Source organism: Oncorhynchus gorbuscha, linkage group LG10 (genome assembly GCF_021184085.1).
Source record: "Oncorhynchus gorbuscha isolate QuinsamMale2020 ecotype Even-year linkage group LG10, OgorEven_v1.0, whole genome shotgun sequence".
In the NCBI taxonomy this organism is placed as follows: Eukaryota; Metazoa; Chordata; class Actinopteri; order Salmoniformes; family Salmonidae; genus Oncorhynchus; species Oncorhynchus gorbuscha.
Window position 1 is genome coordinate 6,956,966 of NC_060182.1, and position 72,089 is coordinate 7,029,054.

General features: G+C 43.5%; 1 protein-coding gene and 2 pseudogenes across 5 annotated transcripts in view; 2 read left to right on the plus strand and 1 right to left on the minus strand.

The window, feature by feature from the left end:
- Positions 1-24,356: 24,356 nt before the first annotated feature.
- On the minus strand, positions 24,357-47,048 carry LOC124045482 (annotated as a pseudogene).
- A 6,687-nt stretch (positions 47,049-53,735) lies between these two features.
- Positions 53,736-59,863, plus strand: LOC124045481 (annotated as a pseudogene).
- A 9,891-nt stretch (positions 59,864-69,754) lies between these two features.
- LOC124045484 (aerolysin-like protein) overlaps positions 69,755-72,089 on the plus strand; it is a 6,706-nt gene continuing 4,371 nt past the window's right edge. Inside the window, exons 1-2 of one of the 5 annotated variants that reach the window (XM_046364800.1) lie at positions 69,755-69,923; positions 71,397-71,455. In XM_046364800.1, coding sequence (XP_046220756.1) covers positions 71,446-71,455 — 10 coding nt within the window. In that variant the 5' untranslated portion in view covers positions 69,755-69,923; positions 71,397-71,445. Of the gene's footprint in view, positions 69,924-69,967; positions 71,456-72,089 lie in introns of those variants that run through there. The other 4 variants (XM_046364801.1, XM_046364803.1, XM_046364802.1 and 1 more) reach the window with 4 other exon arrangements.

Below are 72,089 nucleotides of genomic sequence, written 5' to 3' on the forward strand. Positions count from 1 at the left end.
AAATATTGTCTGTGAGTATAACAGAACTGATATGGCAGGCAAAACCTGAGGAAAATCCATCGAGGAATTGTTGTTATTCTGAAACTCTTTTCCATTGCAAGCCTATCCATTTAAAGGGATATCAACCAGATTTCTTCTTGATGCGATGTGAACAGTCTTTAGACATAGTTTCAGGCTTTTATTGTGAAAAATGAGCGAAAGTGATCACATCGCGTCAGTGGATAGTCAGATGTCAGATTTGTGCATGCACGAGTGCCGGGAGCAAGACCTTTTCTTTCTCTCTTCTATTGAAATGGCTGCCGTCGGTTTAAATATTATCGATTATTTAATTGTAAAAACAACCTGACGATTGATTATAAAAAACGTTTGACACATTTCTACGAACTTTAAGGATGCTATTTGGAATTTTTTGTCTGCCCGTCGTGACCACACGAGCCTGTGGATTACTGAACAAAATGCGCCAACCAAATGGAGGTCTTTGGACATAAAGAGAATCTTTATCGAACAAAACAAACATTTATTGTGTAAATGGGAGTCTCGTGAGTGCAAAACGGATGGCACTGTGATAGACTGCATCCAATTTGCTGAGTAGAGTGTTGGAGGCTATTTTGTAAATGACATCCCCGAAGTCAAGGATTGGTAGGAAAGTCATGCCGTCACCACCCGATGAAGACTTGTACAATGTCGCCGAACCATATCCTGGTTTCGTGCACAGGTAGTACAACTACTGTTGGAGGCTGACGCTCTTGTCAATGACATGGAAAGACATCAGATCTGGTCAACAGACTCGCTGAGATTTGGTCAACAGACTCGCTGGATTGCTGTGTTATGGGCATTCATGTGGTGTGTATTCCTACGCCACCTAGAGCAGCTCCTACGTTTGTGAGACAATACAAAATTCCGCTCGCAGCATACGCAGTGGTGCAAGAGATTATCTACTCCCTATTAGCTAAACGGATAATCAAGGAATGTAACAATACTTCCATGCTCCCGTGTGGCCTGTTCTGAAACCAACGGGTAAATGTCGTCTTACCGTTGACAACTCAACAACCTGGTTCCATTGTCTTGTATGTCAATGACACAGCACGACCAAGAATTGCCAAAGGTGGCAAATGTCAAGTACTTCTCCACCGTTGACGTGGCGAACGGTTTCTGGACCATTACAGTCGACCCTCGTGACCATCACAAGTTGGCTTTCTCGTTCTCAAACAAGCTCTTCACATTCAATTGTTCCCGGTTGTGTATGCGAACTCCCCCTCAGAGTTCAACATCTTCCTGCACAAGGCAATGCCAGACGCAGCCTCCAGCGGGATGATAATCTATGTGGACGACGTTCTCATGAGAAGTGAGACTTGTTCACATCACCTCAATAAGATGGACCATGTTCTTACCCAACTCGGGATCAAAATCGACAACATCCAGTGAAGCTGGAGTGCGACAAATTCAAATGACAAAATTGTAATATTAAACATTCATGAACATACAAGTAAGTGTCATATATAATTTAAAAGCTTAAATCAGCGACTTCAAGGAGTTCTGCTGTTTTGTCATCCAACTTGGTCATTGTGTTCATTAACTGATCATCTTTGGTCTGCAGCTTTTGGAATAGGACATTATTGCTTTGAGTGGTTTCATTCACAACCATTTGCAGGGAATCAAGTTGCTTGCCCCTGTTACTAGCTAGCTCATCAGATTAATCTAGTTTTGCGTGGATTTCATCGTATTTCGTTTTGACTAAAATGAGTTGTTCCTTTAGAATACGGACTTGGTCAAGAGTTTGTTCACGTTCTTTGTTATAAGTGTTAGCCAGATCTTCACGCCCAATTTTTCAGTTTTTGATTTGTTAAAAAAGTTTGAAATATCCAATAAATTTCGTTCCACTTCATGATTGTGTCCCACTTGTTGTTGATTCTTCACAAAAAATACAGTTTTATATCTTTATGTTTGAAGCCTGAAATGTGGCAAAAGGTCGCTAAATTCAAGGGGGCCGAATACTTTCGCAAGGCACTGTACAATCCAAGCAAGCCGTATTATTTTAAAATATTTTCTGGCGATTCTTCACCAGCAGAGGTCACTGTTTACACAAGCTAAAATCGACAAGGTTCCAGTGAAGGTGGAATTTCAAATATGCTGTTTCCCTAAATAGGATTGAGCTGGTAAAAACAGATTTAATCAATTAATTAATTTGAATGATTAGTCGCCCCTGTATAGGCGAAAGGAATTAACTTTAATTAACCTGAAATAGTTGCTTTATATAGGTTAAGGGTGGAAACACAACCTCTTACTCCTACGCGACAAGCAGGCGTCCCATCTAGACATCTGGAAATGCAAATGCGCTACGCTAAAGGCTGATAGCACTCGTTAAACTCAAACGTTCATTAAAATACACATGCAGGGTACTGAATTAAAGCTACACTCGTTGTGAATCCAGGCAACAAGTCAGATTTTTAAAATGCTTTTCCGCGAAAGCATGAGAAGCTATTATCTGATAGCATGTAACACCCCAAAAGACCCGCAGGGGACGTAAACAAAATAATTAGCATAGTCCGCGCTACACAAAACGCACAAATAAAATATAAAACATTCATTACCTTTGACCATCTTCTTTGTTGGCACTCCTAGATGTGTCACGCCTTGGTCATTGTATTTTGTGTTTTTGTTATATGTTTGGGTAGGCCAGGGTGTGACATGGGTTTATATGTTGTTTTCGTATTGGGGTTTGTAGTATTTGGGATCACGGCTAATTAGGGGTGTTGTATAGGCTTGGCTGCCTGAGGCGATTCTTAATCAGAGTCAGGTGATCCTCGTTGTCTCTGATTGGGAACCGTATTTAGGGAGCCATAGTTTCGCTTTGTATTTCGTGGGTGTTTGTTCCTGTCTCTGTGTTGTAGTCACCAGATAGGCTGTAATTAGTTTCACGTTCCGTTCTGTTGTTTTTGTAGTTAGTATCAGTTATTTCATGTACCGGGTTCTTTCATTAAAGTCATGAGTAACCAACACGCTGCATTTCGGTCCGACTCTGTTCTTTCAACAGACGAACGCCGTTACAGAAACACCTACCTCTCACGGACCGAGCAGTGTGTGAACTGGCAGGAGCGAAAGGAGGACGTTATGGAAGGTAAAGGCATGGAGTATACGACGTGGAAAGAAATCGACAGGTGGGCGGCTGACCCAGAGAGAGTGCAGGAGCCCGCCTGGGATTCGCTTCAGCAGTGCGAAGAGTCAAAAAGGAAAACACAGCGACGCAGAGCGAAAACCGAAAGTAACCCCCAATTATTTATTGGGGGAGGGCACAGAGAGAGAGTGGCTGAGTCAGGGTTCAGACCTGAGCCAACTATCCCTGTTAATCGTGAAGAGCAGTTGCAGTGGGAGAGGCTGCACCACTTGAAGAATTGGACATGGGAGGAGGAATTAGACGGTAAAGGACCCTGGGCTCAGGCTGGAGAATATCGCCGTCCCAAGGAAGAAATAGATGCGGCTAAAGCGGAGAGGCGCTGGTATGAGGAGGCAGCACCACGACGCGGTTGGAAGCCGGAAAAGCAGCCCAAACATTTTTTTGGGGGGGGGCTAGAAGGGAGAATGGTTATGCCAGGTAGGAGACCTGCGCAAACTCCCTGTGCTCACCGTTGGGCTAGAGAGACCTGGCAGACACTGTGTTATGCTATGGAGCGCACGGTATTTCCAGTGCGGGTGCAGAGCCAGGTGCGGCACATACCAGCCCTTCCTATTGGCCGGGCTATAGTGGGCATCGAGCCAGGTAAGCTTGGGCAGGCTCGGTGCTCAAGAGCTCCAGTGCGCCTGCACGGTCCGGTCTATCCAGAGCCACCTCTACACACCAGTCCTCCGGTAGCAGCTCCCCGCACCAGGCTTCCTGTGCGTGTCCTCGATCCAGTACCACCAGTTCCAGCACCACGCACAAGGCCTCCAGTGCGCCTCGCCTGTTCAGCACAGCCAGCGCTTTTCTCCTCTCCTGCTCTGTCGGAGTCTCCCGCCTGTTTAGCGCAGCCAGAGCCTTTCTCCTCTCCTGCGCTGCCGGAGTCTCCCGTCTGCCCAGCGCCGCCAGTGCTCCCAGTCTGCCCAGCGCCGCCAGTGCTCCCAGTCTGCCCAGCGCCGCCAGTGCTCCCAGTCTGCCCAGCGCCGCCAGTGCTCCCAGTCAGCCCAGCGCCGCCAGACAACCAGTCTCTTCCAGATCTGCCAGACAACCAGTCTCTTCCAGATCTGCCAGACAACCAGTCTCTTCCAGATCTGCCAGACAACCAGTCTCTTCCAGATCTGCCCGACAAACAGTCTCTTCCAGATCTGCTCGACAAACAGTCTCTTCCAGATCTGCTTGTCAACCTGAATCTTCCAGTTCCGCCAGCCAGCCAGGATTTATCGGAGCCTACTGCCTGCCTGAGCTTCATCTCTTCCTTTCAGTACTGGGCTTCCTCTCAGTACTGGGCTTCCCCTCAGTCCCGGGCTACCCCTCAGTCCCGGGCTGCTTCTGACCCGAGCTGCCCCTCTGTCCCGAGCTGCCCCTCTGTCCCGAGCTGCCCCTCAGTTATGTGGGGATCTGGGTGAGGACTATTAGGCCATGGTCGGCGGAGAAGGTGGATTATCCCAGGACGCGAAGGGGAGGAACAAGGACATTAATGGAGTGGGGTCCACGTCCCGAGCCAGAACCGCCACCATGGACAGACGCCCACCCGGACCCTCCCTATGCTCTTGAGGTGCGTCCGGGAGTCCGCACCTTAGGGGGGGGTTCTGTCACGCCTTGGTCATTGTATTTTGTGTTTTTGTTATATGTTTGGGTAGGCCAGGGTTTGACATGGGTTTATATGTTGTTTTCGTATTGGGGTTTGTAGTATTTGGGATCGCGGCTAATTAGGGGTGTTGTATAGGCTTGGCTGCCTGAGGCGATTCTCAATCAGAGTCAGGTGATCCTCGTTGTCTCTGATTGGGAACCGTATTTAGGGAGCCATAGTTTCGCTTTGTATTTCGTGGGTGTTTGTTCCTGTCTCTGTGTTGTAGTCACCAGATAGGCTGTAATTAGTTTCACGTTCCGTTCTGTTGTTTTTGTAGTTAGTATCAGTTATTTCATGTACCGCGTTCTTTCATTAAAGTCATGAGTAACCAACACGCTGCATTTCGGTCCGACTCTCTTCTTTCAACAGACGAACGCCGTTACAAGATGTCCCATAAACATCACTATTGGGTCTTTTTTCGATTAAATCGGTCCATATATAGCCTAGATATCGATCTATGAAGACTGTGTGATCAAGGAAAAAAATAACGTTTTATAACGCAACGTCATTTTTTTAAATTAAAGAAGTTGACGATAAACTTTCACAAAACACTTCGAAATACTTTTGTAATGCAACTTTAGGTATTAGTAAACGTTAATAATCGATCAAATGGATCACGAGACGATGTATATTCTATAGCTGTACGTCTGGAAATAATGTCCGGGTAAATCTCAACCAAAATATCCGGTCGGAGACCGGAAGAAATGCGCTGCCTCGTGTCCGTTTGACCAAGAAAAAAATCGTAGGCAAATGACAAGACTGTTGACATCGTGTGGAAGCTGTAGGTATTGCAACCTCGGCCCCATTTAATGTGGTTCACATTCAACAATTGGTTCTAGTGGCGCATGGATATATTTTCGCATTTTCAGTGATCAGATTTTCCTGCGCTTTTCGATGAAATGCACGTTCTGTTATAGTCACAGCCGTGATTTAACCAGTTTTATAAACGTCTGAGTGTTTTCTATGCACACATACTAATCATATGCATATACTATATTCCTGGCATGAGTAGCAGGGCGCTGAAATGTTGCGCGATTTTTAACAGAATGTTTGAAAAAGTAGGGGGTAGGAGTAACAGGTTAACAATGTCTCACTTGTTGGAACATATCTGTCTGTGTATTATCCCAATTAACAACCTGAAAAGGTAGTATGTCAATTTAACTTCTGCATTAAATTGAATGAGACAATGATATCCAATCAGTTGAGATTTGTTGGATATCATACAGTGTAACCTAAATAATTTAACAACAATTACTGGCGATTCTTCAGAGGTTACTGATAGCATAAGCTGAAACCTCATGGGATTCCCGCCCTGCACGGAAATTCACTTTGAAGAAAAGGGAAATCAAAAATGGCTGCTCCCTTTTGTTAGCTTAGCATCCCTTTGTTAGCTTAGCATCCCTTTTGTTAGCTTAGCATCCCTTTGTTAGCTTAGCATCCCTTTGTTAGCTTAGCATCCCTTTGTTAGCTTAGCAACTGGCGCGATGCTTCGCTTCCCTTGTGCTGGATTTCCACTTCAACGCACAAGGAAAGTTCCCTCCAACAAGGGAACAGGCTAACTAGGTGACGTCTCACGTTCAACCCTTAAACTCTTCACATTACCCCACACACACGAATTTTCATCAGATATACCAAAGGGTGGATCTCTCCCTACCAGTAACTGGGTGAAAAGGAAACCACACTCATGCCAATAGCTACTATTGGAATATACAGTTGAATTCGGAAGCTTAGATACACTATGAGTCATAAAAACTCATTTTTCAACCACTCCACAAATTTATTGTTAACAAACTATAGTTTTGGGAAGTCGGTTAGGACATCTACTTTCTGCATGACACAAGTAATTTCTCCAACAATTGTTTACAGACAGATTATTTCACTTATAATTCACTGTAACACAATCCCAGTGGGTGAGAAGTTTGCATACATTAAGTTGACTGTGCCTTTTAACAGCTTAGAAAATTCCAGAAAATAATGTCATGGCATTAGAAGCATCTGATAGGCTAATTGAAATAATTTGAGTCAATTGGAGGTGTACCTGTGGATGTATTTCAAGACCTACCTTCAAAATCAGTGCGTCTTTGCTTGACATCATGGGAAAATAAGAAGAAATTAGCCAAGACGTCTGAAAAGAAATTGTCGACCTCCACAATTCTGGTTCATCCTTGGGAGCAATTTACAAAAGCCTGAAGGTTCCACGCTCATCTGTACAAACAGTAGTAATCAAGAATACACACCATGGGACCACGCAGCCGTCATACCGCTCAGGAAGGAGACCCATTCTGTCTCCTCTAGATGAACGTACTCTGGTGCGAAATTTGCATATCAATCCCAGGACAACAGCAAAAGACCTTGTGAAGAATATGGAGGGAACAGGTACAGAAGTATCTATATCCACAGTAAAACGCGTCCAATATCGACATAACCTGAAAGCCGCTCAGCAAGGAAGAACCCACTGCCCCAAAACCGTCATAAAAAAGCCAGACTACGGTTTGCAGTTGTACATGGGGACAAAGATTGTACTTTTTGGAGAAATGTCCTCTGGTTTGATTAAACACAAATATAACTGTTTTGCCATAATGACCATTGTTATGTTTGGAGGAAAAAAGGGGAGGCTTGCAAGACGAAGAACACCATCCCAACCGTGATGCACTGGGTTGGCAGCATCATGTTTTGGGGGTGCTTTGCTGCAGGAGGGTCTGGTGCACTTCACAAAAAAGATGGTATTTTTTTATTTTGTATTATTTCACATTTATTTAACCAGATAGGCTAGTTGAGAACAAGTTCTCATTTACAAATGCGACCTGGCCAAGATGAAGCAAAGCAGTGCGACACAAACAACAACACAGAGTTACACATGGAATAAACAAACATACAGTCAATAGATCAATAGAGAAAAAAAGTCTATGAACTGTGTGCGCAAATGAGGTACGATTAGGGAGATAAGGTAATAAATAGGCCATTGTGGCGTTATAATTACAATTTAGCAATTAAACACTGGAGTGATAGATGTGCAGTTTGGGGATGAGGTAGTTGGATGGACTATTTACAGATGAGCTATGTACATGTGCAGTGATCTGTGAGCTGCCTTGACAGTTAGTGAGGGAGATATGGGTCTCCAGCTTCAGTGATTTCTGCAATTTGGTCCAGTCATTGGAAGCAGAGAACTGGAAGGAAAGGCGGCCAAATGAGGAATTGGCTTTGGGGGTGACCAGTGATATATACCTGCTGGAGCATGTGCTGTGAGTGGGTGCTGCTATGGTGACCAGTGAGCTGAGATAAGGTGCGGCTTTACCTAGCAAGAACTTATAGATGACCTGGAGCCAGTGGGTACAGCTGCAATATTGAGAGCATGCTGACTGGTTGCATCACTGCCTGGTACGGCAATTACTCGGCCTCCGACCACAAGGCACTACAGAGGTAGTGCGCACGGCCCAGTACATCACTGGGGCTAAGCTGCCTGCCATCCAGGACCTCTACACCAGGCGGTGTCAGAGGAAGGCCCTAAATGTTTTTAAAGACCCCCGCCACCCCAGTCATAGACTGTTCTCTCTATTACCGCATGGCAAGCGGTACCAGGGTGCCAGGACTAGGACAAAAAGGCTGCTCAACAGTTTTTACCCCCAAGCCATAAGACTCCTGAACAGGGTATCTAATGGCTACCCAGACTATTTGCATTGTGTACCCCCCCAACCCCTCTGCTGCTGCTACTCTCTGTTTATCATATTTGCATAGTCACTTTAACTTTACATTAATGTACATATGTACGTAATACAAAATTGGCCCGACCAACCAGTGCTCCCGCGCATTGGCTAACCGGGCTATAAGCATTGTGTCCCGCCACACACCACCAGCCAACCCCTCTTTACGCTACTGCTAATCTCTGTTCATCATATATGTATCGTCACTTTAACAATATCTTCATGTCCATACTACCTCAATCAGCCTGACTTACCGGTGTCAGTATGTACCCTCGCTACTTTTATAGCCTCGCTACTGTACATAGCCTCGCTACTGTTTTTCACTGACTTTTTAATGTTGTTTTTATTTCTTTACTTACCTATTGTTCACCTAATACCATTTTTGCACTATTGGTTAGAGCCTGTAAGTAAGCATGTCACTGTAAGGTCTACACCTGTTGTATTCAGCGCATGTGGCAAATAAACTCTAATTTAAATATGAATCGAGGGCCAGCCAACGAGAGCATACAGGTCGCAGTGGTGGGTAATTGGTGACAAAACGGATGGCACCGTGATAGACTGCATCCAATTGGCTGAGTAGAGCGTTGGAGGCTATTTTGTAAATTACATTGCCGAAGTCAAGGATCGGCAGGATAGGCAGTTTTACAAGGGTATGTTTGGCAGCATGAGTGTTGCAAAAAAGGAAGCCAATTCTAGATTTCATTTGGGATTGGATATGCTTAATGAGTCTGGTAGGAGAGTTTACAGTCTAACCAGACAACTAGGTATTTGTAGTTGTGCACATATTCTAAGTGAGAACCGTCAAGAGTAGTAATGCAGGAAGGGCAGGCAGGTGCAGGAGCGATCAGTTGAAGAGCATGCATTTAGTTTGGCTTGCATTTAAGAGCAGTTGGAGGCTAATTAAAACAGTGTCCAAAGAAGGGCCAGAAGTATACAGAATGATGTCGTCTGCATAGAGGTGGATCAGAGACTCACCAGCAGCAGGAACGACATCATTGATGTATACAGAGAAGAGAGTTGGTCCAAGAATTGAACCCTGTGGCACCCCCATAGAGACTGCCAGATGTCCGGACAGCAGACCCTCCGATTTGACACACTGAACTCTATCAGAGAAGTAGTTGGTGAACCAGGCGAGGCAATCATTTGAGAAACCAAGGCTGTCGAGTCTGCCGATGAGGATGTGGTGATTGACAGAGTCGAAAGCCTTGGCCAGATCAATATATGCGGCTGCACAGTAATGTTTCTTATCGATGGCTGTTAAGATATTGTTTAGGACCTTGAGCGTGGCTGAGGTGCACCAATGACCAGCTCTGAAACCAGATTGCATAGCAGAGAAGGTATGGTGAGATTTGAAATGGTCAGTAATCTGTTGACTTGGCTTTCGAAGACCTTAGAAAGGCATGGTAGAATAGATATAGGTCTGTAGCAGTTTGGGTCAAGAGTGTCCCCCCCAGCTGCTTTCCAATCTTTGGGAATCTCAGACGACACATTTACATTTACATTTAAGTCATTTAGCAGACGCTCTTATCCAGAGCGACTTACAAATTGGTGCATTCACCTTATGACATCCAGTGGAACAGTCACTTTACAATAGTGCATCTAAAACTTAAGGGGGGGGGGGTGAGAGGGATTACTTATCCTATCCTAGGTATTCCTTAAAGAGGTGGGGTTTCAGGTGTCTCCGGAAGGTGGTGATTGACTCCGCTGTCCTGGCGTCGTGAGGGAGTTTGTTCCACCATTGGGGGCCAGGGCAGCGAACAGTTTTGACTGGGCTGAGCGGGAGCTGTACTTCCTCAGTGGTAGGGAGGCGAGCAGGCCAGAGGTGGATGAACGCAGTGCCCTTGTTTGGGTGTAGGGCCTGATCAGAGCCTGGAGGTACTGAGGTGCCGTTCCCCTCACAGCTCCGTAGGCAAGCACCATGGTCTTGTAGCGGATGCGAGCTTCAACTGGAAGCCAGTGGAGAGAACGGAGGAGCGGGGTGACATGAGAGAACTTGGGAAGGTTGAACACCAGACGGGCTGCGGCGTTCTGGATGAGTTGAAGGGTTTAATGGCACAGGCAGGGAGCCCAGCCAACAGCGAGTTGCAGTAATCCAGACGGGAGATGACAAGTGCCTGGATTAGGACCTGCGCCGCTTCCTGTGTGAGGCAGGGTCGTACTCTGCGGATGTTGTAGAGCATGAACCTACAGGAACGGGCCACCGCCTTGATGTTGGTTGAGAACGACAGGGTGTTGTCCAGGATCACGCCAAGGTTCTTGGCGCTCTGGGAGGAGGACACAATGGAGTTGTCAACCGTGATGGCGAGATCATGGAACGGGCAGTCCTTCCCCGGGAGGAAGAGCAGCTCCGTCTTGCCGAGGTTCAGCTTGAGGTGGTGATCCGTCATCCACACTGATATGTCTGCCAGACATGCAGAGATGTGATTCGCCACCTGGTCATCAGAAGGGGGAAAGGAGAAGATTAATTGTGTGTCGTCTGCATAGCAATGATAAGAGAGACCATGTGAGGTTATGACAGAGCCAAGTGACTTGGTGTATAGCGAGAATAGGAGAGGGCCAAGAACAGAGCCCTGGGGGACACCAGTGGTGAGAGCGCGTGGTGAGGAGACAGATTCTCGCCACGCCACCTGGTAGGAGCGACCTGTCAGGTAGGACGCAATCCAAGCGTGGGCCGCGCCGGAGATGCCCAACTCGGAGAGGGTGGAGAGGAGGATCTGATGGTTCACAGTATCGAAGGCAGCCGATAGATCTAGAAGGATGAGAGCAGAGGAGAGAGAGTTAGATTTAGCAGTGCGGAGCGCCTCCGTGATACAGAGGAGAGCAGTCTCAGTTGAATGACTAGTCTTGAAACCTGACTGATTTGGATCAAGAAGGTCATTCAGAGAGAGATAGCGGGAGAGCTGGCCAAGGACGGCACGTTCAAGAGTTTTGGAGAGAAAAGAAAGAAGGGATACTGGTCTGTAATTGTTGACATCGGAGGGATCGAGTGTAGGTTTTTTCAGAAGGGGTGCAACTCTCGCTCTCTTGAAGACGGAAGGGACGTAGCCAGCGGTCAGGGATGAGTTGATGAGCGAGGTGAGGTAAGGGAGAAGGTCTCCGGAAATGGTCTGGAGAAGAGAGGAGGGATAGGGTCAAGCGGGCAGGTTGTTGGGCGGCCGGCCGTCACAAGGCGAGATTTCATCTGGAGAGAGAGGGGAGAAGGAGGTCAGAGCACAGGGTAGGGCAGTGTGAGCAGAACCAGCGGTGTCGTTTGACTTAGCAAACGAGGATCGGATTCGACCTTCTTTTCTGGTCATCTGCAGAGAGGGGAGGGGGGGGAGAGGAGGATTCAGGAGGGAGGAGAAGGTGGCAAAGAGCTTCCTAGGGTTAGAGGCAGATGCTTGGAATTTAGCGTGGTAGAAAGTGGCTTTAGCAGCAGAGACAGAGGAGAAAAATGTAGAGAGGAGGGAGTGAAAGGATGCCAGGTCCGCAGGGAGGCGAGTTTTCCTCCATTTCTGCTCGGCTGCCCGGAGCCCTGTTCTGTGAGCCGCAATGAGTCATCGAGCCACGGAGCGGGAGGGGAGGACCGAGCCGGCCTGGAGGATAGGGGACATAGAGAGTCAAGGGATGCAGAGAGGGAGGAGAGGAGGGTTGAGGAGGTAGAATCAGGAGATAGGTGGGAGAAGGTTTGAGCGGAGGGAAGAGATGATAGGATGGAAGAGGAGAGAGTAGCAGCGAAGGTTGGGACGGCGCGATACCATCAGTGTGGGAGGTGTTGGATGAGAGCGAGAGGGAAAAGGATACAAGGCAGTGGTCGGAGACTTGGAGGGGAGGCAATGAGGATAGTGGAAGAACAGCATCTAGTAAAGATGAGGTCGAGCTATTGCCTGCCTTGTGAGGATGGAGGATGGAGGAAAACTCAGCCTCCCTGCGGACCTGGCATCCTTTCACTCCCTCCTCTCTACATTTTCCTCCTCTGTCTCTGCTGCTAAAGCCACTTTCTACCACTCTAAATTCCAAGCATTCTAACCCTAGGAAGCTCTTTGCCACCTTCTCCTCCCTCCTGAATCCTCCCCCTCCTCCCCTCTCTGCAGATGACTTGTCAACCATTTTGAAAAGAAGGTCAGTGTGACATCCGATCCTCGTTTGCTAAGTCAAACGACAAGCTGGTTCTCCCTCACACTGCCCTACCCTGTCTCTGACCTCATTGTCTCCCCTCTCTCTCCAGATGAAAACTCTTGGTCTTGTGAGGGACCTGCCCGGGTTATCCCCTCCTCTCTTCTCCAGACCATTTCCGGAGACCTTCTCCCTTACCTCACCTCGCTCATCAACTCAGGGGGAGGATTCCCCGGATCCCTCCACTACAGACCAGGACGTGCGCCGCCTCTGGATGAGCGTTTTCCTGTTTGCTTATGGCCTTATACAGCTCATTGAGTGCGGTGTTAGTTCCAGCATCGGTTTGTGGTGGTAAATAGACAGCTACTAAGAATATTGACTAAAAACTATCTTCGGCCTGACAGTAGAGAAAATAGATGATCATTATAAGAGGGTAAAGGTAATAGGCTATATTTCACATACTTCCTACAAATTACAGAGCAAATATGTTTTTTCGTACATTGACAGTTCACCTACGGAAGTAATTTGGTAGGACATTAATCTTATTGCATAGAATTGTTCATCTGTGTGCTTTTTCTCAGAGGAAGGAGGTTTTCACTCAAAATCTCACGACACATGGCCCGATTCATTCATTCCTTTACACGGATCAATCGACCTGGTCCCTTTGCAGAAAAACAGCCCCAAAGCATGATGTTTCCACCCCCGTGCTCCCCAGTAGGTATGGTGGTCTTTGGATGCAACTCAACATTCTTTATCCTCCAAACGCGACGAGTTGAGTTTTTACCAAGAAGTTCTATTTTGGTTTCATCTGACCATATGACATTCTCCCAATCTTCTTCTGGATCATCCAAATGCTCTCTAGCAAACTTCAGACGGGCCTGGACATGTACTGGCTGAAGCAGGGGGACACGTCTGGCACTGCATGATTTGAGTCCTTGGCGGCGTAGTGTGTTGCTGATGGTAGGCTTTGTTACTTTGGTCCTAGCTCTCTGCAGGTCATTCACTAGGTCCCCCCGTGTGGTTCTGTGATTTTTGCTCACCGCCTTGTAATCATTTTGACCCCACGGGGTGAGATCTTGCGTGGAGCCCCAGATCGAGGGAGTTTATCAGTGGTCTTGTATGTCTTCCATTTCCTAATAATTGCTCCCACAGTTTATTTCTTCAAACCAAGCTGCTTACCTATTGCAGATTCAGTCTTCCCAGCCTGGTGCAGGTCTACAATTTTGTTTCTGGTGTCAGCTTCCTTTGTTTCCTTTGACAGCACTTTGGTCTTGGCCATAGTGGAGTTTGGAGTGTGACTGTTTGAGATTGTGGACAGGTGTATTTTATACTGATAACAAGTTCAAACAGGTGCCATTAATACAGGTAATAAGTGGAGGACAGAGGAGCCTCTTAAAGAAGAAGATACAGGTTTGTGAGAGCCAGAAATCTTGCTTGTTTGTAGGTGACCAAATACTTATTTTCCACCCTAATTTGCAAATAAATTCATTAAAAATCATCCAATGTGATTTTCTGGATTTTTTTCTTCTAATTTTGTCTGTCATAGTTGAAGTGTACCTATGATGAAAAGTACAGGCCTCTCATCTTTTTAAGTGGGAGAACTTGCACAATTGGTGGCTGACTAAATACTTTTTTGCCCCACTATATATATATATATATATATATATATATATATATATATATATATATATATATATATATATATATATATATATATATGTGTGTGTAAATAGGGTCTTCGGAAAGTATTCAGACTCCTTGACTTTTTGTTACAACCTTATTCCAAAATAGATTGAAATTGTTTTCCCACTCATCAGTCTACACACAATAACCTATAATGACAAAGCAAAAACAGATTTTAGAAATGTTTGCAAAAATATTACAAATGTAAAACTGAAATATAACATTTACATAAGTATTCAGACCCTTTTCTCAGTACTTTGTTTAAGCACCTTTGGCAGTGATTACAGCCTCAAGTCCTCTTGGGTATGGCTCTACAAGTTTGGCACTCCTGTATCTGGGGAGTGTCTCCCATTATTTTCCGTAGATCCTCTCAATCTCATCTAATTTGTTTTGAGAAGAAGGCGAGGTGAGAGGATGCAAGAATTACGCAATTGATATTCTCCACATGTCACAGCAAAAGTTCTCCTTTTGAGTGAGGTAGCTAACAAGTGCCAGCATGGTTAGCTTCTCCATTCAAGCCCTTGTAGCTTAACGTGACTGTATAGTGGTTAGTACTGTGTGTTGAGGTTGCAGAAACCACGGTTCACAGCATGTCATGGTAAAAAGGCTCATTTTCAATGCTTAAAACATACTACTGTAACTGTGTAATTAAATCTGTGGCATTAGCTGATCTGGCTGGGGAAAAAAACGACGTACAACTTTGAGATATGCTTGCAGTGAGAAGTCAGACAAGAATGGTACATTTTTCTGGTGAGGACTATTATTATCATAAGTGAAGATTGAAATAGGCGCCAAAAGTAATATTTACAAAATAATAAACAAACAGGACATGAAGCAACTGGTCAGGCTTAACCCAAGCCTCAATAATGCCTGATAGGGATTTGCTTGAACAGCAACAAGTTTTGACCAAACTTTCTGTCTGACCCAAACTGGAAATGAAGGGATAAAATACATTTTACCCATAATGCACAAAGAACCCTTTCATTTAGGATATGTTGCAACGTTGCTTTGGTTTTACAACAATTATTCACTCATGGTGTTTCTACTTAGTGGATGTAGCCAGATGACCACTAGATGGTGGTGTCACACTTCACACTTCACAGGTCTTTCATATGTGTAGTTTATTTGTCTGTAGGTTATATCCTCATGTAGCTGCACTTAAATGACATTTTACTCATGCTTTTCCTTTCAGTCTATGTTTCATTGAAAGTCATGGTCACAGAGCTGATCTCTAATGTTAACAAGGTCCAATGAGTCACTGATTAAAACCATCCACAGTGGAAGACATTTGATAATTGTAGCAAAGTTCTCTGCTATTTCTATTGTTGTTCAACCGTGAAAAGGAAAATAAATGTATGAGGCATGTCGATTCATTTAGTTTAGTTTTGTGGCAAACCTTTTGTTTACAGCTCTAGTCTTTCCAGTCATGCATTTGTTGATTACGACCACAACAGCATATCTAACAGTTGTACATTGTTTTTTTTTCAGCCAGTTCAGCTAATGCCACATATTTAATTACACAGTTACAGTAGTACATTTTAAACATTGAAAAAGAGCCTTTTTTTACCATGACAGGCTGTCAACCGTGGTTTCTGCAGCCACAACGCACAGTACTAACCACTATACGGTCACGGCGGGCTACCAGGGCTTGAATGGAGAGGCTAACCATGCTGGCACTTGTTAGCTACCTCACTCAAAAGGAGAACTTTTGCTGTGACATGGAGAATATCAATTGCGTAATTCTCGCATCCTCTTGCCTCGCCTTCTTTTCAAAACAAATCAGATGAGCTTGAGAGGATCTACAGTAAAGAATGGGAGACACTCCCCAGATACAGGAGTGCCAAACTTGTAGAGCCATACCCAAGAGGACTTGAGGCTGTAATCACTGCTTAAACAAAATACTTAGTAAAAGGTCTGAATACTTATGTAAATGTTATATTTCAGTTTTACATTTGTAATATTTTTGCAAACATTTCTAAACCTGTTTTTGCTTTGTCATTATAGGTTATTGTGTGTAGACTGACGAGGGGAAAAAACTATTTCAATCTATTTTGGAATAAGGTTGTAACAAAATGTCAAGGGTCTGAATACTTACTATACATAAAAAAACACACATATATATATATATATATATATATATATACAGTTGAAGTCAGAAGTTTACATACACCTTAGCCATATACATTTAAATGCAGTTTTCATCATTCCTGACATTTAATCCTGGGTAAAAAATTCCCTGTCTTAGGTCAGTTAGGATCATCACTTTGTTTTAAGAATGTGAAATGTCAGAATGATACTAGAAATAATGATCTAACTCAGCTTTAATTTCTTTCATCACATTCCCAGCGGGTCAGAAGTTTACATACACTCAGTAGTATTTGGTAGCATTTCCTTTAAATTGTTGAACTTCGGTCAAATGTTTCGGGTAGCCTTCCACAAGCTTCCCACAATAAGTTGGGTGAATTTTGGCCCATTCCTCCTGACAGAGCTGGTGTAACTGAGGCAGGTTTGTAGGCCTCCTTGCTCGCACACGATTTTTTCAGTTCTGCCCACAAATTCTCTATGGGATTGAGGTCAGAGCTTTGTGATGGCCACTCCAATACTTTGACTTTGCTGTACTTAATCCATTTTGCAACAACTTTAGAAGTATGCTTGGGGTCATCATCCATTTGGACGACCCATTTGCGAGCAAGCTTTAACTTCCTGACTGATGTCTTGAGACGTTGCTTTAATATATCCACATAATTTCTTTCCTCATGATGCCATCTATTTTGTTATGAGCACCAGTCCCTCCTGCAGCAAAGCACCCCCACAACATGATGATGCCACCCCTGTGCTTCACGGTTGGGATGGTGTTCTTCGGCTTGCAAGCATCCCCCTTTTTCCTCCAAACATAACGATGGTCATTATGGCCAAACAGTTCTATTTTTGTTTCATCAGACAAGAGGACTTTTCTAGAATGTGCAGTTGCAAACCGTAAACTGTTTTTTTTTTGGAGCAGTAGCTTCTTCCTTGCTTATCGGCCTTTCAGGTTATGTTGATATAGGACTCGTTTTACTGTGGATATAGATACTTTTGTACCTGGTTCCTTCAGCATCTTCACAAGGTCCTTTGCTGTTGTTCTGGGATTGATTTGCACTTTTCACACCAAAGTACATTCATCTCTAGGAGACAGAACGCGTCTCCTTCCTGAGTGGTATGATGGCTGTGTGGTCCCATGGTCTTTATACTTGCATACTATTGTTTGTACAGCTGAATGTGGTGCTTTTGGAAATTGCTCCCAAGGATGAACCAGACTCGTCGAGGTCTAAAAATTTTCTCTGTGTTCCAGCACCTTAGCAGCTTACGAACTGGGATGTATGCATCGCGGCTGTGAATGAATGGCCAGGCTGGAGTATGTCCTGGAGTATTGAGAGCAAGAATAAAAATTATATTGCAAACAAATAATTTTAAAATGTGAGCACTAATTTTTAATTTAACCTTTATTTAACTAGGCAAGTCAGTTTAAGAAGACATTTTTAATTTCAATGACAGCCTAGGAATGGTGGGTTAACTGCCTGTTCAGGAGCAGAATGACAGATTTGTACCTTGTCAGCTTGGGGATTTGAACTTGCAACCTTCCAGTTACTAGTCCAATACTCTAACCACTAGGCTACCCTGCTTCCCTAGGTCTTGGCTGATTTCTTTTGATTTTCCCATGATGTCAAGCAAAGAGGCACTGAGTTTGAAGGTAGGCCTTGAAATACATCCATAGGTACACCTCCAATTGACTCAAATTGATCTCTGCATGTATGGTTCCCACCGTGAAGCATGGAGGAGGAGGTGTGATGGTGTGGGGGTCCTGTCATGGTTTCTAGGAGTAGTGGGTGGAGGAGTCAGGCACAGCGAGCAGAGGTAGTTCAATCGTGGTAGTTTTTTCCAGGACAACAAGTAACGGTAACGCCAAACACTAAGGCGCATCACTTAAACCAGCCCAACAGCAGCACCAAACAGTCTGGAGGAAAGGGTCCACGAGAATCCACACACACATGAACAGAAAAACAAGCCCGCACAAAAGCAGGCGAACATACCTGATTTAAATAGCCCAAATCAAAACCCCAAAAAGAAACAGGTGAGACTAATTAGACAAAACAAACTGAAACAGAAACGGGGATCGGTGGCTATTAGGCCGGCGACGACGACCGCTGAGCGCCGCCCGAAAAGGAAGAGGAACCACCTTCGGGGGGATTCGTGACAGGTTCTTTGTTGTTGACACTGTCAGTGATATATTTTGATATTAAGGCACAGTTATGCAGGGTAGCCTAGTGGATAGAGTGATGGACTAGTAACCGGAAGGTTGCAAGTTTGAATCCCCAAGCTGACAAGGTACAAATCTGTTGTTCTGCTCCTGAACAAGGAAGTTAACCCATTCTTCCTAGGCTGTTCATTGAAAATAAGAATTTGTCCTTAACACTCTGGCTATCCTACAATCTAAGCTAGATGCCGTCAATCTCACACAAATTATCAATGAACCTACCAGGTACAACCACAACTCTGTAAACACGAGCAATCTCAAAGATATCATCTTAACCAACCTGCCAAATACACCTCTGATGTCTTCAACAGGGAACTCAGTGATCATTGTCTGTGTCTGTAATGGGTCTGCGGTCAAATGATCACCAATCATCACTGTCAAATGCTCCCTAAAACACTTCAGCGAGCAGGCCTTTCTAATTGACCTGGCTCGGGTATCCTGGAAGGATATTGACCTCATTCTTTCAGTAGAGGATGCCTGGTTGCTTTTTAAAGTGCTTTCCTCACCATCTTAAATAAGCATTCCCCATTCAAAAAAATGTAGAACCAGGAACAGGTACTCCAGACCTGACTGCCCTTGACCAGCACAAAAACATCATGTGGTGTACTGCATTAGCATCAAATAGCCCCCGCGATGTGGAACTTTTCAGGGAAGTTAGGAACCAATACACACAGGCAGTTAGGAAAGCAAAGGCTAGCTTTTTCAAACAGAAATTTGCATCCTGCAGCACAAACTCCAAAAAGTTCTGGGACACTGTTGTCACGTTCGTCATAAGGAATGGACCAAGGCGCAGCGTGAGTAGAGTTCCATATGTTTTAATAAATAGAAACTCACCAAACAAGTACAATTGAAAAGTTCCTTACAAATCAGTCAGGCTAGACAATGTGGACCCTCTCTTTCTAAAATTATCCGCCACAATTGTTGCAACACCTATTTACTAGCCTCTTCAACCTCTCTTTTGTATCGTCTGAGATTCCCAAAGATTGGAAAGCAGCTGCGGTCATCCCCCTCTTCAAAGGGTGTGACACTCTAGACCCAAACTGTTACAGACCTATATATATCCTACCCTGCCTTTCTAAGGTCTTCGAAAGCCAAGTTAACAAACAGATCACTGACCATTTCGAATCCCACCGTACCTTCTCCGCTATGCTATCTGATTTCTGAGGTGGTCATGGGTGCATCTCAGCCACGCTCAAGGTCCTAAATGAAATCATAACCGCCATCGAGAAGAGACAAAACTGTGCAGCTGTATTCAACGACCCGGCCAAGGCTTTCCACACTGTCAGTCACCACATTCGTCGCGTCAGACTCAATAGCCTTGGTTTCTGAAATGACTGCCTCGCCTAGTTCACCAACTACTCCTCAGACAGAGTTCAGTGTGTCAAATCGGAGAGCCTGTTGTCCGGACCCTTGGCAATTTCTACTGCGGTGCCACAGGGTTCAATTCTCGGGCTGAATCTGTTCTCTGTATACATCAATGATATCGCTCTTGCTGCTGGTGATTCTCTGATCCACCTCTACACAGACGACACCATTCTGTATACTTCTGGCCCTTCTTTGGACACTGTGTTAACTAACCTCCAGACGAGCTTCAACGCCATACAACTCTCTTTCCGTGGCCTCCAACTGCTTTTAAATGCAAGTAAAACTAAATGCATGCTCTTCAACCGATCGCTTCCCTCAAATACCTAGGTGTCGGGTTAGATTGTTAACTCTTATTCCAGACTCACATTAAACATCTCCAATCCAAAATGAAAGGTAGAATCGGGTTCCTACAACGCAACAAAGTCTCCTTCACTCATGCTGCCAAACATACCCTCATAAAACTGACCAATCCTTGACTTCTGCGGTGTCATTTACAAAATAACCTCTGACACTCTACTCAGCTATTTGGATGTAGTCTATCACAGTGTCATCCGTTTTGTCACCAAAGCCCCTTATACTACCCACCTGTATGCGTCCTGTATGCTCTCGTTGGCTGGTCCTCGCTACATATTCGTCGCCAAACCCACTGGCTCTAGATCATCTATAAGTCTTTGCTAGGTAAAGCCCCGCCTTTTCACAGCTCACTGGTCACCATAGCAACACCCACCCACCCATAGCACGTGCTCCAGCAGGTATATTTCACTGGTCATCCCCAAAGCCAACACCTCTTTTTACCCCATTTCCTTCATGTTCTCTGCTGCCAATGACTGGAACAAATTGCAAAAATTACTGAAACGGGATACTTATATCCCACTCGCTAACTTTAAGCATCAGCTGTCAGAGCAGCTTACCAATCACTGTACCTGTACACAGCCCATCTGTAAATAGCACACCCAACTACCTCATCCCCAAACTGTCATTTTGTTTGCTCTTTTGCACCCCAGTATCTCTGCTTGCACATCATCATCTACACATCTTTAACTCCCAACGTTTAATTTCCAAAATGTCGCCACTGTGGCCTATTAACCTTACTCCGTTTGCACACACTCTACATAGATTTTTCTATTGTGTTATTGACTGTACATGTGTTTATCCCATGTGTAACTCTGTTGTTGTTTTTGTCGCACTGCTTTGCTTTATCTTGGCCAGGTCGCAGTTGTAAATCAGAACACAAGGTGTCAAAAGCGTTCCATAGGGTTGCTGGCTAATGTTGACTAATGTTCCCACAGTTGTGTCAAGATGGTTCAATGTCGTTTGGATGGTGGACCATTCTTGACACACACAGGAAACTGTTGAGCATGAAAAACCCAGCAGTGTTGCAATTCTTGACACATACCGGTGTGCCTGGCACCTACTACCATACCCTGGTCAAATGCACTTAAATCTTTTGTCTTGCCCATTCACCCTCTGAATGGCACACATACAAAATCCATGTCTTAACTGTTTCAGGGCTGAAAAATCCTTATTTAGCCTGTCTCCCCTTCATCCACACTGATTGAAGTGGATTTAATAATTGACATAAATAAGGGATCATAGCTTTCACCTGGATTCACCTGGTAAGTGTCACGGAAAAAGCAGGTGTTCTTAATGTTTTGTGCACTCAGTGTATGTGTTACATTTCACACACACAATAGATAAGATACCGTGCATTCGGAAAGTATTCAGACCCATTGACTTTTTCACGTTACATTACAGCCTTATTCTAAATTATTCTATAATGGATTACATCTTTTTTTTACAAACAATACCACATAATGACAAAGCAAAAATAGCTTTTTAGAAATTTTGGCAAATGTTATAAAAAACTGAAATATCACATTTACATAAGTATCCAGACCCTTTACTCAGTACTTTGTTGAAGCACCTTTGGCGGCGATTACAGCCTCGAATATTCTTGCTACTAGCTTGACACTCATGCATTTGGGGAGTTTCTCCCATTCTTCTCAAGCTCTGTCAGGTTGGATGTGGAGAGTCGCTACACAACTATTTTCAGGTCTCTTCAGAGATGTTCGATCAGATTCAAGACCAGGTTCTGGCTGGGCAACTCAAGGACATTCAGAGCCTTGTCCCAAAGCTACTCAATCGTTGTCTTGGCTGTGTGCTTAGGGTTGTTGTACTTTTGGAGTGTGAACCTTTGACCAAGTCTGAGTTCCTGAGCGTCCTCAAGCGGGTTTTCATCAAGGATCTCTCTGTACTTTGCTATGTTCATCTTTCCCTCGATCCTGACTAGTCTCCGAGTCCTTGCCGCTGAAAAATATTCCCACAGCATGATGCTGTCACCACCATGCTTCACCGTACGGATGGTGCCAGGTTTGCTCCAGACGTGACGCTTGACATTCAGGCCAAAGAGTTGAATCTTGGTTTCATCAGACCAGAGAATCTTGTCACCTCTCTGACCAAGGCCCTTCTCTCCTGATTGCTCAGTTTGGCCTGGTGACCAGCTCTTGGTAGAGTCTTGGTGGTTCCAAACTTCTTCCATTTAAGAAGCCATTGTATTCTTGAACGTAGCCCTGTCTTTCATTTTTTGTTCATTGATTCCAACTGTGTTCGTTACTGACCTGGTCTCATCACCGCCTTATTTAGTTCAGTTCATTCTGTTTGTGCCTGTGTGAGGAATTGTTCGTTTTGACTCTACTAAGCCTTTTCCTAGCTCGTTTGTCAGAACTTGTTATAGCCTTCAATCCTAGTTTTGATTCACTTGCCTGTTTGCCTACCTGTGTATCATCATTGCCTGCGACCACGATTCCTGCCTTCTGCGAAGGCGAAATAAACAACTGCCACACTCTACGCGTGAATCTACACCTTTTTCTCCCTGAGTATTCATTACAGCTGCAACATAACAAAGGTAGGAAAAGGCAAATCTATAGATTTCACTTGACTGGGAATACAGATATGCATCTGTTGGTCAAAGACACATAATGAAAAAGGAAGGGGAGTGGATCAGACAACCAGTCAGTATCTGGTGTGACCACCATTTGCCTCATGTAGTGTGACGTATCTCCTTCACATAGAGTTGATCAGGCTGTTGATTGTGACCTGTAGAATGTTTTCCCACTCTTCAATGGCTATGCGAAGTTAATGGATATTGGCTGGAACACGCTGTCGTACATGTCAATCCAGAGCACACCAAACAGGTGTAAGGCCATGGAAGAACAGGGACATTTTCAGATGCCAGGAATTGTGTACATTTCATTGCGACATGAGGCCGTGGATTATCATATTTGTATTTATTTTTTATTTAATCTTTATGTTACTAGGCAGTTAAGAACAGTTAAATTCTTACTTACAATTACTTACAATGACGGCCTAACCCGGACGATGCTGGAGTAATTGTGCGCCACCCTATAGGACTCCCAATCAGGGCCGGATGTGATACAGCCTGGATTCGAACCAGGGACTGTAGCCACACCTCTTGCACTGAGCTGCAGTGTCCTAGAAAGCTGCTCCACTTGGGAGCCCGAATGCTGAAACGTGAGTTGATGCAGGCGGATGAATGGCACGGCCAACACTTTAATGGGCCTCAGGATCTCATCACTTTATCCCTGTGCATTCAAATTGCCATCAATGAAGTGCAATTGAACTTGTTGTCCCTAGTTTATGCCTGCCCATGACATAATCACACCGCCACCATGGGGAACTCTGTTCACAATATTGACATCAACAAACCCCGTGCCCACATGACACCATAGACATGGTTTGCAGTTGTGAAAATACCTGCGTTCAGCATGCCAACGGCACTCTTCCTCAACATCATATATCTGTGGCATTGTATTCTGTGACAAAACTGCACATTTTCGAGTGGCCATTTATTGTCCCCAGCACAAGGTTCACCTGTGTAATGATCATACTGTTTAATGAGCTTCTTGATATGTCACACCTGTCAGGTGGATGGATTATCTTGGCAAAGAGAAAATGCATAACAGCGACAGTGTTCAGTGTATTCCCCCAGGTGATGCAGTGGGACCAACACTTTACATGGTGATACATATTATTGTTCAGTATATTCCCCCAGGTGCTGCAGTGGGACGAACACTTTACATGGTGATATATATTATTGTTCAGTGTATTCCCCCAGGTGATGCAGTGGTACCAACACTTTACATGGTGATATATATTATATTATATTATATATATTATATTATATATTATCATAATAAACCATTTGTTAGAAAGAGATCAACGTAACGACAATATTTGTGAATAGTATAGCCAATAGAAATTGAAATTTAACTGGAGATATGTCAAGTAATTATTTATTCAGTGTTCATAAACTCCAATTATCTGTATCTGTCTGATACCCAGAGGTTATAAAGTTCTGGTCTTAAATAAAACCGACAGAATTCCCAGTTCACAATTGATCAGGTCCCAATTTATTTGCGAGAGCTCCAAAGTTTTCACAATTACAGTCCTTCTTATATAATTTCTAAACTACGCACATACATACACACAAACATGGATTTTCACATGAGTCTAACCACAGTTTATAACCCCTCAGCTGACCGAATTTGCTTTCCCCATTGTGATCTCAACATCCATGGTCGTCCCTGGAGGGATCTTCACTTTGATAGTATCCAATTCTGTTATGGTCTCTCTCTGTTATGGTCTCTGTCGTCTGCAGGCTGGTGGACTGCTCCACTCCCACGGTCAAGCTGAACCCTGATGACATCTCGATCCCCACGTTGACCGACACACTCAAGGTGAATTCTATTTTGTTGCTGACAGACCAGGAGGAAGTCTTGGTCAGGGTCTTGCAGTATGAAATGGACTCTTCTTGAACCAAGGAGGTGTCGTTCTGGTGAGACACGGATTTCACATATTCTGGGGTCACCTAAAATCAACACACAAAGATACAAGTTGTTCAAACAAGACAAAGACAATTTAAGAACTAATCATCAGTGAGGAACTGATAAATCATGTTTTAGAAAGCCATCAATAATAACGTGTGTCCTATCTTGGCCTGCTGCTTATGTGTAAAGGTTTTAAAAAATACAAATAAAAAGGTGCTGTTGCTATTTTACTGACCAAGGCCAATTAAACCAATTAAACATGACTGTCCTAGAAATGAGATCAACACACACACAGACACAAGATAAAAATTGTTCAGACAAGACAAAGACAATTTAAGAACTATTCAATTGATTTTTAGTAAGCCAGCAATAGTAACTAATGTGTCTGTATGTGTGTGTGACTGTCCTAGAAATGAGATCCCTGATGAAGGTCAACCCTCATATTGGATTACATGTTATAAAGTGGACAGCCCCCTTAATGTTAGAGCATCAGCCCTCCCTCTCTCCACCTCTACCTCCTCCCCTCCCTCCCTCCCTCCCTCCCTCCCTCCCTCCCTCCCTCCCTCCCTCCCTCCCTCCCTCCCTCCCTCCCTCCCTCCCTCCCTCCCTCCCTCCCTCCCTCCCTCCCTCTCTTCACCACTACCTCCTCCCTACTCCATGTCGGTCAGCACGGACGACTTGATGGTGTTGATGAAGAGTAAGCCCATGCAGTCAATGTCCGAGCCAGACCTGCCCTCCAGCCCCAGGTAGAATCCAGACCCCACATCTACGGTGTAGTCTTCAGTACTTCAGTGGCCAGCTGATCATTTTTTCAAAGAACTGCCGATTCTTACTCGTCGTGACCTTGATGGTACCCAGACGTGTGCCAGCGCCGTTACCCCACAGAGACAGCTTGGTGATGCGCTCGCCGAGGTTGAACTAAAACTCATTGAAAGTGTTCGCATCTCCAAAGGTCGCAACGTGCCTGTCAACTAGCTCCTCCCACACAGCTTTGACCCGCCAGGCTTCCACCGCCACTCCAATCTTCTTGAGGGTGGCACCGTTGTTCATGCCGTGGAATTCAAATGAACAGCCTCCTCCACCACCGATCGTCTGCAGTGTGGTTGCCATGTGTGTGCGTCACGTAATCTGAAGTACAAATTTGTACGGATCAATTTATGAAGCCTCCAAATCAAAGGAGCTCTGATTCAGACATTCAAAGCCATGGAGTCCCTCTCCTACTCCCAGCACCTCTCCCCTCTTCAACACCATGGAGTCTCTCTCCTACTCCCAGCACCTCTCCCCTCTTCAACACCATGGAGTCCCTCTCCTACTCCCAGCACCTCTCCCCTCTTCAACACCATGGAGTCCCTCTCCTACTCCCAGCACCTCTCCCCTCTTCAACACCATGGAGTCCCTCTCCTACTCCCAGCACCTCTCCCCTCTTCAACACCATGGAGTCCCTCTCCTACTCCCAGCACCTCTCCCCTCTTCAACACCATGGAGTCCCTCTCCTACTCCCAGCACCTCTCCCCTCTTCAACACCATGGAGTCCCTCTCCTACTCCCAGCACCTCTCCCCTCTTCAACACCATGGAGTCCCTCTCCTACTCCCAGCACCTCTCCCCTCTTCAACACCATGGAGTCCCTCTCCTTCTCCCAGCACCTCCCAATCTACCTCCTGCTGTTTCTTCCTGATCAACACCATGGAGTCCCTCTCCTACTCCCAGCACCTCCCCACTCTACCTCCTGCTGTTTCTCCTGATCAACACCATGGAGTCCCTCTCCTACTCCCAGCACCTCCCCACTCTACCTCCTGCTGTTTCTCCTGATCAACACCATGGAGTCCCTCTCCTACTCCCAGCACCTCCCCACTCTACCTCCTGCTGTTTCTCCTGATCAACACCATGGAGTCCCTCTCCTACTCCCAGCACCTCCCACTCTACCTCCTACTGTTTCTCCTGATCAACACCATGGAGTCCCTCTCCTACTCCCAGCACCTCCCCACTCTACCTCCTGCTGTTTCTTCCTGATCAACTTGGTGAATTATGTGTAATGAATCATATTGTTGTGTAAGTGAGCACGTCAATATTCATTAATATGTATATAACAATATATAACACTATTCATTAACATAGGCTGCAGTATTAACAGGTATGCATTAATATATTGTGAAATCAATTCTAAAATTAATTCTGATATTGTTATAATTACAAATTATCATGAATAATGATACAGATGCTACATCAGAATATGAGTTGTTTAAGGTGCTGGAACTAATCTCTCCAAACAAAGTTGCCTCTGAAATATCTGAAAGAATAAAGACTGAATTGTATTAATATAAAACAATATTCATTAACACAGTCTGCAGTATTCACAGGTATGCATTAATATATTATGACACTGTCTAATATAGAACAGGATCTGTCTAACTTTTAAAGTACCTGTCCAGTTAAAACTGACCTGAACACATATTACAAAGGATCAGCAGAGCTAGCTAGAGAAAACTGTGTTTAGTCACTAACCTGAAGACATATTACACAGGATCAGCAGAGCTAGCTAGAGAAACCTGTGTTTAGTTACTCACCTGAACACATGACTCAGGATCAGCAGAGCTAGCTAGAGAAACCTGTGTTTAGTCACTCACCTGAACACATATTACACAGGATCAGCAGAGCTAGGTAGAGAAACATGTGTTTAGTCACTCACCTGAACACATGACTCAGGATCAGCAGAGCTAGCTAGAGAGACCTGTGTTTAGTCACTCACCTGAACACATATTACACAGGATCAGCAGAGCTAGCTAGAGAAACCTGTGTTTAGCCACTCACCTGAACACATGACTCAGGATCAGCAGAGCTAGCTAGAGAAACCTGTGTTTAGTCACTCACCTGAACACATATTACACAGGACAAGCAGAGCTAGCTAGAGAAACCTGTGTTTAGCCACTCACCTGAACACATGACTCAGGATCAGCAGAGCCTTAGTTTCAAAGATGGCTAATTAAAGTAAGCTTCCATGTTAAAACATTAGGTAAGAATGTTTGAAATTGTCCACACTGTCAGCTATCAGTATTTAAAATTGTTCTGAAGACATTACTACATGATATTATTTGGGCAGAGTCTGCAGGCAGAAGCAGAAAGCAAACCAGAGTGTGTTTAGCCACTCACTCCCCTGAACACATGACTCAGGATCATTGCAGGGCATGCCATGTGATTGCGTCCACAGAAAAGAGGTATGGGATTGCATGTGAAAACACTTGGGATTGCAGGCCTTAGTTTCAAAGATGGATATGATTGCATTCTCTGGGAATGGGCAAGGATGACAGAAAAAGTATGGGATTGCTTCCATGTTAAAGATGCATTAGGTAAGAATGAATAATTTTGTGAAATTGTCATTACACACTGTCAGCTATCAGTATTTAAAATTGTTCTGAGAGAAGATCCAGCTTCTATGACTACCGTGATGAACTATATCAACTTCATTATTTGGGATTTATTACCAGTTATGTCTGCAGGCAGAAGTTAAAGCCCCTCTCCACAGAAAGCAAACCGGGTATATGTATGCCAGCAGGGCTAAACTCAAAAGCATAGTTACATTCCTGGGAGTTGTGACTGAGCAGAGATGTAAGGGGAGTTCCTACTGTTGCTTATAGAACGTATGATAGTACCCTACCATCCCCAGGAAAACTGGCGGTGAGTGCTTCCACTTTGCCAGTTACTGGGCCTCGTCCTACCTGTTTCCCTAAGTAAGTCACAGTAGCCTTCCCAAACTCACTTGGCCAAATTGAGGGTTAAAGATGCTTTCTCCAACCTCTGAAACACACTTTAACTTATCTAGGTTGGGGGCAGCATTCGGAATTTTGGATGAAAAGCATGCCCAAATTAAACTTCCTGCTTCTCGGGCCCAGAAGATATGATATGCATATAACTGGTAGATTTGGATAGAAAACACTCTAAAGTTTCCAAAACTGTGTCTGTTAGTATAACAGATAGTGTCTGTGAGTATAACAGAACTGATTCAGGAAGTATTATTTTTTGTTGTTGTAGTTTTCTATTGAATTCCATTACAGTATCCATTGACTTAGGACTCAAATTGCAGTTCCTATGCCTTCCACTAGATGTCAACAGTCGTTAGAAATTGTTTCAGGCTTGTATTCTGAAAAATGAGGAAGAAAGAGCAGTCTGAATGAATGGACGCTAAAGTGTCATCGAGCTTTTTCATGCGGCGACCGAGAGAGTCCCTTTCTTGTTTACCTTTTATATTGATGACGTTATTGTCCTGTTGAAATATTATTGATTATTTAGGTTAAAAAACAACCTGAGGATTTCAATTATATATCCTTTGACATGTTGGTAGCCTTGATCAAGATGAAATTGTATGGAAGAGGGAGAGAAAAATACGAAATATTTATTTCATTTTGAAAAAAGGGCAGGCGAAATGACTTCTGCATGTAAATTAATGATCAATAATACTCCCAATGAAAATACAAAAGTAATCTCTCAGAATGTTGCCCAGTTTTTTATAAAAATCTGTATACATCAGCCCAGTCAACTTCCAATATGGATTCTTTCTTAGACAATGTAGCAAACATTGCTAAGAAGATAGATAATGATTTCAGGGATTTTTGTGATGAGTAATCTGAAATTTAGATAAAATATTGTATTAAAAGCCTTAAGGACAATAGATCCCGTGGACATTATGGATTAACCTCTTGCTCCTACCTGACACGCAGGCGTCCCATCTAGACATCTGGAAATGCAAATGCGCTACGCTAAATGCTAATAGTACTAGTTAAAACTCAAACGTTCATTAATATACACATGCAGGGTATTGAATTAAAGCTACACTTGCTGTGAATACAGGCAACAAGTCAGATTTTTAAAATGCTTTTCGGCAAAAGCATGAGAAGCTATTATCTGATAGCATGTAACACCCCAAAAGACCCGCAGGGGACTTAAACAAAATAATTAGCATAGTCGGCGCTACACAAACCGCACAAATAAAATATAAAACATTCCTAGATGTCCCATAATCACTATTGTTTTTTTTCCTGATTAAATCGGTCCATATATAGCCTAGATATCGATCTATGAAGACTGTGATAAAAAAATAAAAAATAGCGTCTTATAACGTAACGTCATTTTTTTAAATTAAAAAAGTCGACGATAAACTTTCACAAAACACTTCGAAATACTTTTGTAATGCAACTTTAGTTATTAGTAAACGTTAATAAGCGATCAAATTGATCACGAGGCGATGTATATTCTATAGGGGTACGTCTGGAAATAATGTCCGGGTAAATCTCAACCAAAATATCTGGTCCGAGACCTGAAGAAATGGGTTGTCTCTTCTTCGTTTGACCAAGAAACAAAGCCTAGGCAAATTACAAGACTGTGACATCGTGTGGAAGCTGTAGGAATTGCAATCTCGGCTCCAGGTAATTTGCTTTCCCATACATGCAAGTGGCGCATTGATATATTTTCCAATTTTCAGTGATCAGATTTTCCTGCGCTTTTCGATGAAACGCACATTCTGTTATAGTCACAGCCGTGATTTAACCAGTTTTATAAACGTCTGAGTGTTTTCTATCCACACATACTAATCATATGCATATACTATATTCCTGGCACGAGTAGCAGGGCACTGAAATGTTGCGCGATTTTTAACAGAATGTTCGAAAAAGTATAGGGTCGACTTAAGAGGTTAACAAGCAAGTTCTATAAAACATTCAATGATTGATTCCTTTCATTCTTGCTATGTTCCAACAATCAATAGAAAAAGGGGCGTTACGGGCTTCCTTAAACTAAGGTGTAATTACTTTGATTCCCAAACCTAATAAGGATAGTCTTGATATAGACAACTCTAGGCCCATTAGCCTGTTGAATAATGATGGAAAGTTTTGCACATGTATTTGCTAAGAGGTTGAAACAAAACTTAAATCATATAATCTATGCAGAACAATCTGGCTTTATACATGGTCGACACATTAGTAACAACATTAGATTATCTTAGATGTGATTGAAAATAATGACCTCATTCTCCATGATAGTTTTATGTTTGTTGATTTTTATAAGGCTTTTGACACAGTAGAACATGAAATTCTGTTCAAGGAAATACATTTTTAGGGGTTTGGTGACTTTAAAAAAAAGCAGCCCAAACTTTATGCAGTGGTTGAACTAGGTCTGTGAAATTTGCTCACGAGACATCCCAAATATTAGGTGGAAAATGTAGCTGTCATGTTTTGTCATATATTGTCTTGTCATTATGCTTTCCCTTCTGTTCGTTTCCCCCTGCTGGTCTTATTAGGTTCGTTCCCTTTTTCTATCCCTCTCTCTCCCCCTCCCTCTCTCTCCTCTCTCTGTCGTTCCGTTCCTGCTCCCAGCTGTTCCTCATTCTCCTAACTCATTCATTTAGTCTTCCCACACCTGTTCCCGATCCTTTTCCCTGATTAGAGTCCCTATTTCTTCCCTTGTTTTCCGTTCCTGTCCTGTCGGATCCTTGTATCTATTGTTCACCGTGCTGTGTTTGTGTATCGCCCAGTCGTGTCGTGTTTCCCTCAGATGCTGCGTGGTGAGCAGGTGTCTGAGTCTGCTAAGTTCAAGTGCCTTCCCGAGGCAACCTGCAGTTCAAGATCGAGTCTCCAGTCTATCCTCGTCATTACGAGTGGATATTGTGTTTTTTGATTGTATTTTACTTTACTGGATTAAAGACTCTGTTTTCGCCAAGTCGCTTTTGGGTCCTCATTCACCTGCATAACAGAAGGATCCGACCAAGGAATGGACCCAGCGACTATGGATTCTCTCTACTCTACTCTCGAGTTCCAGGGAGCGATGCTCGGCAGACACGAGCAGGAATTGTCTGCCGCTCGGCATGCCGTTGAGACCCTGGCCGCTCAGGTCTCCGACCTCTCAAGACAGTATCAGAGTCTTCGTCTCGTGTCACCAGCTACTTCCGGTTCTTCCGAGCCTCCGGAACCTAGGGTTAATAACCCACCTTGTTATTCTGGGCAGCCCACTGAGTGCCGCTCCTTTCTCACCCAGTGTGATATCGTGTTCTCTCTCCAACCCAACACATACTCAAGAGAGAGAGCTCGGATTGCCTACGTCATATCACTCCTTACTGGTCGGGCTCGGCAGTGGGGCACAGCTATCTGGGAGGCAAGCGCTGAGTGTACTAACAATTATCTGAACTTTAAAGAGGAGATGATAAGGGTTTTTGATCGCTCAGTTTTTGGGAAAGAAGCTTCCTGGTCCCTGTCTTCCCTATGTCAAGGTAATCGATCCATAACGGATTACTCTATAGAGTTTCGCACTCTTGCTGCCTCCAGTAACTGGAACGAGCAGGCGTTGCTCGCTCGTTTTCTGGAGGGACTCCACGCTAAGGTTAAGGATGAGATTCTCTCTCGGGAGGTTCCATCCAGCGTGGATTCTTTGATTGAACTCGCTATTCGCATTGAACGACGGGTAGATCTTCGTCACCGAGCTCATAGAAGAGAGCTCGCGTTAACTGTGTCTCCCCTCTCTCCGACACTACCGTCTTTCCCCACTGACTCAGGTGTTGAGCCCATGCAGCTGGGGGTATTCGCATCTCGACTAAGGAGAGGGAACGGAGAATCACCAACCGCCTCTGTCTCTATTGCGGTTCCGCTGGTCATTTTGTCATTTCATGTCCAGTTAAAGGCCAGAGCTCATCAGTAAGCGGAGGGCGACTGATAAGCGCTACTAGACGGTCCTCTCCGTCAAGTACATGTACTACTTTACCGGTCCATCTACGCTGGACCGGATCGGCAGCTTCCTGCAGTGCATTAATAGACTCTGGGGCAGAGGGCTGTTTTATGGACGAAGCCTGGGCGCGGGAACATGACATTCCTCTCAGACAGTTAGGGAGCCCACGGTCATGTTTGCCTTGGATGGTAGTCCTCTCCCCAGTATATTATATGAAACACTACCTTTAACCCTCACTGTATCTGGTAACCATAGTGAGACCATTTCTTTTTTGATTTTTTGTTCACCTTTTACACCTGTTGTTTTGGGTCATCCCTGGCTAGTGTGTCATAATCCTTCTTTTGATTGGTCTAGTGGTTCTGTCCTTTCCTGGAGCGTTTCTTGTCATGTGAAGTGTTTAATGTCTGCTATTTCTCCTGTTTGTTCTGTCCCCTCTTCTCAGGAGGAACCTGGTGATTTGACAGGAGTGCCGGAGGAATATCATGGTCTGCGCACGGTCTTCAGTCGGTCCAGAACCAACTCCCTTCCTCCTCACCGGTCGTATGATTGTTGTTCTGATCTCTTTAAGAAGCGTTTTGCTTCCGCTCCTATCCTTGTTGCACCTGACGTCACTAAACAGTTTATTGTTGAGGTTGACGCGTCGGGGGTGGGCGTGGGAGCCATTCTGTCCCAGCGCTCCGATACTGACGATGGGGTCCACCCTTGTGCGTATTTTTCTGCTTCTGCTCCTGGTCTTGCTGGGTCTCAGTCTGTTCCCTGCCATCGCATCTCTCCTGTTCTTGTTCCTGCCCTTGCTGTGTCTCAGTCTGTCCCTAGTTGTTACTCTCCTGGCCTGTTTGGTCCTGTTTGCTCTAAAGTTTTCAGTTCTCTACCCGTGTCTCATTTTTTTTTTAGAGTAGTACCCTAGTTTCCCTTTTTATCGTTTTTTTCGTTACGGTCCTGAGGAGAGGAGTTGGGTTCTTTCTCGGGACGTGCTGGACCGTTTGATCTATGATTTCCTCCGTTGCCGCCAGTGTTCCTCCTCGAGAGCGCCAGGAGGCGCTCGGTGAGTGGGGGGGGTACTGTCATGTTTTGTCATATATTGTCTTGTCATTATGCTTTCCCTTCTGTTCGTTTCCCCCTGCTGGTCTTATTAGGTTCGTTCCCTTTTTCTATCCCTCTCTCTCCCCCTCCCTCTCTCTCCTCTCTCTGTCGTTCCGTTCCTGCTCCCAGCTGTTCCTCATTCTCCTAACTCATTCATTTAGTCTTCCCACACCTGTTCCCGATCCTTTTCCCTGATTAGAGTCCCTATTTCTTCCCTTGTTTTCCGTTCCTGTCCTGTCGGATCCTTGTATCTATTGTTCACCGTGCTGTGTTTGTGTATCGCCCAGTCGTGTCGTGTTTCCCTCAGATGCTGCGTGGTGAGCAGGTGTCTGAGTCTGCTAAGTTCAAGTGCCTTCCCGAGGCAACCTGCAGTTCAAGATCGAGTCTCCAGTCTATCCTCGTCATTACGAGTGGATATTGTGTTTTTTGATTGTATTTTACTTTACTGGATTAAAGACTCTGTTTTCGCCAAGTCGCTTTTGGGTCCTCATTCACCTGCATAACAGTAGCTCTTCCTACATGTACATATTACCTCAATTACCTTGACTAACCGGTGTCCCCGCTCATTGACTGTACCAGTACCCCCCTGTATATAATCTTGCTATTGTTATTCTACTACTGCTACTACCTTTCTAGCGCAGGCGTTCAGCTAGCGGAACCCCTCGACAACATTCCGCTGAAGAGGCAGCACGGGAAATTCAAACATATTTTTTTGAAATATGTGACTTTCACACATTAACAAGTCCAATACAGAAAATGAAAGATAAACATCTTGTTAATCTACCCACCGTGTCCGATTTCAAAAAGGCTTTACAGCGAAAGCACAACATATAATTTTGTTAGTTCAGAGTTAGTTCAGAGCCAAGTATAAAAAAACAGCTATTTTCCAGCCAAAGATAGGAGTCACAAAAAGCAGAATTATACATAAAATGAATCACTAACCTTTGATGATCTTCATCAGATGACACTCATAGGACATCATGTTACACAATACATGTATGTTTTGTTCGATAATGTGCATATTTATATCCAAAAATCTCAGTTTACATTGGCGCGTTATGTGCAGTAATGTTTTGATTCCAAAACATCCGATGATCTTGCAGATAGCAACAGAAATCCCAGAAATACTCATAATAAACATCGATAAAAGATACAAATGTTATTCACAGAATTAAAGAGACTTTTCCATAATGCTACCTCTGTGTCAGATTTTTTTTTAAAACTCATGGCTTGTTTTTGCTCTGACATGCTCTCACGGCCATTAAAAGAAGAGGACCAAGCTGCAGCGTGGTAAGCGTACATTGTCTATTATTTTAAAAAATGACGCCGAACAAAACAATGAACACTACAAAAACAAACCGTGAAGCTAAAGGCTATGTGCCCTAAACAAAGTCAACTTCCCACAAAAACAGGTGGGAAAAGGCAGCCTAAGTATGGTTCTCAATCAGAGACAACGATAGACAGATGTCCCTGATTGAGAACCCTACCCGGCCAAAACATAGACATGCAGAACATAGAATACCCACCCCAACTCATGCCCTGACCAAACCAAACTAGAGACATAAAAAGGATCTCTAAGGTCAGTGTGTGACAAATGCACTGTCAACTGTGGGACCTTATATAGACAGGTGTGTGCCTTTCCACATCATGTCAATTCAATTGAATTTCCCACACGTGGTCTGCAGTTGTGAGGCTGGTTGGACATCGTGGAAAATTCTCTAAATTCTCTAAAATGACCCATACATGAACATTACATTCCCTGGCTACAGCTCTCGTGGACATTTCCGGCATTAAGCATGCCAATTGCACTCTCCCTCAACTTGAGACATTTATGGCATTGTGTTCCTGTGACAAAACTGCACATTTTAGAGTGACATTTTATTGTCCCCAGCACAAGCTTCACCGTGTAATGTTGTTTAATCAGATTATTGATATGTGGCTGAAGAATCAGAATTAGCTCGGTAACATAGATAATTAAGATGTCTTATCTACATATCATGCTTAAATTATTGAACTCCTGTTATTAGAATGTATCCCTTTGGACTCTGGTGTTGGCAGTTGCACTTCCTCCCTCATTTGGGCCTCAGTCACCTGGGGCCCAGAGAGGAGAGAAGTCAGGCTTGTCTAGCACATGTCCCTGTTGCTATGCAGAATACCAGAAAGAGAAGAGGACAGGAGGGAACATTGTCTTCATATGTTAATACTTGTCTTTACCTATTACAAAACAAATTATATCTGGCTTGGGGATACTCCTATCTCATTTATCAAGTCTCACCTTGTGACCCATTCCACACATCTGTTGTTTGTCCTGTAGACTAAGGGGGGTGTGTATCTTTGCCGTACAAAATATGTTGGTACTCTTTGTGTCTGGGCTCTCAACCCAACAGTCAAGAGTGTTGTGTTGACGAGCCTCGTTGTTGCAGAGCTTTCACTCTGTTCACTCTGTGTGCATGTCGTGAGCTTGCTCCTTTAGTAATAAGTGAATAAACACATTTTTTATGAATTTATTTTCAAATTTTGGTGGAAAATAATTATTTGGTCAATAACAAAAGTTTATCTGAATACTTTTTAATATACTCTTTGTTGGCAATGACAGAGGTCAAACGTTTTCTCTCTTCTTCAAATGGTTTTAACCTTTGTTTAACTAGGCAAGTTGTCAGCTGAGAACACATTCTTATTTAGAATGACAGCCTAGGGACTGACGGGCAGAATGACAGATTTTTACCTTGTCAGCTCGGGGATTCAATCTAGCAACCTTTCGGTTACTGGCCCAACGCTTTAACCACAAGGCTACCTGCCGCCAGATAGTTACTAGAATATGCTCTTAAATTCAAACTGATATGCAGCTGAGATGGTGCACAATTTACAGTCCAATATTTAAACTTATTTGGGGGAAGGGGGTATTGGGGCAAGTGTTTAAATTGTGCAGAATTTAGCAATCATAATATTATGTTAGCAGCAGTTGTGATGTTCATGAGAGTGTGTGTGTGTGTGTGTGTGTGTGTGTGTGTGTGTGTGTGTGTGTGTGTGTGTGTGTGTGTGTGTGTGTGTGTGTGTGTGTGTGTGTGTGTGTGTGTGTGTGTGTGTGCTGACAAACACATTGGCAGATTCTGATATTAAATAATATATTTGTCATGATAAACAATTTGATTAGAAAGAGAACTCAACGTAATGATAATTAAAATATTTGTGAAAAATATTTGTGAATATTTGTGAATTGCATAAATATTATATCAAATGGAAGTTTGATATGGTAAAGTTTTTATGGTACATTTGGGTCTAATCATATATTAAAACATTTCGCAAAGAATGTGGTTCAACAAGTACTCATTCAAGGGTTTTTCTTTATTTAGACTATTTTCTACATTGTAGAATAATAGTGAAGACACCAACACTATGAAGTAACACATATGGAATCATATGGTTGAGGTGGACTGTTCTTCTTGGTGAAATAGCCCTTACACAGCCTGGAGGTGTGTTGGGTCATTGTCTTGTTGAAAAACAAATGATAGTCCCACTAAGCTCAAACCAGAAGGGATGGTGTATTGCTGCCGAATGTGGTGGTAGCCATGCTGGTTAATTGTGCCATGAATTCTAAATAAATCACAGACAGTGTCACCCGCAAAGCACCCCCCTCCTCCTCCATGCTTCACGGTGGGAAATACACATGCAGAGCTCATCCGTTTGTCCACAATGCGGCGGTTGGATGCAGCGGTTTGGATCCAAAAACTCAAATTTGGACTCCAGCCCAAGTGACACATTTCCACCAGTCTAATGTCCATTGCTCAGATTTCTTGGCCCAAGCAAGTCTCTTTCTTCTTATTGGTCTCTTTTAGTAGGGGTTTATTTCGACCCTGAAGGCCTGATTCACATAGTCTCCTATGAAAAGTTGATGTTGAGATATGTCTTTTACTTGAACTATGTGAAGCTTTTATTTGGGCTGCAATTTCTGAGGCTGGTAACTCTAATAAACTTAGACATGCAGCAAAGGTAACTATGGGTCTTCCATTCCTGTGGCGGTCCTAATGAGAGCTAGTATCATCATAGCGCTTGATGGTTTATGCAACTGCACTTGAAGAAACTTTCAAAGTTCTTGAAATTTTCCAGATTGACAGACCTTCATGTCTTAAAGTAATGATGCACTTTGGTTTCTCTTCTCTTATTTTAGCTGTTCTTTCCATAAAATGGACTTGGTCTTTTACCAAATAGGGCTGTCATCCGTATACCACCTCTACGTTGTCACAACACAACTGATTGGCTCAAACACATTAAGAAGGAAATCAATTCCACAAATTAACTTTTAAGAAGGCACACCTGTTAATTGAAATGCATTCCAGGTGACTACCTCATGGAGCTGGTTGAGAGATTTCCAAGAGTGTGCAAAGCTGTCATCAAGGCAAAGGGTGGCTATTTGAAGAATCTAAAATCTATTTTGCTTTGTTTAGCACCTTTTGGGTTACTACATGAGTCCATATGTGTTAGTTCAGAGTTTTGACGTCTTCACTATTATTCTGCAATGTAGAAAATAGTCAAAATAAAGAAAAACCCTTGAATGAGTAGGTTTTCTAAAACTTTTGACCGGTAGTGTATGTGGTAACATGTCATGGAACACAAGGCACCGTATTGTAAGAATGACCCACCTGTTGAGACAGAAAGAAAGAGCTGAGTCAACTGGGTTGAATTAGAATCACTCAAAGAGGGTCATAGTAACAGAAAAGGCACACAAAGAATTAGTTAATTCTATCACTGTACTTATTATCTCTCCTTTGTGGATACCCTCGCTGAAGTGTAAGTCACACCAGTGTAGACGCCATTGGATGGGAAGACCAGCTGACTGCCATTCATGCAGGTAACTTTCACTTTGCTCTCGTAGTCGAGGTCGATATTTGCTCTCCCCACTGTGATCTCAACAAACGAAACCTAATTACAGCCTATCTGGTGAAACTACACAGAGACAGGAACAATCACCCACAAAATACACAGTGAAACCCAGGCTACCTAAATACGGTTCCCTATCAGAGACAACAAGAATCACCTGACTCTGATTGAGAACCGCCTCAGGCAGCCAAGCCTAAACTAGACTCACCCCTAATCAACACCAATCCCAATTCCTACAAAAAACCCAATAAGACAACACAATAAACCCATGTCACACCCTGGCCTGAACAAATAATTAAGGAAAACACAAAATACTATGACCAAGGCGTGACAATAACCTGCCCTGTGATGATGAGTATGAATGGAATAGATGCTACATCAGAATATGATAACCTGCCCTATGATGATGAGTATGAATGTAATAGATGCTACATCAGAATATGATAACCTGCCCTATGATGATGAGTATCCCTGATGATGAGTTTCCCTCCCCCCCCCTTTAAGATTTAGATGCACTATCGTAAAGTGACTGTTCCACTGGATGTCATAAGGTGAATGCACCAATTTGTAAGTCGCTCTGGATAAGAGCGTCTGCTAAATGACTTAAATGTAAATGTAAATGAGTATGAATGTAATGTAATAGATACCACGTCGGAATATGAGGTGTTTTTGGTGCTGAAACTCACCTCTCCAAACAAAGTTTCTTCTTTTAAATGTCTGAAAGATTAAAGATTTAATTGAATTAACATTTAACAATATTCTGTAAGACAGGCTGCACTGTTCACAGGTATGCAATAATATATTATAATATAACTTACAAACAAACTTCCGAACGAACGGACAGACTGATCTGTAGTCCCCTCCCCAATTTAATCTTAGGGGACAACAAACCCATATCATATTTGTTTAACTAGATTAAGCAACTGTTTCAGAATATAGTAAGCATTTGTTCCCTGAAAGTTTTGTTCAGCGGAATATGTGTCTCTGGAGTGGAGAAGCACTCTTTCATATAGCAGCCAAACTCCTCCCACGCCCATAAAATGATTTACATCAGAATTTCCACAGAACCATTCACCCTGAATAAACATTGTATTGTGCTTATCTTGACAGATGTGTTTGGTGGAAACTCAACACCAGGGACACCTGAAGTCCATATTAAATGATTAATTCTATATTGTCACTTAACTGGAGAAGTTAGAACAAACACTTACAAAGTACATTTGGTTATGTTATTGCCTGAATTTAAAATAAATAAAATTGAGATGTTTGTTACTGATCTACACACAATACCCCATCATATCAAAGTGGAATTTTGTTTGTAGAACATTTCAGAATTGAACAGAAAATTAAAAGCAAAAATGTGCTGAACGAAATACCATAATAAACTGCATTGACTCATTCTGTGTTAAACAATGCTGGTTAACATGATTTTTGAATTACTACCCCATCTCTGTATCCCACACATACAATTATCTGTTGAGTAGTGAATTTCAAGCACAGAATCAACCATAAAGACCAGGGACATTTTCCAATGCCTCTCAAAGAATGGCATTGATTGGTAGATGTGTAAAAATACAAAAAAGCAGAAGCTGAATATCCTTTTGAGCATAGTGAAGTTATTAATTAAGCGTTGGATGATGTATCAATAATACAAAGTAACAGGTGACCTTCCTAACTTACTTTCTGGAGAGGAAGGAAACTGCTCAGGGATTTCACCATGAGGCCAATCATGACTTTAAAATAGTTACAGAGTTTATAGTTGTGATATGTGAAAACTGAGGATGGATCAACAGCATTGTATTTGCTCCACAATACCAAAATAAATGAAAGAGTGAAAAGAAGGAAGTCTGTACAGAAAACAAAGATTCCAAAACACGCATCATGTTTGCAACAAGAAACTAAAGTGATGCTGCAACAATTGTGGCAATGAAGTGAACTTTTTGTCCTGAATACAAAGTCTTATGTTTGGGTCAAATCCAACACAACACATCACTGAGTATCCCTCTACGTATTTTCAATTACGGTGGTTGCTGCGTCATGTTATGTGTATGCTTGTCATGGGCAAGGACTAGGGAGTTTTTTTAGGATAAAAATAAACGGAATACAGCTGTAAGCACAGGCAAAATCCTAGAGGAAAACCTTTGTATGAGAAGTGTAGACAGCCGAAAACTGTGGGTAGGTAACTAAACTTCTCCATCGCTCTCTCTCTCTTCCCTCCATGTCGGTGGTAAGCTAGCTAATATTGACAGAGATGAGACATTACATGAAACAGATGGCTCTGAAAATAAGATCTAGCCTGTCATCACCAGCCCCAACCATTTGCATTTACAACCATCCAATCTGTTGTAATTCTTCCTATGCCACGTTATGTTAAATTACCCAGTGACCCTCTACTCTGACTGTAGCCTCAGCTTGACGAGTTTGAACATGCACTGAGGAACTAACTAGGAGTTATTTTGCCGACGCCCCAGTCTCCCATTTTTGCTGATTCTGTCTCTCTCTCTCTCTCTCTCTCTCTCTCTCTCTCTCTCTCTCTCTCTCTCTCTCTCTCTCTCTCTCTCTCTCTCTCTCTCTCTCTCTCCCTCTCTCTGCACTCTCCCTCTCTCTCTTCCTCTCACTCTCTCTCTCCTACCACTATCTATCTATCTATCTATCTATCTATCTATCTATCTATCTATCTATCTATCTATCTATCTATCTATCTATCTATCGCTCTCTCTCTCTCTCTCTGAAGGAAATATGTGTCTCTTATATGGTCATACATTTGGCAGGAGGTTAGGAATTGCAGCGTGTGGGCAGCGTTTCCAATAGCCTGTCTTCTCTTGAGAGCCAGGTCTGTCTATGGCGGCCTTTCTCAATAGCAAGGCTATGCTCACTGAGTCTGTAGATAGTCAAAGCTTTCCTTAAGTTTGGGTCAGCCACAGTGGTGAGGTATTCTGCCACTGTGTACTCTCTGTTTAGGGCCCAATAGCATTCTAGTTTGCTCAGTTTTTTTGTTAATTCTTTCCAATGTGTCAAGTAATTATCTTTTTGTTATCTTTTTGTTTTCTAATGATTTGGTTGGGTCTAATTGTGTTGCTGTCCTGGGGCTCTGTGGGGTGTGTTTGTGTTTGTGAACAGAGCCCCAGGACCAGCTCAGTCACAGTGGTCAGGTATTCTGCCACTGTGTTCTCTCTGTTTAGGGTCAGTCACAGTGGTCAGGTATTCTGCCACTGTGTTCTCTCTGTTTAGGGTCAGTCACAGTGGTCAGGTATTCTGCCACTGTGTTCTCTCTGTTTAGGGTCAGTCACAGTGATCAGGTATTCTGCCACTGTGTTCTCTCTGTTTAGGGTCAGTCACAGTGGTCAGGTATTCTGCCACTGTGTTCTCTCTGTTTTGGGTCAGTCACAGTGGTCAGGTATTCTGCCACAGTGTAATCTCTGTTTAGGGTCAGTCACAGTGGTCAGGTATTCTGCCGCTGTGTACTCTCTGTTTAGGGCCAAATAGCATTCTAGTTTGCTCTGTTCTTTTGTTAATTCTTTCTAATGTGTCAAGTAATTATCTTTTTGTTTTCTCATGATTAAATTGGTTCTAATTGTGTTGCTGTCCTGGGTCTCTGTAGGGTCTGTTTGTGTTTGTTGACAGAGGCCCAGGACCAGCTTGCTTAGGGGACTCTTCTCCAGGTTCATCTCTCTGTAGGTGATGGCTTTGTTATGGAAGGTTTGGGAAACGCTTCTTTTAGGTGGTTGTAGAACTTTACAGCTCTTATCTGGATTTTGATAATTAGCGGCTATCGGCCTAATTCTGCTCTGCTTGCATTATTTGATGTTTTACGTTGTACACAGAGGATATTTTTGCAGAATTGTGAATACAGAGTCTCATTTTGGTGTTTGTCCCATTTTGTGAAATCTTGGATAATGAGCGGACCCCAGACCTCACAATGTCATGAATCCCGCTTCCTGAGTCTGTGTTTGCCTGTGTTTCTGTCCTGGAGTGTGTTTCCGGTGTCCTGGAACGCACCCTGTCTGGTTGCCGGGCGAATTAGCTTGTTGGGAGATCATGTTCACCTGCACCTGTATCCCATCAGTAATCTGCACACCTGTCCTGATCATCACCTCTCCCCTTGAAAAGCTCTGACCTGACATCCATTCCCTGCCGGATCGTTACACACAATCTTAAAGGGCAATGTGTTCTATAACTGATTCAAGTGTTTTTTTTGCCAGATCCTAATTAGTATGTCAATTTTTACATTCCTTTTGATTTCATAGAATTCCCTTCTTGCCTTGTCTCTCAGATCGTTCCCTTTTTTTTTTTTTTTTTTTTTTTTAAAACCTTTATTTAACCAGGCAAGTCAGTTAAGAACATATTCTTATTTTCAATGACAGCCTGGGAACAGTGGGTTAACTGCCTGTTCAGGGGCAGAGCGACAGATTTGTACCTTGTCAGCTTGGGGGTTTGAACTCTGGGGTTACTAGTCCAACGCTCTAACCACTAGGCTACGCTGCCGCCCCTTTGTGGAAGTTACCTTTGGTGCTGTTTAGGCCAAGGTATGTATACTTTTTTATGTGTTTTAGAGCAATGGTGTCTAGAAGGAATGTGTATTTGTGTTCCTGGCGCTTGAACCTTTTTTGGAATACCATTATTTTTATCTTACTGAGATTTACTGTCAGGACTCGGGTTTTTGGCAGAATATCTAGGTGCTGCTGTAGGTCCTCCTTGGTTGGTGACAGAATCACCAGATCATCAGCAAACAGACATTTGACTTTAGATTCTATTAGGGTGAGGCCGGGTGCTGCAGACTTTTCTAGTGCCCTAGCCAATTCGTTGATATATATGTTGAAGAGGGTGGAGCTTAAGCTGCATCCCTGTCTCATCAAACGGCCCTGTGGGAAGAAATGTGTTTTTTGCCTATTTTAACCATGCACTTGTTGTTTGTGTACATGGATTTTATCATGTTGTATGTTCTTCCCCCAAAACCACTTTCCATCAGTTTGTATAGCAGACCCTCATGCCAAATTGGGTCGAAGGCTTTTTTGAAATCAACAATGCATGCGACAGCTTTGCCTTTGCCTTTGTCTGTTTGTTTGTCAATTAGGGTGTGCAGGGTGAATGTGGTCTGCCATATGATGATTTGGTAAAAAGCCAATTTGACATTTACTCAGTACATTGTTTTCCCTGTTAATGATAATGCAGAGTATTTTACCAAGGTTGCTGTTGATGCATATCCCACGGTAGTTATTGAAGTCACATTTGTCTCCACTTTTGTGGATTGGAGTGATCAGTCCTTGGTTCCTAATATTGGGGAAGATGCCAGAGCTAAGGATGAAGTTAAAGAGTTTTAGTACAGCCAATTGGAATTTGTTGTCTGTATTTTATAATTTCATTGAGGATACCATCAAGACCACAGGCCTTTTTGGGTTGAAGGATTTTTATTTTATCCGGTAGTTCATTTAAGGTAATTGGAGAATCCAGTGGGTTCTGTTAGTCTTTAATAGTTGATTCTAAGATGTGTATTTGATCATATATGATTTTGCTTTTTTTTTTGTTATAGACTCAAAAAGATTGAAGTGGTTTAACCATTCATCTCAATTCTGGATAGATAATTCTTAATGTTTGTTTAGTGTTTTCCAATTTTCCCAGGAGTGGTTTGAGTGTATAGTTTCTTCAATTACGTTGAGCTGATTTCTGACATGCTGTGCCTTTTTCCGTAGTGTGTTTCTGTATTGTTTTAGTGATTCACCATAGTGAAGGCTTAGACTCTTAGACTTAGTCCTTTCTGGGTCTCTATGTTATTGGTTGGACAGGTTTCTCAATTTATTTCTTATTTTTTTGCATTCTTCATCAAACCATTTGTCATTGTTGTTCATTTTCTTGGGTTTTCTATTTGAGCTTTTTTATATTTGATAAGGAAGCTGAGAGGCCAAATATAATGTTCAGGTTTTCTACTGCCAGGTTTACACTCTCACTATTAGTGAAACATTTTGTCCAGGAAATGTTCTAGAAAGGTTTGAATTTGTTGTTGCCCAATTGTTTGTTGGCATTTATAGCATTTCTTAATATTACTCAGTTTCTTAGGCTTTGATGCCTAATGATTGAGTATTGCTCTGTTCAAGTAGAGTGTGATTTTGCTGTGGTCTGATAGGGGTGTCGGAGACTCTGGGTTGAGGTCACTGAGAAATTAGTCTACAGTACTACTGCCAATAGATGAGATATAGGTGTACCTACCATAAGGAGTCCCACGAAGCCTAGCATTGAATATGTACATACCCAGCGTGCGACAGAGCTGTAGGATTGTGACCTGTTTTTGTTGGTTATGTTGTCATAGTTGTGTCTAGGGGGAATATGGGGGAGCGAATGCTGTCACCTCCAGGCAGGTGTTTGTCCCCCTGTGTGCTGAAGGTGTCAGGTTCTTGTCCGGTTCTGGCATTTATGTCGCCACAGACTAGTACATGTCCCTGGGCCTGGAAATGATTGATCTCCCCCTCCAGGATGGAGAAGCTGTCTTCATTAAAGTATGGGGATTCTAGTGGAGGGATATAGATGGCAAACAGGAGGAAATGTGTCTCTGTTAAGATAATTTCCTTTTGAATTTCTAGGCAAATGTAAAATGTTCCTGTTTTGATTAATTTATTGGAGTGAGTTAGGTCTGCTCCACACCAAAAAAAAAAAACCTTGAGCCAATTCCCTATTTCACACCTGATAGTTTGCTGGATGGGACTACCAGCTCTCTGTAATCTAGAAGGCAACTAGGGGGTCCATCTCCACTATAGCAGGTTTCTTGTAGGATGACAATGTCTGTATTTCTGATTTCTTTGAAGTACAGGTTCCTGCCAAAGGCAGATGACTTCCGGCCTTGGAGATTCCAGGATGAGATAGATAGGGCTTTGTGTTCCACAAAATGTCCAATGTTGTTGGTCATGTGTTTTGTCCTCAGGCCAGTAAGTGTGAGCAGAGCCTGCTGAGCATCTGGTACAGGCCATTGGCTTGGGCGAGTGTGAGAGTGGGGGTTGTGCCTGTTTTCCTACTCATGGCCTGGGCGTATGTGTGACTTCCATGTTGAGGCCCTCTTTGAGGGGGTGGGGTCCATGGGGCGGGCATGAGTGGCATAGGTCTGATCTGAGGGGGCCTAAATGGGGTGTGGGCATGATTGACTTGGGGGTGTGTTGATTGATTGGGGTGGGGTGTGTATGTGGCTGGTTGTGTGGTGGTCTGGATGTAGGTCCTCTCGGCTTGGGTCCTCTATGTGTAGGTCCAGGGGTGGATCCCGCAGGTCTGGGAGAGTGTCTCGCTGGTCTGGGCAGGCTGTCAATTAATCTGTTGCTCCTGTGTGAAGTGTTGGGGCTGCGTTTGAGAGCCATGTTCTTTAGAGTCCTTGCGAAGGTGGGCACTGCTGCCTGTTCAAGTCCAGGGTGGAGTGGTGGGTCAGGAGATGCAGTCACGGGGAAATACTTGCGGTTACCCCCTGTCTTGTCCTGGTAGCAGGATGGAGATAACCACTTGTGCATTGGGGAATGAAGAAGAAGCATTTTCAATCACTCCCTTCAGTGCTGTGGCCACCCTTTCCTGCTGTGCTCTCAGGTCGTTTGTGACTGTGTATTATTATGTGGCTAGGTGATCCTAGTTGGTCCTCAAACAGAAGGTCTTGGGCACGCTGGGTATTTGGACACCAGAGTTTAGATACACTATGTTTGGGAATTTATTTTTTTACTTGTATATATTTCCCATTTGAGTCTATAAGGAGTCCAATCTGTGTCTTGTGTATGTCCTCAGTGGGTGTGGGGGGGGGGGGTCAGGAGGGCTAGCAGGGTGGCTGGCATGGGGGGTGCTCAGAGGGGATGAGATCACCTGGGCTTGGGGTTCTTCATTTGTTTGTTTTGCTGTGATGTCGACGCTATAGTCAGGGTCTGGTGTGGACTGTTCTGCTGGCTTCTCTGCGAGGGTGGATACCTCCAGTGAGTTGATCTGTCACACAACATCCCCCTAACCCTCTCCTCCAGCAGTCTGGTCCTCTCCTCTAGTGCTCTGTTCTTCTCCTGCTCTTGCTTTTTATATTGTTGAAGTTGTCTTCTCACAGTCCAGCGTACAGATATGTCTCTCTCTACCTCCAGCTCTCTGGGTCTGGTTAATGTTGGAGCATCGGTAGAGTTTTCCTGAGTTGTCTACACACATCTATAAAATAGCTCACATGGGGTTTGAAGAGGGGCAGGTTGGGATACTCCATGTTGGTCAGCACGGACGACTTGATGGGGTTGATGAAGAGGAAACCCATACGACCAAGCAAGACCTGCCCTCCAGCCCCAGGCAGATTCCAGACCCCACTTCTATGGTGTACTCAGTAATCAATGGCCAGCTGGTCATTTTTTCAAAGAACTGCCTGTTTTCACTCGTCGTGAACTTGATGAAATATCCCACAGAGACAGCTTGGTGATGCGCTCGCCGAGGTTGAACTCAAACTCATTGAAAGTGTTCGCATTTCCAAAAGTCGCTACTTTCCCGTTGGTCAGCTCGCACAGCTTTGACCAGTGAGCCTTCCACTGCGACTCCAATCTTCTTGAGGGTGGCACCGTTGTCCATGCCGTGGAATTCAAATGAACTGCCTCCTTGACCACCGATCAAATCCAGTGTGGTTGCCATGTTGAGTTTGAGTGTGCGTCACGTAACCTGAAATACACATTTGTACAGATACATTTAAAAAAACCTCAAAGCACCAAAATAACATTAAAGAACAAGATGAAAGGATCAAACAATAACCAAGTGATATATTGACTCATGGTAGGAAATGGAGGTCGAGCAACACATCAGTCTAGGGCAGGGATCTCTATCCCTGTTCCTGGAGAGCTACCCTCCTGTAGGTTCACTCCAGCCCTGTTCCTGGAGAGCTACCCTCCTATAGGTTCACTCCAGCCCCAGTTGTAACTAACCTGATTCTGTTTATCTTCCAGCGAATTATTGGAATCGGGTGGAATAGATTGTAATGAAATAATACAGGACGGTACCTCTGGTCTAGAGTGACCAAATCGCTGCACAATCCTCAGGTGACTGAGAATGACGCGTTCTGTTATTTCTCCTAACTCCTCCTTGTCCTCCACCCTCTGATCTTTCCATCTCGATTCGTCTGGAATCTATCACACCCATTCCTTCCTCCTCAGCTAGGAACCTCAGTCACCACAGAGTTCCTCTCTCACCTCCCACTCTACCTCCTGCTGTTTCTCCTGATCAACACCATGGAGTCCCTCTCCTACTTACAGCACCTCCCACACTACCTCCTGCTGTTTCTCCTGATCAACACCATGGAGTCCCTCTCCTACTCCCAGCACCTCCCACTCTACCTCCTGCTGTTTCTCCTGATCAACACCGTGGAGTCCCTCTCCTACTCCCAGCACCTCCCACTCTACCTCCTGCTGTTTCTCCTGATCCAACACCATGGAGTCCCTCTCCTACTTACAGCACCTCCCACACTACCTCCTGCTGTTTCTCCTGATCAACACCATGGAGTCCCTCTCCTACTCCCAGCACCTCCCACTCTACCTCCTGCTGTTTCTCCTGATCAACACCGTGGAGTCCCTCTCCTACTCCCAGCACCTCCCACTCTACCTCCTGCTGTTTCTCCTGATCAACACCATGGAGTCCCTCCTACTCCCAGCACCTCCCACTACCTCCTGCTGTTTCTCCTGATCAACACCATGGAGTCCCTCTCCTACTCCCAGCACCTCCCACTCTACCTCCTGCTGTTTCTCCTGATCAACACCATGGAGTCCCTCTCCTACTCCCAGCACCTCCCACTCTACCTCCTGCTTTTTCTCCTGATCAACTTGGGGACTTATATGTAATGAAACATATTGCTGTGTAAGTGAGCACGTCTCTATGCATTTATAAAATGACTTCATATGTTGCTATAATTACGTATAATGATTATGAATGTAATAGATACTACATCAGAATATGATAACCTGTCCTATAATGATGAGTATTCTTTAAGACAGGCTTTAGTATTCACAGGTATGCATGAATATATTATAATATAGTCCAATATTATTTCAGACAGGCTTTAGTATTTACAGGTATGTATTAATATAGTATGACAGTGTCTAATATAGAACAGGGTCTGTTAAATTTATCAAGTGTCCAATTAAAACTAACACACAGATTTAGTCAAGTAACACCTAAAACCTGAATCATTCAAGCTTCATTATTGAATGTAGATACAAACTTTACCTCGATTTCAAATGGTTAATAATAATGACCAGTAAGTCAACTGTTTCATCATTTATGAAGCATTTGTACCATGAAATGTGTAGTTACTTAGTAGAAAAATCAACATTAGTTCAACATTTTTTCACTTAGCAAGATGAGTTAAGATTTGTTTTTACTAGTATACAACCCGCCTCAGATTCAAAGATTCCCTCTATTTCTGAAACTATCTGCCGCCATTGTCGCAACCCCTATTACCAGCCTGTTCAACCTCTCTTTCATATCGTCTGAGATCCCCAAGGATTGGAAAGCTGCCGCAGTCATCCCCCTCTTCAAAGGGGGAGACACCCTGGACCCAAACTGTTATAGACCTATATCCATCCTGCCCTGCCTGCCTAAGGTCTTCGAAAGCCAAGTCAACAAACAGGTCACTGACCATCTCGAATCCCACCGTACCTTCTCCGCTGTGCAATCTGGTTTCCGAGCCAGTCACGGGTGCACCTCAGCTACACTCAAGGTACTAAACGACATCATAACCGCCATCGATAAAAGACAGTACTGTGCAGCCGTCTTCATCGACCTCGCAAAGGCTTTCGACTCAGTCAATCACCATATTCTTATCGGCAGACTCAATAGCCTCGATTTTTCGGATTTCTGCCTTGCTTGGTTCACCAATTACTTTGCAGACAGAGTTCAGTGTGTCAAATTGGAGGGCATGCTGTCCGGTCCTCTGGCAGTCTCTATGGGGGTGCCACAGGGTTCAATTCTCGGGCCGACTCTTTTCTCTGTATATATCAATGATGTTGCTCTTGCTGCGGACGATTCCCTGATCCACCTCTACGCAGACAACACCATTCTATATACTTCCGGCCCGTCCTTGGACACTGTGCTATCTAACCTACAAACGAGCTTCAATGCCATACAGCATTCCTTCTGTGGCCTCCAACTGCTCTTAAACGCGAGTAAAACCAAATGCATGCTTTTCAACCGATCGCTGCCTGCACCCGCATGCCCGACTAGCATCACCACCCTGGATGGTTCCAACCTTGAATATGTGGACATCTATAAGTACCTAGGTGTCTGGCTAGACTGCAAACTCTCCTTCCAGACTCTCATCAAACATCTCCAATCGAAAACGAATCAAGAGTCTGCTTTCTATTCCGCAACAAAGCCTCCTTCACTCACGCCGCCAAGCTTACCCTAGTAAAACTGACTATCCTACCGATCCTCGACTTCGGCGATGTCATCTAGAAAATGGCTTCCAACACTCTGCATCCAGTTTGCTGAGTAGTCTATCACAGTGCCATCCGTTTTGTCACTAAAGCACCCTTATACCACCCACCACTGCGACTTGTATGCTCTAGTCGGCTGGCCCTCGCTACATATTCGTCGCCAGACCCACTGGCTCCAGGTCATCTACAAGTCCATGCTAGGAAAAGCTCCGCCTTATCTCAGTTCACTGGTCACGATGGCAACACCCATCCGTAGCACGCGCTCCAGCAGGTGTATCTTACTGATCATCCCTAAAGCCAAAACCTCATTTGGCCGCCTTTCGTTCCAGTACTCTGCTGCCTGTGACTGGAACGAACTGCAAAAATCGCTGAAGTTGGGACTTATCTCCCTCACCAACTACAAACGTCAGCTAGCCGAGCAGCTAATCGATCGCTGCAGCTGTACTTAGTCTATTGGTAAATAGCCCACCCATTTTCACCTACCTCATTCCCGTACTGTTTTTATTTATTTACTTTTCTGCTTTTTTGCACACCAATATCTCTACCTGTACATGACCTGTACATGACCATCTGATCATGTATCACTCCAGTGTTAATCTGCAAAATTGTATTATTCGCTTACCACCTCATGCCTTTTGCACACATTGTATATAGACTGCCCATTTTTTTTCTACTGTTATTGACTTGTTAATTGTTTACTCCATGTGTAACTCTGTGTTGTCTGTTCACACTGCTATGCTTTATTTTGGCCAGGTCGTAGTTGCAAATGAGAACTTGTTCTCAACTAGCCTACCTGGTTAAATAAAGGTGAAATAAAATAAAAAAATAGATGGAAATAGATTCTCTAATTTAAGTAATCTTTAGGTTTAAAGCTGCATTAGGTAAGATTTCTTTTTTACATTTGGTGAAATTGTCATCGCACATTGTCAGCTATCAGTATGTAAAATATTCAGCTTCCAGCTTCTTTGACTGCCCTTTGCTCTGCAATCTCTCTGAAATCATTCCAGCCAATCATGTCCCTAGTAGGAATGTACCTAATGTGCACAAATAATTCAATTTAAACAGATAAATATACATGATGAATTATATCAACTTCATTATTTGGGATTTATTAACAGTTATGTCTGCAGGTAGAAGGAACAGAAAGCGAACCAGAGTGTGTGAGTTGAGTCCCTCCCCTCCTGTTCAGCTGCAGCAGGGTCAGAATGAAAACAAAGCGAACCACCTTGTAGACACCTTGGGGAATACGTAGAAAGCGTAAGCTTGTTGATGAGACATTCACAGCTCAATAGGGAACGCAGCTCATTGAAACGCAGCGCTTTCAAAACCTGGGGAACTTCCGGATTGGATTTTTCTCAGGCTTTCGCCTGCAACATCAGTTCTGTTATACTCAGACAATATCTTTACAGTTTTGGAAACGTTAGAGTGTTTTCTATCCAAAGCTGTCAATGATATGCATCTTGCCCTGACAAAATATCCCGTTTTAAAACTGGAACGTTGTTTTTCCAAAAATGAAAATACTGCCCCCTAGTACCAACAGGAAACTGTTTCAGAATTTGGTAAACATTTGTTGCCTGAAATGTTTTGTAAATTAGTTGGTCAAAATAGAAATGTAGCTCTCAAACATTCCTCATATAGCAAGAATAGTTATTTAGGGACATTGTGTACTTACGTACAATTTGCAGTCTTCAGCGTTAAGGATGACTATATTTTTTAAATATTTTTATTTTACCTTTATTTTACTAAGCAAGTCAGTTAAGAAAAAATTCTTATTTTCAATCATGGCCTAGGAAAAGTGTCAAATGCCTGTTCAGGGGCAGAAGGACAGATTTTGTACCTTGTCAGCTCGGGGATTTGAACTTGCAACCTTTCGGTTTCTAGTCCAATGCTCTAACCACTAGGCTACCCTGCCGCTCCAGTTTTCTGCGATCAAGGAGATCTTGATGGAGGAAAACTGATTGGTTCCGAGATTTCGAGTGAAGTTCAATTGTTTAACGTTAAAGATGCATCAGCAGAATATGTCTCTGGAGTGGAGAAGCACTCTCTTATATAGCAGCAACTTCCCTCATGCAAATAAAGTGTGCGTCAGTAGTTTTCTATTGAAATTGACACAATCCCTTTGACCCTGATTAAGACATTGTATTGTGCCAATCATGACAAACGTTTATCAACAGTTTCAACTACTCTTGGCACCACTTCCTCTTCTTGATGTTGAGCCAGAGAGCATATCGGTAGTTTCCAGTCACTAACCAAAACATGTTCACTGCATATCGTTGTATATAGGTTACACAATGTCCCTAAAAAACTAATCTTGCTATATGTGGAAATATTTGAGGTACATTGTTATTTTGACCAAATAATGGACAAAACATTTCCTGGAACACATTATTTTTTTGGGGTTTTTGCTTCCTATATTTTGAAACATTTCTAAAGTCTAGTTAATCAAACATAGTATGGTTTGTTGTCCCCCACAATGATATTGTGGAGGGGACCACTGATCTGTCTCTGTCCATTCGTATGTTTGCTTGTAAGTTAGTAAAATAAGATATCTCAGACAGCACTGGTAAGATTTTGACAAAAGTTTGAGTGATTCGTCTTGACATAAAGATCCAGCATTTACAAAATCATACTGATTGGCCCAAGGTGGGAGCTATGGTAATTAACTGCAATGTGTTAGTAACACACTATGTCAATTGGCCCAGGGGGCAGTGCAGCATCATTCATGGGGGTTGACATGTTTACTGTTGCCTTGTTTTTACATGGTTGACTTTGGCCTCCTATTGTTCTGTTTTGAATTGAAAAAAAGTATGATGTTTAATGTGAGGTGAGTAGACTGTTGAGTAGTGCTTTACATCAAGCTGTCTCTTAACCTTGAATACTGTTACGTTTCCCAGTTTTTGTGTTGTGGGTTTGTGTAAATGTGTATTTCAGGAAATGGCTTCCTGGATTCCCCCGGCTGATTGGTCGGCCCCAGTGCAGATTGGAGCTCTGATCCCGCCCTCTCATACAGCTGTTGGCCATTACAAACTCCTTTGATGTCCTGTGTTGGTTGTTGCTCAGGGAGAGCTTCTTGGTATGTCCTGTGTTTGGTTGTTGCTCAGGGAGAGCTTCTTGGTATGTCCTGTGTTTGGTTGTTGCTCAGGGAGAGCTTCTTGGTATGTCCTGTGTTTGGTTGTTGCTCAGGGAGAGCTTCTTGGTATGTCCTGTGTTTGGTTGTTGCTCAGGGAGAGCTTCTTGGTATGTCCTGTGTTTGGTTGTTGGTCTGTAACGTTTTTTGTAGCTGGTCCTGCAGGTGTATGTCAAATTGACTGTTTTTGATAATTGAAGTTGTTCACTTTACATTCGTAATTATTTGGTTTTTGCTCCCAGGGGGAGAGGGAAGGCACCTTGGGAGTGCTTAGGCATGAGGCCTGCGGGCATACATATACCTATAGACATGGTATGTACTATGCACACTAGGTAAGACCTAGGCGGACCATCCCCTGTATTTTGGTTAGTATGCCATTTGGTGCCAGTTAGCTAAGTTGTGGGAAGGTAGGAGAGGGGGCTTTAACTTTTTTAAACTTTTGATGCTTTGGTTCTGACAAGCCCCTTTCCCCCAAATTACCATGTGAAGGAAATAAATTCCGTTAACAGTAAATTCTCTGCCTGAAATCCCATACCTCTTTCACTCCACGGGTAGTTGAGTGTAGCAGGGTGTTGCCCCCCCCAGGGTGTGGTGTGTGTTCTGACACATCTGGCATTTGGTACTGACATGTCGGGTTCCAAATAACTGAACTGAAAGGAAAGGTGAACTGAAGTTCAAGGGGGAGGGGGGTGACGCAACACCCTGCTGCACTCAACTACCCGTGGAGTGAAAGAGGTATGGGATTGTAAGGCAGAGAATTTACTGTTAACGGAATCGATTTCCTTCACATGGTAATTTGGGGGAAAGGGGCTGGACAGAACCAAAGCATCGAAAGCCAACTATTTTCCTCTGTTAAAGCTGCAGCAGGTCAGTCTGGAGGAAGCAGACTTTGCTAGCAATAGTGCAAAAAGGTAGCTGGAAAGTTGCCGATTTTTCAACGTAGGTGACTGGGGCCAACTACAAATAACAGGCTTTGTTCAGTCACTTTACCAACTGTATTATCCATAATATAAATGGAATGCATAAACAGGCATGTTACCAACAAACAAACATTTCTGTCTCCAACTTCTGCTCTTCTGTTGTCAGAGATAGACCCTGCTGCAGCTGAACAGGAGGGGAGAGACTCAATTCTCTCACACACTCTGGTTCGCTTTCTGTTCCTTCTGACCCTGCTGCAGCTGAACAGGAGGGGAGAGACTCAATTGGCCTGCTCTGCTGATCCTGAGTCATGTGTTCAGGTGAGTGGCTAAACACAGGTTTCTCTAGCTAGCTCTAATGATCCTGTGTAATATGTGTTCAGGTGAGTGGCTAAACACAGGTTTCTCTAGCTAGCTCTGCTGATCCTGTGTATGTGTTCAGGTGAGTGACTAAACACAGGTTTCTCTAGCTAGCTCTGCTGATCCTGTGTATGTGTTCAGGTGAGTGACTAAACACAGGTTTCTCTAGCTAGCTCTGCTGATCCTGTGTATGTGTTCAGGTGAGTAACTAAACACAGGTGTAGCTCTGCTGATCCTGTGTATGTGTTCAGGTGAGTAACTAAACACAGGTTTCTCTAGCTAGCTCTGCTGATCCTGTGTATGTGTTCAGGTGAGTGACTAAACACAGGTTTCTCATATTTCTTGTGTGTTCATGTTGTATTTATACTATTATCACAGGGATTAATTTGACTCATATATGCAGATGTGGTGTGACAGTATGATGTTTAGTTGTTCCTATATAGTAGACTGAATCTAGTGCTTTATACCAAGCTTTCCTTTTCATCTGGATTTGACTAACACAACTAGTATTTCATACTGAAATGACAGATTCTAAACTATTAAGCTGCAGGTGAAGGTGAACTGCATTGCAGCTCTAACATGTCTAGTGTCTCAAGTGTTTATGGGTGTCTGTCTACACTTTCTACCAGGCAATCTGGAGAAGAGCAGGCACAACCTTGTGATCATAGATATTAATATTTAGGGACTTAAAGTACCTAGTTCAAGAATAGGGCAATACAAATCATGACTACACTACCAATGATTCAGCTGCTAGCACACTACAGAGTAGCATCACATGCAGGTAAAATAAAATACTTTACCTTTCTGAAACCATTTGAAATCGAGGTAAGTTTGTTTTAGGTGTTGACTAAATCTGATGGTTAGTTTTAATTGGACAGATACTTTAAAAGTTAGACAGATCCTGTTCTATATTAGACAGTGTCATAATATATTAATGCATACCTGTGAATACTGCAGCCTGTGTTAATGAATATTGTTTTATATTAATGAATATTGTTTTGTATTAGTACAATTCAAACGTTATTTTTTCAGATATTTCAAAGCGGCAACTTTATTTGGAAAGATAAGTTCCAGCAACATAAACATCTCATATTCTGATGTAGCATCTATTACATTAATTCTCATCATCATAAGACAGGTTATCATATTCTGATGTAGCATCTAGTACATTCATTCTCATCATAAGACAGGTTATCATATTCTGATGTAGCATCTATTACATTCATTCTCATCATAAGACAGGTTATCATATTCTGATGTAGCATCTAGTACATTCATTCTCATCATAAGACAGGTTATCATATTCTGATGTAGCATCTATTACATTAATACTCATCATAAGACAGGTTATCATATTCTGATGTAGCATCTATTACATTCATTCTCATCATAAGACAGGTTATCATATTCTGATGTAGCATCTATTACATTAATACTCATCATAAGACAGGTTATCATATTCTGATGTAGCATCTATTACATTAATACTCATCATAAGACAGGTTATCATATTCTGATGTAGCATCTAGTACATTCATTCTCATCATAAGACAGGTTATCATATTCTGATGTAGCATCTAGTACATTCATTCTCATCATCATAAGACAGGTTATCATATTCTGATGTAGCATCTAGTACATTCATTCTCATCATCATAAGACAGGTTATCATATTCTGATGTAGCATCTAGTACATTCATTCTCATCATCATAAGACAGGTTATCATATTCTGATGTAGCATCTATTACATTAATACTCATCATCATAAGACAGGTTATCATATTCTGATGTAGCATCTAGTACATTCATTCTCATCATCATAAGACAGGTTATCATATTCTGATGTAGCATCTAGTACATTCATTCTCATCATCATAAGACAGGTTATCATATTCTGATGTAGCATCTATTACATTAATACTCATTATTCATGTTTATTTGTAATTATAGCAACATCAGAATACATTTTAGAAGAGCTTGAGGACTACTCACTTACACAACAATACGTTTCATTACACACGTCACCAAGTTGATCAGGAAGAAACGGTATCAAATCAAATCAAAGCAAATCAAATTGTATTTGTCACATACACATGGTTAGCAGATGTTAATGCGAGTGTAGCGAAATGCTTGTGCTTCTAGTTCCGACAATGCAGTAATAACCAACAAATAATCTAACTAACAATTCCAAAACTACTGTCTTATACACACAAGTGTAGGGGGATAAAGAATATGTACATAAAGATATATGAATGAGTGATGGTACAGAGCGGCATAGGCAAGATACAGTAGATGGTATTGAGTACAGTATATACATATGAGATGAGTATGTAAACAGTGGCAGTTAAAGTGGCTAGTGATGCATGTATTACATAAAGATGCAGTAGATGATATATGTTTAACAGTCTGATGGCCTTGAGATATCAGTCTCTCGGTCCCAGCTTTGATGCACCTGTACTGACCTTGCATTCTGGATGATAGCTGGGTGAACAGGCAGTGGCTCGGGTGGTTGTTGTCCTTGATCTTTATGGCCTTCCTGTAACATCGGGTGGTGTAGGTGTCCTGGAGGGCAGGTAGTTTGCCCCCGGTGATGCGTTGTGCAGATCTCCCTACACTCTGGGGAGCCTTACGGTTGTGGGCGGAGCAGTTGCCGTACCAGGCGGTGATACAGCCCGCCAGGATGCTCTCGATTGTGCATCTGTATAAGTTTGAGTGCTTTTGGTGACAAGCCGAATTTATTCAGCCTCCACAGATGCTGTCTGTGTGGGTGGACCAATTCAGTTTGTCTGATGTTTATGCAGAGGAACTTAAAACTTGCTTACCTCTCCACTACTGTTCCATCGATGTGGATAGGGGGGTGTTCCCTCTGGTGTTTCCTGAAGTCCACAATCATCTCCTTAGTTTTTTGAGTGTGAGGTTATTTTCCTGACACCACACTCCGAGGGCCCTCATCTCCTCCCTGTTGGCAGTCTCGTCGTTGTTGGTAATCCAGCCTACCACTGTTGTGTCGTCCGCAAACTTGATGATTGAGTTGGAGGCGTGCGAGGCCACGCAGTCGTGGGTGAACAGGGAGTACAAGAGTGCTCAGAACGCACCCTTGTGGGGCCCCAGTGTTGAGGATCAGTGGGGGGAGATGTTGCCTACCCTCACCACCTGGGGGCGGCCCGTCAGGAAGTCCAGTACCCAGTTGCACAGGGCGGGGTCGAGACCCAGGGTCTTGAGCTTGATGACGAGCTTGGAGGGTACTATGGTGTTAAACGCGTGATGTGTGGAGAAACCAGCTGGCTGCACCGTCTCCGATAGCGTCTTCCAGTGAGCCATGTTTCCGTGAACGATGAGCCCGTCTCCGGAGTCTGACCAGAAGACCGCTAAGTTTCCCTGTTTTACGAAGTCGTTTTTTTGGGTCGTCGGCTGTGATCCATTCCGTTGTCCTGGGTGAAAGGCAGAACACAGGATCTGCTTCGCGAAAGTCATATTCTTTGTCGTACTGATGGTGAGTTGACGCTGCTCTTATATTCAGTAGTTCTTCTCGACTGTATAATGAAACCTAAGATGACCTGGGGTCCTAATGTAAGAAATAACACATAAAAAAATGCATAGTTTCCTAGGAATGCGAGGCGGCCATCTCTGTCGGCGCCGGAAGTAATGTGTGGGAGGTGCTGAAAGTATGAGAGGGACTCCATGGTGTTGATCAGGAAGAAACAGCAGGAAGTAGAGTGGGGAGGTGCTGGGAATAGGAGGGGGACTCCATGGCTTTGAATGTCTGAATCAGAGCTCCTTTGAGTTGGAAGCTTCATAAATTGATCTGTACAAATTTGTCTTTCAGGTTATGTGACGCACACACATGGCAACCACACTGCAGTTGATCGGTGGTGGAAGAGGCAGTTCATTTGAATTCCACGGCATGAACAACGGTGCCACCCTCAAGAAGATTGGAGTGGCGGTGGAAGGCTGGCAGGTCAAAGCTGTGCGGGAGGAGCTAGTGGACAGGCGCGTTGCGACCTTTGGAGATGCAAACACTTTCAATGAGTTTGAGTTAGACCTCAGCGAGCGCATCACCAAGCTGTCTCTGGGGTAACGGCGCCGGCACACGTCTGGGTGCCATCAAGTTCATGACGAGTAAGAATCGGCAGTTCTTTGAAAAAATGGCCAGCTGGCCACAAAAGGCTGAGTACACCATAGATGTGGGGTCTGGAATCTGCCTGGGGCTGCAGGGCAGGTATGGCTCGGACATTGACTGCATGGGCTTCCTCTTCATCAAAACCATCAAGTCGTCCGTAATGACTGACATGGAGTATCCCACCCTGTCCCTCTTCAAACCCCAGGTGGGCACTTTTATAGATGTGTGTAGACAGCTCAGGAAAACTCTACCGATGCTCTAACATTAAGGGGGCTGTCCACTTTAAAACATGTAATCCAATATGGGGGTCGACATTCATCAGGGATCTCATTTCTATGACAGTCATTCCTATTTAATTGGCCTTGATCAGTAAAATAGCACCAACACCCTTTTATTATTTTTATTTTTTAAACCTTTACACATAAGCATCAGGCCAAGATAGCACACACACACGTTATTATTGTTGGCTTTCTAAAAAACTATTTATCCGTCCCTCGGTGATGATTAGTCCTGAAATTGTCTTTGTCTTGTTTGAACAACTTGTATCTTTGTGTGTTGATTTTAGGTGAACCCAGAATATGTGAAATCCGTTTCTCACCACAACGACACCTCTTCGGTTCAAGAATAGGCCATTACATACAGCAAAACCCGGACCAAGACTTCCTCCTGGTTTGTCAGCAACAAGATAGAATTCACCTTGAATGTGTCGGTCAAAGCAGGGATCCCGGATGTGGTCGAGGTGTCATCAGGGTTCAGCTTGACCGTGGGAGTGGAGCAGTTCACCAGCCTGCAGAAGACAGAGACCATAACAGAATCAGATACCATCAATGTGAAGATCCCGCCAGGGAAGATCATGGATGTTGAGATCACAATGGTGAAAGCAAATATCGACCTCGACTACAGAGCCATAGTGAATGTCACCTGCATGAATGGCAGTCAGCTGGTCTTCCCATCCACTGGTGTGGATGTTGAGATCACAATGGGAAAAGCAAATATCGATCAATATTCTTACTTACAATGACGGCCTACCAGAAGGCCTCCTGCGGGGGATGGGGCTGTGATTAAAAATATAAATCAATTAAAAAATAGAACAAAATAGACTTCACGACGCAGCCACAACTGTCAGTAAGAGTGTCCATGATTGAGTCTTTGAAGAGATTGAGATAAACAACGTGAAAGACTTAATACGCAATAATCACTCAACACAACAATGTATAACTGCTGGATTTAGTTCATTTACTTTTTGACACTGCAGCACCTGGGGGAATACACTGAACAATAATATATATCACCATGTAAAGTGTTGGTCCCACTGCATCACCTGGGGGAATATACTGAACAATAATATATCACCATGTAAAGTGTTGGTCCCACTGCATCACCTGGGGGAATACACTGAACACTGTCGCTGTTATGCATTGTCCTGTTAAAAAACAAATGATAGTCCCACTAGGCATAAACCAGATGAGATGGCGTATCCCTGCAGAATTTAAATTATTTAACTAGGTAAGTCGGTTAAGAACAAATTCTTATTTTCAATGACTGCCTAGGAATAATGGGTTAACTGCCTTGTTCAGGGGTAGAATGACAGATTTGTACCTTGTCAGCTCGGGGATTTGAACTTGCAACCTTCTGGTTACAAGTCCACTGCGCTAACCACTAGGCTACCCTGCCTAAATGTGCATTGAGTTAAAAAATAAATAATCACCTGCAGTGTCACTTGTGAAGCACCATCACACCTCCATGCTTCATGGTGGGAACCATACATGCGGAGATCAAGTTGAATCAATTGGAGGTGTACCTGTGGATGTATTTCACTGCCTACCTCCAAACTCAGTGCCTCTTTGCTTGACATCATGGGAAAATCAAAAGGAATCAGCCAAGACCTCAGAATAACAATGTTAGACCTCCACAAGTCTGGTTCGTCCTTGGAAGCAATTTCCAAATGCCTGAAGGTACCATGTTCATCTGTACAAACAATAGTACGCAAGTATAAACACCATGACCACGCAGCCGTCATTCCACACAGGAAGGAGATGCGTTCTGTCTCCTAGATATGAATATACTTTGCTGTGAAAAGTGCAAATCAATCCCAGAACAACAGCAAGATGCCGGAGGAACCAGGTACAAGCGTATCTATATCCACAGTAAAACGAGTCCTATATCAATATAACCTGAAAGTCCGCTCAGCAAGGAAGAAGCCACTGCTCCAAAATGGTCATAATATAAATAATAATATATGCCATTTAGCAGACGCTTTTATCCAAAGCGACTTACAGTCATGTGTGCATACATTCTACGTATGGGTGGTCCCGGGAATCGAACCCACTACCCTGGCGTTACAAGCGCCATACTCTACCAACTGAGCTACAGAAGCCAGTCTACGGTTTGCAACTGCACATGGAGAAAAGTCCTCTTCTCTGATGAAACAAAAATAGAACTGTTTGGCCATAATGACCATCATTATGTTTGGAGGAGAAAAGGGGATGCTTGCAAGCTGAAGAACACCATCCCAACCGTGAAGCACGGGGGTTGCATCATCATGTTGTGGGGGTACTTTGCTGCAGGAGGGACTGGTGCACATCATGAAATAGATGGCTTCATGAGGAAAAAATAAACATAATTGTTGGAGTGTGACTGTTTGAGGTTGTGGACAGGTATTTTATACTGATAACAAGTTCAAACAGGTGCCATTAATACAGATAATGAGTGGAGGACAAGAGGAGCCTCTTAAAGAAGAAGTTACAGGTCTGTGAGAGCCAGAAATCTTGCTTGTTTGTAGGTGACCAAATACTTACTTTCCACTGTAATTTGCAAATAAATTCATTAAAAATCCTACAATGTGATTTTCTGGAAAAAAATTCTCATTGTGTCTGTCATAGTTGAAGTGTACCTATGATGAAAATTAAAGGCCTCACGGCTTTTTAAGTGGGAGAACTTGCACAATTGGTGGCTGACTAAATACTTTTTTGCTCCACTGTGTATATATATAAATATATACGGCCTTTGGAAAGCATTCCGACCCCATGAATTTTTGCTAAAATATTATAAATGTAAAACTGAAATATAACATTTACATAAGTTTTCAGACCCTTTTCTCAGTACTTTGTTTAAGCACCTTTGGCAGTGATTACAGCCTCAAGTCTTCTTGGGTATGACTCTACAAGTTTGGCACTCCTGTATCTGGGGAGTGTCTCCCATTATTTTCTGTAGATCCTCTCAATCTCATCTAATTTGTTTTGAGAAGGCGAGGCAAGAGGATGCGATGATTATGCAATTGATATTCTCCACGTCACAGCAAAATTTCTCCTTTTGAGTGACGTAGCTAACAAGTGCCATCATGATTAGCCCCTCCATTCAAGCCCGCCATGACCGTAAAGTGGTTAGTACTGTGCATTGAGGCTGCAGAAACCACTGTTCACAGCATATCATGGCAAAAAGTCTCATTTTCAATGCTTAAAACGTACTACTGTAACTGTTTAATTTAATCTGTAAATCTGTGGCATTAGCTGAACTGGCTAACAACTCAAGTGTTTAGCCAGCTTGTACACCACTGTCTCAGCATCAGTATCCTCTAAAAGCATTCTCTGGCACCTCACTGTGATTGTATAGTGTTTAAAAACCTCTTAGGGCTAGGGGGCAGTCTTCGGAAGATCTGATGAATGACGTGCTCAAAATAAACTGCCTGTTACTCAGGCCCAGAGACTAGGATATGCATAGAATTGTTAGCATTGGATAGAAAACACTAACGTTTCTAAAACTGTGTCTGTGAGTATAACATAATTGATATAGCGGGTGGGCCCTGCGTATATATGTTTACACATACAGTTTAGGTACAACGATTAAAAAAACCAAACAAGACAAACAAAACAACCAAACAAAACAATCACAGAAAACACAGCAAAAAAAATACAGCAACAGATAAAATTTACACAGGTTATTCCCCTAAGAGCACAATAACTTGCATTACACAAAACAGTGACAAGCAATAAAAATAAAAACTCTCCAATAAATATTTTAAATAGGCAAGGGGGACGAGTCAAGTTTAAGTTTAGTCTACAAGGTATTCCATAGGCAAGGAGCGTCCATGTGGTGGAAAATGTCTTCTACTGAAGACCTAGTAGTGAATTGTACAAGCTGTATCCATTCTCTGTTCTGTTTATCATGGTTTGTGCAGGCCAAATGAGGTGTTGGCTTTGGGGATGATCAGTGAGATATACCTGCTGGAACGTGTGCTACGGGTGGGTGTTATCGTGACCAGTGAACTGAGATAAGGCGGAGCTTTACCTAGCATAGACTTAAAGATGACCTGGAATCAGTGGGTCTGGCGACAAAATGTAGCGAGGGCCAGCCGGCTAGAGCATACAGGTCTCAGTGGTGAGTGGTATAAGGTGATTTGGTAACAAAACGGATGGCACTGTGATAGGGGGTACTGTCTTTATTTAATTTATTTTTTTAATTAGCAAAACAGTTAAGAACAAATTCTTATTTTCAATGACGCCCTAGTAACAGTTGGTAAACTGTCTTCAGGGAAGAACAACAGATTTCTTTACTTGCCGGTTCGGGGATTTGGTCTTGCAACATTTTGGTTATTAGTCCAACACTCTTATCACTAGGATACCTGCTGGCCCATCTGTAGATGGGTGAAGAATTTAACATTTAATAATTTTTTAAAATCAGGTGTCACGAATCCCCTGCCTGTTCGTGCGGTGCTCGGCGGTCGTCGTCACCGGCCTACTAACCGCCACCGATCACTTTTTTCCCTTTTTGTTAGTTTAGTGTTAGTTGCACCTGTTCCTATTTGTGTTTTCTTGATTTTCTAGTCTATTTAAGCTTGTTAGGTCCACTCTAGTTTGCGCAGGATTATTTTGTGTTCACGTTTAGTGTTGGATGTGGTTTTGTGCTCTGGACCGTTTCACCCTGTGTTTTGGGTTGGTCAGTGTTTTTCCGCCCTGTGTTTTGGGTTGGTCAGTGTTTTCCGCCCTGTGTTTTGGGTTGGTCAGTGTTTTTCCGCCCTGTGTTTTGGGTTGGTCAGTGTTTTTCCGCCCTGTGTTTTGGGTTGGTCAGTGTTTTGGGTGTTGGTCAGTGATTTCAGCCCTGTGTTTTGGGTTGGTCAGTGGTTTTGGGTTGGTCAGTGTTTTCAGCCCTGTGTTTTGGGTTGGTCAGTGTTTTCAGCCCTGTGTTTTGGGGGTTGGTCAGTGTTTTCAGCCCTGTGTTTTGGGTTGGTCAGTGTTTTGGGTGTTGGTCAGTGATTTCAGCCCTGTGTTTTGGGTTGGTCAGTGGTTTTGGGTTGGTCAGTGTTTTCAGCCCTGTGTTTTGGGTTGGTCAGTGTTTTCAGCCCTGTGTTTTGGTGGTTGGTCAGTGTTTTCAGCCCTGTGTTTTGGGTTGGTCAGTGTTTTCAGCCCTGTGTTTTGGGTTGGTCAGTGTTTTCAGCCCTGTGTTTTGGGTTGGTCAGTGTTTTCAGCCCTGTGTTTTGGGTGTTGGTCAGTGATTTCAGCCCTGTGTTTTGGGTTGGTCAGTGGTTTTGGGTTGGTCAGTGTTTTCAGCCCTGTGTTTTGGGTTGGTCAGTGTTTTCAGCCCTGTGTTTTGGGTTGGTCAGTGTTTTCAGCCCTGTGTTTTGGGTTGGTCAGTGATTTCAGCCCTGTGTTTTGGGTTGGTCAGTGGTTTTGGGTTGGTCAGTGTTTTCAGCCCTGTGTTTTGGGTTGGTCAGTGTTTTCAGCCCTGTGTTTTGGGTTGGTCAGTGTTTTCAGCCCTGTGTTTTGGGTTGGTCAGTGTTTTCAGCCCTGTGTTTTGGGTGTTGGTCAGTGATTTCAGCCCTGTGTTTTGGGTTGGTCAGTGGTTTTGGGTTGGTCAGTGATTTCAGCCCTGTGTTTTGGGTGTTGGTCAGTGATTTCAGCCCTGTGTTTTGGGTTGGTCAGTGGTTTTGGGTTGGTCAGTGATTTCAGCCCTGTGTTTTGGGTTGGTCAGTGGTTTTGGGTTGGTCAGTGATTTCAGCCCTGTGTTTTGGGTTGGTCAGTGGTTTTGGGTTGGTCAGTGATTTCAGCCCTGTGTTTTGGGTTGGTCAGTGGTTTTGGGTTGGTCAGTGATTTCAGCCCTGTGTTTTGGGGGTTGGTCAGTGATTTCAGCCCTGTGTTTTGGGTGTTGGTCAGTGATTTCAGCCCAGTGTTTTGGGTGTTGGTCAGTGATTTCAGCCCTGTGTTTTGGGTTGGTCAGTGTTTTGGGTTGGTCAGTGTTTTGGGTTGGTCAGTGGTTTTGGGTTGGTCAGTGGTTTTGGGTGTTGGTCAGTGATTTCAGCCCTGTGTTTTGGGGGTTGGTCAGTGATTTCAGCCCTGTGTTTTGGGTTGGTCAGTGTTTTGGGTTGGCCAGTGGATTTGGGTTGGTCAGTGGATTTGGGTTGGTCAGTGGATTTGGGTTGGTCAGTGGATTTGGGTTGGTCAGTGGATTTGGGTTGGTCAGTGGATTTGGGTTGGTCAGTGGTTTTGGGTGTTGGTCAGTGATTTCAGCCCTGTGTTTTGGGTTGGTCAGTGGATTTGGGTTGGTCAGTGGATTTGGGTTGGTCAGTGTTTTGGGTTGGTCAGTGTTTTGGGTTGGTCAGTGGTTTTGGGTTGGTCAGTGTTTTGGGTGTTGGTCAGTGATTTCGGGTTGGTCAGTGTTTTGGGTGCTGGTCAGTGATTTCAGCCCTGTGTTTTGGGTGTTGGTCAGTGATTTTACACCTGCATTGTTTGCTGTTTGGGGTTTTAGGCTGGGTTTCTGTACAGCACTTTGAGATATCAGCTGATGTACGAAGGGCTATATAAATAAATTTGATTTGATTTTGATTTGATTTGATTTCAGCCCTGTGTTTTGGGTTGGTCAGTGGATTTGGGTTGGTCAGTGGATTTGGGTTGGTCAGTGGTTTTGGGGGTTGGTCAGTGATTTCAGCCCTGTGTTTTGGGTTGGTCAGTGTTTTCCGCCCTGTGTTTTGGGTTGGTCAGTGGTTTTGGGTGTTGGTCAGTGATTTGGGTGGTCAGTGATTTCAGCCCTGTGTTTTGGGTGTTGGTCAGTGATTTCAGCCCTGTGTTTTGGGTTGGTCAGTGTTTTGGGTGTTGGTCAGTGTTTTGGGTTGGTCAGTGTTTTCCGCCCTGTGTTTTGGGTTGGTCAGTGTTTTCAGCCCTGTGTTTTGGGTTGGTCAGTGTTTTCAGCCCTGTGTTTTGGGTTGGTCAGTGTTTTCAGCCCTGTGTTTTGGGTTGGTCAGTGGTTTTGGGTTGGTCAGTGTTTCCCGCCCTGTGTTTTGGGTTGGTCAGTGTTTTCCGCCCTGTGTTTTGGGTTGGTCAGTGTTTTCCGCCCTGTGTTTTGGGTTGGTCAGTGTTTTCCGCCCTGTGTTTTGGGTTGGTCAGTGTTTTCCGCCCTGTGTTTTGGGTTGGTCAGTGTTTTCCGCCCTGTGTTTTGGGTTGGTCAGTGTTTTCCGCCCTGTGTTTTGGGTTGGTCAGTGTTTTCAGCCCTGTGTTTTGGGTTGGTCAGTGGTTTTGGGTTGGTCAGTGGTTTTGGGTTGGTCAGTGTTTTCAGCCCTGTGTTTTGGGGGTTGGTCAGTGTTTTCAGCCCTGTGTTTTGGGTTGGTCAGTGTTTTCAGCCCTGTGTTTTGGGTTGGTCAGTGTTTTCCGCCCTGTGTTTTGGGTTGGTCAGTGGTTTTGGGTTGGTCAGTGGTTTTGGGTGTTGGTCAGTGATTTCAGCCCTGTGTTTTGGGTTGGTCAGTGGTTTTGGGTTGGTCAGTGGTTTTGGGTGTTGGTCAGTGATTTCAGCCCTGTGTTTTGGGTTGGTCAGTGGTTTCAGCCCTGTGTTTTGGGTTGGTCAGTGGTTTCCGCCCTGTGTTTTGGGTTGGTCAGTGTTTTCCGCCCTGTGTTTTGGGTTGGTCAGTGGTTTTGGGTTGGTCAGTGTTTTCCGCCCTGTGTTTTGGGTTGGTCAGTGTTTTCCACCCTGTGTTTTGGGTTGGTCAGTGTTTTCCGCCCTGTGTTTTGGGTTGGTCAGTGTTTTCAGCCCTGTGTTTTGGGTTGGTCAGTGTTTTTAGCCCTGTGTTTTGGGTTGGTCAGTGTTTTCAGCCCTGTGTTTTGGGTTGGTCAGTGTTTTCCGCCCTGTGTTTTGGGTTGGTCAGTGTTTTCCGCCCTGTGTTTTGGGTTGGTCAGTGTTTTCCGCCCTGTGTTTTGGGTTGGTCAGTGGTTTTGGGTTGGTCAGTGGTTTTGGGTGTTGGTCAGTGGTTTTGGGTGTTGGTCAGTGATTTCAGCCCTGTGTTTTGGGTTGGTCAGTGGTTTCAGCCCTGTGTTTTGGGTTGGTCAGTGTTTTCCGCCCTGTGTTTTGGGTTGGTCAGTGGTTTTGGGTTGGTCAGTGATTTCGGGTTGGTCAGTGATTTCGGGTTGGTCAGTGTTTTGGGTGTTGGTCAGTGATTTCAGCCCTGTGTTTTGGGTTGGTCAGTGGATTTGGGTTGGTCAGTGGTTTTGGGTGTTGGTCAGTGGTTTTGGGTGTTGGTCAGTGATTTCAGCCCTGTGTTTTGGGTTGGTCAGTGGTTTCAGCCCTGTGTTTTGGGTTGGTCAGTGTTTTCAGCCCTGTGTTTTGGGTTGGTCAGTGGATTTGGGTTGGTCAGTGGATTTGGGTTGGTCAGTGGATTTGGGTTGGTCAGTGGATTTGGGTTGGTCAGTGGATTTGGGTTGGTCAGTGGATTTGGGTTGGTCAGTGGATTTGGGTTGGTCAGTGGATTTGGGTTGGTCAGTGTTTTGGGTGTTGGTCAGTGTTTTGGGTTGGTCAGTGATTTCAGCCCTGTGTTTTGGGTTGGTCAGTGGTTTTGGGTTGGTCAGTGGTTTTGGGTTGGTCAGTGGTTTTGGGTTGGTCAGTGGTTTTGGGTTGGTCAGTGGGTTTGGGTGTTGGTCAGTGGGTTTGGGTGTTGGTCAGTGTTTTGGTTGTTGGTCAGTGATTTCAGCCCTGTGTTTTGGGTGTTGGTCAGTGATTTCAGCCCTGTGTTTTGGGTGTTGGTCAGTGTTTTCAGCCCTGTGTTTTGGGTGTTGGTCAGTGTTTTCAGCCCTGTGTTTTGGGTGTTGGTCAGTGTTTTCAGCCCTGTGTTTTGGGTGTTGGTCAGTGTTTTCAGCCCTGTGTTTTGGGTTGGTCAGTGTTTTCAGCCCTGTGTTTTGGGTTGGTCAGTGTTTTCAGCCCTGTGTTTTGGGTTGGTCAGTGTTTTCAGCCCTGTGTTTTGGGTTGGTCAGTGTTTTCAGCCCTGTGTTTTGGGTTGGTCAGTGTTTTCAGCCCTGTGTTTTGGGTTGGTCAGTGTTTTCAGCCCTGTGTTTTGGGTTGGTCAGTGTTTTCAGCCCTGTGTTTTGGGTTGGTCAGTGTTTTCAGCCCTGTGTTTTGGGTTGGTCAGTGTTTTCAGCCCTGTGTTTTGGGTTGGTCAGTGTTTTCAGCCCTGTGTTTTGGGTTGGTCAGTGTTTTCAGCCCTGTGTTTTGGGTTGGTCAGTGTTTTCAGCCCTGTGTTTTGGGTTGGTCAGTGTTTTCAGCCCTGTGTTTTGGGTTGGTCAGTGTTTTCAGCCCTGTGTTTTGGGTTGGTCAGTGTTTTCAGCCCTGTGTTTTGGGTTGGTCAGTGTTTTCAGCCCTGTGTTTTGGGTTGGTCAGTGTTTTCAGCCCTGTGTTTTGGGTTGGTCAGTGTTTTCAGCCCTGTGTTTTGGGTTGGTCAGTGTTTTCAGCCCTGTGGTTTTGGGTTGGTCAGTGTTTTCCGCCCTGTGGTTTTGGGTTGGTCAGTGTTTTCCGCCCTGTGGTTTTGGGTTGGTCAGTGTTTTCCGCCCTGTGGTTTTGGGTTGGTCAGTGTTTTCCGCCCTGTGGTTTTGGGTTCGTCAGTGTTTTCAGCCCTGTGTTTGGGCATGACAGTTTGTGCCAGAATAAATGACCTATTTTTCTTGAACCCTCTGCTCTCTGCACCTGACTCCTACCTTCCACTCCTATTCATCTGTGACATCAGGCAGTAACAACAAAATGTGGAAAGACTCAAGGAGGATGAATAATTCTGAAGTCAGGAGGTCATTAAAGAGGTGGATAAGTTATTCTAGATTCTGTGTTATCTGATTAAATGGAGTGTGACTTTCACCTTGTGTTACTCTACATTGAACCAACAGTTGTAGTGGGGTGGTGAACAGTGTGTGGGCTATCATGGAGCAGACTACAGTGATTTATCACAGTGTGAGTATTTATGAGTATGTGATGTTTTACTCACTCCCATTCCAATTTGGCTGCATTTCTCTTCACTGAAATGTTCCTCTATCACGCCTACTTCCACTGCCCCTCTTCAGCGCTCAATGTCACCGGTCTACAAACCACTGGTCCTGGTAACCAATATTACGGACACCTATTCCCCATCATTACGCACACCTGGACTGACCAATTATCATTGTGATTGAACATTTCCCTAAATGCTTCCACAAAGGAACCAACCCTATGAACTATGCCCATGTCTGTATTTTTTGTGTAGCAGTTCTTATCTTGGCCAGGTTGCAGTTGTAAATGAGAACTTGTCAACTAGTCTACCTGGTTAAATATAGGTGAAATAAAATAAATAAGAGAACTGAAGGGACCGCCTGGGTGGAACTTGTGGCAGACTTGTTTTGTACATGTTCTGTTTTAACCTCTGGTGTTCCCAGCCAGACCTTCGCTGTTGGACCACGGAAAAATCAACCATAAGTTTGTGACGCCATAATTGGAGTGGAAATTTATCACTAAGGACTCAGATTCCAAAGCAAATGAAGCTATCATTTTTTGTTTAATGTACGGAGAGGTTCACACACCTTGGTATAGGTCTACAGAAGCTCTGAAGGGGCAAAGTAAAACTTCTTTTTTTTATAAATGTAGGCATGATTTATGGGTTGGTTTTTGCATGCGACTGGCTGTTATCATGAGGGCTCAGTTTCCAAATAAATTGAGCAAGGTCTCATATCTTAACTTCCAGGACATATACTGGGCATTCTCCCAATTGGTCTGAGGGTGAGGTTATGACTGTGTCCCTTTGTGTATTTACCCAGTCACCTGCATGAACCATGATAAACAGAACAGAGGATGCATACAGCTTGTACAATTCACTGCTATGTCTTCAGTATAAGACATTTTCCACCACATAGACTTTAAACTTATAGGATGTTATGACAAACAAAACTACAGAGAAAGGTGATGTTGCATATTCGTGAACATGTTTTGGTTAGTTACTGGAAACCACCGATATGCTCTCTGGCTCAAATATCAAGAAAAGGAAGTGGCGCCAAGAGTGGTTGAAACTGTTGATAAACATTTGTCATGATTAGCACAATACAATGTCTTAATCAGGGTCAAAGGGTTTGTGTCAATTTCAATAGAAAACTACTGACGCACACTTTATTTGCATGAGGGGAGTTTTGCTGCTATATAAGAGAGTGCTTCTCCACTCCAGAGACACATATTCCACTGATGCATCTTTAACGTTAAACAATTGAACTTCACTCGAAATCTCGGAACCAATCAGTTTTCCTCCATCAAGATCTTCTATAGTCATCCTTAACGCTGAGGACTGCATATCATTGTACGTAAGTACACAATGTCCCTAAATAACTATTCTTGCTATATGAGGATGTTTGAGAGCTACATTTCTATTTTGACCAACTAATTTACAAAACATTTCAGGCAACAAATGTTTTCTAAATTCTGAAACAGTTTCTTAATCAGTTATAAAGTCTATCTGAACAAACATTAAATTTGGGAGGGGACTACGGATCTGTCTCTGTCCGTCCGTTGTTATGTTCGTTTGTACGTTAGTAAAACAAGATCTCTAAGAGCACTGGGCTGATTTTGACAAAACGTGGGTGAATGATTCATCTTGCCATAGAGATCCAACATTTACAAAATCATACTGATTGACCCAAGGAGGGAGCTATGGTAATTAACTTAAATGTGTTAGTCATACGCAATATCTCATCTCGCCCAAATCAAATGTTATTTGTCAATTGCGCCGAATACAACAGTTGTAGACCTTACAGTGAATATCTTACTTACGAGGCCTTTAACCAACATTGCAGTTAAGAAAAAAAAATGTAAAGGTAAGATGAGAATAACATAATAGCAGAAGCATAATGTAAAAACACACAAAATAAGATGGCTGCCCTTCCCACCGGCGCTTCCCTCCAGCACTATCGTGAAATAAATAAGGGGGTACTGCATCATTCATGGGGGACGACATGTTTACTGTTGCCTTGTTTTTACATGGTTGACTTTGGCCTCCTATTGTTCTGTTTTGAATTCAAAAGTATTATGTTAGTATGATGTTTAATGTGAGGTGAGTAGACTGTTGGATGTAGTGCTTTACATCAAGCTGTCTCTTAACCTTGAATACACTGACACATCTAGCATTGAATTCTGAAATTTTCAACGTAGGTGACTGTTGCCATCTATGGAAGAAAATGGCTTTGTTCACTCACTTTACCAACTTCATTATCCTGAACATAAATTGAATGCATAAACAGGCATGTTACCAACAAACAAACACATTAGGTACATCCCTACTAGGGACACGATTGGCAGGAACAATTTCAGAGTGAATGCAGGGCGAGGGGCAGTCAAAGAAGCAGGATCTTCTCAGAATATTTACTTACTGATAGCTGACAATGTGCGATGACAATTTCACCAAATTAAAAAATTAATCTGACCTAACGCAGCTTTAAAATGAAAGCTTCCTGAAATTACTGACTCTATTTCCATCTTTGAATCTGAGGCCTGTATAAGCGTTGCACGTTAGTAAAAACAAATCTAAAACGACTCATCTTGGTAAGTGAAAAGAAAAATGTTGAACTAATGTTGATTTTATTACTAATTAACTGCACATTTCATGGAACAAATGGTTCCCAAATGAAGAAACTGTTGACTTACTGGTCATTATTTGTAGTTGATCGGTATATATGACATGGTGTTTTGTATTCGCATTGTTCACTTTGGCCTGCTATTGTTTTTGTTTTCACATGGTGGACGTTGGCATGCCCTGCTGATCCTGTGTAATATGTGTTCAGGTGAGTGACTAAACACAGGTTTCTCTACCTAGCTCTGCTGATCCTGTGTATGTGTTCAGGTGAGTGACTAAACACAGGTTTCTCATATTTCTTGTGTGTTCATGTTGTATTTATACTATTATCACAGGGATTAATTTGACTCATATATGCAGATGTGGTGTGACAGTATGATGTTTAGTTGTTCCTATATAGTAGACTGAGTCTAGTGCTTTATACCAAGCTTTCCTTTTCATCTGGATTTGACTAACACAACTAGTATTTCATACTGAAATGACAGATTCTAAACTATTAAGCTGCAGGTGAAGGTGAACTGCATTGCAGCTCTAACATGTCTAGTGTCTCAAGTGTTTATGGGTGTCGGTCTACACTTTCTACCAGGCAATCTGGAGAAGAGCAGGCACAACCTTGTGATCATAGATATTAATATTTAGGGACTTAAAGTACCTAGTTCAAGAATAGGGCAATACAAATGGTCCTTCTGGTCCTTCTGTAACTCAGTTGGTAGAGCATGGCGCTTGTAACGCCAGGGTAGTGGGTTCGATCCCCGGGACCACCCATACATAGAATGTATGCACACATGACTGTAAGTCGCTTTGGATAAAAGCGTCTGCTAAATAGCATATTATTATTATTATTACAAATCATGACTACACTACCAATGATGCAGCTGTTGCATTGCTAGCACACTACAGT